The sequence below is a fragment of the Podarcis pityusensis genome, assembly GCF_964106645.2.
Source record: "Podarcis pityusensis genome assembly, chromosome: Z".
Taxonomy (NCBI): Eukaryota; Metazoa; Chordata; class Lepidosauria; order Squamata; family Lacertidae; genus Podarcis; species Podarcis pityusensis.
Window position 1 is genome coordinate 21,689,979 of NC_138044.1, and position 71,672 is coordinate 21,761,650.

At 45.1% G+C, this 71,672-nt stretch overlaps 1 protein-coding gene and 1 long non-coding RNA gene across 5 annotated transcripts; one reads left to right on the forward strand and one right to left on the reverse strand.

Moving 5' to 3' along the window:
- Window positions 1-4,023: 4,023 nt before the first annotated feature.
- Window positions 4,024-28,763, reverse strand: FGF16 (fibroblast growth factor 16). Of its 3 annotated transcripts, none has more exons than XM_080989983.1 (4): window positions 28,318-28,763; window positions 14,414-14,517; window positions 5,742-5,980; window positions 4,024-4,251 (listed from the first exon to the last, which is right to left on the reverse strand). In XM_080989983.1, exons 1-4 carry the CDS (start codon window positions 28,589-28,591, stop codon window positions 4,158-4,160), a joined length of 711 nt encoding a protein of 236 aa, XP_080846109.1. In that variant the 5' UTR covers window positions 28,592-28,763; the 3' UTR covers window positions 4,024-4,157. The 3 variants fall into 3 exon arrangements, with proteins under 3 accessions (XP_080846109.1, XP_080846108.1, XP_080846110.1); XM_080989982.1 differs by having other exon boundaries at window positions 5,742-5,983; XM_080989984.1 differs by lacking the exon at window positions 4,024-4,251 and having other exon boundaries at window positions 4,258-5,983.
- Window positions 16,199-21,460, forward strand: LOC308468072. Of its 2 annotated transcripts, none has more exons than XR_013981444.1 (3): window positions 16,199-16,655; window positions 17,665-17,785; window positions 20,282-21,460. It is a non-coding gene; the product is annotated as an uncharacterized lncRNA (long non-coding RNA). The 2 variants fall into 2 exon arrangements; XR_013981445.1 differs by lacking the exon at window positions 20,282-21,460 and adding an exon at window positions 18,833-19,691.
- Window positions 28,764-71,672: the final 42,909 nt, after the last annotated feature.

A 71,672-nucleotide genomic window follows, 5' to 3' on the forward strand; every position in this document is an offset into this window, starting at 1 on the left:
AAATGTATGGTGTGAATGTGGCCTATGTGTAAGAGATGAGACAGAATTAGTTTCTGGAGAGAGAGAGTGAGAAAACTGCATTTCCTATAATTCTTTGGAGAAAGCTGTGAGTCTAAAGTGGTATGATCAGTACTTTCTTTTCCTAGAAAAAGAGGTGCTTGAACTTGCCATGAACACCTCCTTTGTTCTCTTGGAATAGCAATGGTGCCTACCTGAGAGGTGCCGGAACTGAGTTCCAGAAAGTTCTAACTGAAAAAAAGGGCCCTGGGTATGATACTACTTCAAATGTAGGGTGCAAATGCATCTCCTTGTCTACTGTCACTGGTTTGAGTCTATTGCATTTTGTAAAGTTCACGTTTGTTGCTCTGCTCCTTTCTGTCACTTTTTTGTTGCTTTTGTTTTAAATAAGAGGCTTCCAGGGATTACAAGAGGAATGTCTCTTCTAGGCGAAGCACACCCAGTCCTTCAACCTTTCCTGATAGGGCTTATTCCCCATGCCCCTGACCACCATCATCGCCTTCCTCCTGAACCTGTTTCACATGTTGCGCAGAACTTCCCATAATATGCCAAGTGAGATCTGACTAGAACTGACTAGTGTAAAGCGGAATGATTACTTGCTTTGTGACTTGGAAGCTATGGCTGTATTAATGCAGCTTGAAAACACATTAGCTTTATTTTATTTTTTTGCAGCCATTTCACAGAACATCTGGCTCACTTTCAGCTTGTGTTTGATTGCAAACTTGAGATCTTTTTTGTACGTCCAAACAGCAATCCATGTACATATGTGGCTATCCTATGCCTGTGCATATGATTGTTATTTATGTATGTGTGCCTAAATGCATAACTTTAGATTTGTCTAGGCTGAATTTCATTTTGTCACTTTCAGCTCTTCCAGCCAGTTGCTTTTGGTTTTCCAGCCTGACAGTCATTTTACTATATTCCAAGAAGTGATTTATTAGTCCATTGTTGGTTGAGTAGGACAGAAAAGTCCTGTGCATCCAGTCTGCTGGATCTGGCCAGTGGCCCATCTAGTCCAGCATCCTGTTCCCAGAGTTCCCTGTGGGAAACCTGTAAGCAGAAGAGCATTTCCAGCAACTGGTATTCAGAGGCATTATTGCTTCTAACTTCAGTGTATTTGACAAGTTGTCTGGTGTATCTGACAAGGGCTGAAAATGGGTCAGGGCATGCGTGTACACAAGCTCTGCCCCTGACAGTCCAGCTGGTGCTCAAACTTTCCATTCTGACCTTCATGCACCACATGCAAAAGTGGAGCTGGTGTGCAGGAGAATGTTGGAGGAGGGGTGGGTGGGAAATGCTCACACACAGAAGTCCGCAGGTTCAATCCCTGTCTTCTCCTGGTTGGTTTGGGAAGGACTCCTCCCTGGAAAGCCACTGCCAATCATTGTCAACAGTACTGAGCTAGGTGGACCAATGGAGTGATGTGGCATATGGCAGCTCCCTCCATTCCCCCACAAATGCCTCCATATGTTCACCCACTTGCCTACAGCTAGACTCAGCTCTGTAAGGTTCAAAAGAGTCAACCCCTCTGCCTTCATTGATCTATATGTGTTCCTCCCCACTGCCTTCTCCACCCATTTGTAAATTGAGATCGTTAGCTCACATTAGCAGTCTGCTACCTATGTAGAAAGTGATGTGTAAATAAGAAATGGATGCAGAGATGTATCCACTGTTGGTTTTGTTTTTGCAAAGCAGGGCACTTGATTTTCATTGATCCCTCTGGTGCTTCCCAAAAGCTTATTAGAGTTGGGGAGCTGCAAATGGTGTGTGTTTAGGGGAAATTGTGAGACAGTTCCCAAAGAAGAAATGGATCCCACAATGCTGACCTCTTTATGCTACAGGTGGATATACTGAATTAAAAAGCTGCGGAAACTCTCAGAATATACATTCAGGCTCCCATTGCTTCGCTTGGCATAAATTACTCTTCCAGCTTTAATATCCTAACAGAAAACCTGAAGGCAAATTAATTGAAACCCATTTGATGTTTACCTTTGAGCAGAACCACTCCTACTATTAGGCAAAGTGAGGAAATCGCCTCAGGTGGAAGCTGTTGGGGCGGGGGTGGGGGGCAGGCAGCCACCCTCCTTTGTTGGAGAGCAGAGCTATGTGATTCCCACAGCCTCTGTAAACTAGCTTGCTGCCCCCAGGGGGCAGTAGTGGATGTTACCTCACTGCCAGGGTTGGAGTCAGATTCAACTGCCAGTCTAGTTAGTCTCTGTTCATGGCATGGAGGGTGCCCTCTTGTCCTTTGCCTCAGGCAGCAGAATGTCTGGGTTCCACCCCATCCCAAAGCATCATAATTAAGAAGCCCATCCTCTTCTGCAGTATCTTATTTTCTCTCTTACTTGCTAACTGGTTGCTACTCCTGTTCTTTATGCTTCTTTTTATGGTCTTAGAGCATATCCAGGTGGGTATCTTATTGCTGGTGTATGCTCCCAGTGCGAATTTATAATTGTACTGGGCTGCCTGCTCCTTCTATTGAGATATTAATGTTCTTTGACACCCCCATGTTTCTCCTGCATTGGCCTCCTCTTCCTCCTCTTATGGCACTGTTCGTGTCTCTGTCGCCTGCCCTCTCTCTCCTTCCCCCCATCCCCACAGCAGGAGTTAGTTGCACTGTGATGTCATGCCACCCCTGCTCACTTGAAGCTGCTACTCTGGCTGCTCTTGTCTCTCATTTGCCTGCAACAGGAGATCTGGCTTCTTCTCCTTCCCTCATTACACCCTGCAGCTGAGTGGGGAAAGGAGAGAGGGAGGAAAATACCTATCTGGTCCCCACTACTCAGTTGCTTCTTTATCCACAGCACACACTGCCCTTGTTTCTCCACACACACACTCACAGCCCTCCCCTTGCTGTGTATGTTTCATGTATCCTCTGCTTGGGCTACATTCACTTTCCCTGAGCAAAACAAAACCCTAATGGGATCAGCTTCCTCTTGACCCTCCTGACAATGGATATGTAACTGTCAACCTTGGTTTCTCTCCATATCTCAGTGTTATTCTTCCAGTCTTAAACTCCATTCTCCATGTTCCCGCACCAGTGTGTGATTTTTGTCCCATCCTTTTCACTTGAAGGCAAATTTATCCAAATATACTCACTACTTTTGTATTCAACTTTTGCCTGATACGCACATTTTTATTGAGCAGTTTCCCCATACATAACACATTTTTTATATGTTGTTTTCATGTGTCCATGCGTGTTTATGCACACGTCCTCCTAGCAGCATGCATTTTCATTCGGGTTACTTGACTGACGAAACTGCCTTGCAAAATTCAGAGAAGGGTCAATTTCAAAACCTGGCTGTGTTTTGCTTCATATTGCTTCAGGAAGTTCATATCAGGTTGGTTTGCTTTTAAAGTGTGGACTGAATTGAATGTCTCCCCCATCACTACTCCACATGCAAGCAAAGCCCCCCAAGCTTCCACTCAGCAGCAAAAGAGAGCAGGTGGGCAGCAATTTTGTCTCCACACCTCTTTCAATTAAGTGTAAATGATTTACTTTGTGACAGAATGCCAGCACCATACTTCCACTTTTTAAGTCTTAATGTTTGGGCTACAATTGTTGTGCTAAACCTTTGTTCAGTTCCACAAGAACAACAGAAACAGGAAGTATGTGGGAGTGGCTAAACCACAAGGAAGCAACTTCAAATCAGGTTGTTGCCAATATGCTATAGTGCAAGAGAGGTAGGGGTGGGGCACATTCTAAAACCTGGAGAATTTATTAAGTGAAAGATTTCAGGATATTGGTTCACAGATGGATTGCTGCTCATTTAATGTGACTATCCTGAAAGTTTTGAGGGTGCAAATCAACTTGAACAGCTGTTCAACTGTGGAGTTGACTACCTTGGAAGGTGGTGGACTCTACTTCATTGGAGGTTTTTAAGCATAACTTAGATGGCCATCTGTCAGGGATTATTTAACTGTGATTCCTGCACTGCAGGGTGTTGGACTAGATGACCCTTGGGGTGTCTGGAAGCCAGCCAGCAATAAATCACACAGAGTAAGTGAAGTTAACTCTTTATTAGAGACAAGGCCTGCTCAGGAGTGCCAGGCCTAATGAGCACAGCAACTCTTCTTGGTAGGTTTTGCCCCTATAAGGCAGTTGTGAAGACTGAAGGTCCCCGCCTTCCCACAGCTGACTAAGTCTCCTCCTCTCCTGGGTCCTTCCTGAGCAATCTGAGACAACGCCGGCGCGTCCGTCTTTGCTCCGACCTCTTCATACCTCTTCGGGTCCTGGGAGACCAGGGGAGAAGGGAGTTGGTCGCAGCAGAAGGGGGAGACCCCCTGGCTTCTTCAGCAGCCTGCCTCATCTCTGCCTCTTGGCCCCCCTCATTTCCTGCTTCTGCTTCTGATTCTAGTCTGCCCTCTGCCACAGCCTCCCCCTGCTAACTAAATCCTGTTACTTCTTCAGCTCCTGACACCTCCTCCTCCCAGTCTGCTCCATCTTCTCCCTCTGACCACATACCATAGTCCCACCACCACTCCCTGGACTCTGAGCCTTCTTTCCTTGGAGGTTCCCCAGCTGGTGCCTCCCACCATTCCTCGGTGTCTAGCCAGTCCATGACTGGGTCCCTTCCAGCTCTACAATTCCATGATTCTATGAACATGGGAGTATCGATCCCATTAAGAGAACAACTCATCTTGAATGCGTGTGAAGAGGAAAAAAATGTTATCTGGAGGGGCCTCATAATTAACAATGGATGTGACTGGAATAAATTAGCAAGCCACCCGCAATATATAAAGACAATTTTATTGCCGAAAAGCTCTTAAAACTCATTTCTCCCCACCCCCTTTCCTCCCTCCTATTCCAATAGGACCTTACCCTTCCTGATGAAAGTTGGGCCATAATATCTCTCATTTTAAAAATAGTAATTTTTTGGAAATAAATAAATATATAAAATAAATATCATATACATTTTATAAATAGATTTTTTTCCTTAGGAACAGGATTGTATTAAGAATGTTAAGGTCCTTGACCCACCCTCCTCTGCTCCTATTTCAACAGCAGGAAACATGCACACGTGTGTGCCCACAGACAACGCCCCCCTCCCTCACATCCCTCTGGACCCAGGATTACCAGATGTAAGCTTTGGTTTGGATACTCTAGATTCTGCCCTCCATTTTCCCACTATGGAAGTCTTATCAGCTAGAGCCTACAGTGAGGAGTTCTGGCCTAGCAACATAGAACAAGTCTGCTAGGGCCACCTCAAGAGAATCCGAGTGTCAAATAGGAAGAGGCCCCATCCATTCTGTGGGACCCCTTAATAACCATTCCAAGCCTGTGAGCAGTACACACAAGTCATTGCTGTGGTCTTCTGTGGTGTGGCCACCATGGCCGTGTGGCTAGGAACTGGTGCTGGCGGTGGTGGTTGTCATTTCAGAAATAATCTTTTCTCCCCCGTGTCAATTTTTGCCTTCTCTTAGCCCACCAGATAAAGAGAGTAATTGAATTAATGAATGGTTTTATGTAGGGTTTTCCAAGCTCGGCTCCCACCCTGCCCCTATCCTCACCTGTCCCGGGAGTAAACTCAACCTCGAGATAATACCTTTAGAAAGAAAAGAAAAGAAAAGAAAACTCCAAGGAATAGGCAGTGCTTCCTCTATCTGGTATCCAGATTTGTTAAGAATGATGGAATGGCTATGGGATGGAGCGTCCTGGCAGAAACCATGGAAACCCAAGTAAATATATACACAATGGCTGCTCAAGCTGCAGAGAACATCACCTGTAGTGGAAGAGATGTCTGTACATTGCAGGGATCTTAGCAGGGTCCACAGGTCTTGGTAAAAAATGAGTGAATTTTTGGTGTCTCTTAGTCCTGTATCCTTCTCTGGGAGAGCCATCTTTGTTCAAAGCAACGTAATACTGTCTCTCGGAGTCAGAGTGTTTGTAGAGGGTTGAAGCGTAAGTGTTGTACCAGTTTTCTTCAAACTGCTCACGGAAAACACACTCCCTTGTCAGCTTCTTCTGTGTGTGTAGGTGGGGTGGAAGAGGGGATCAGGGAGAGAGAGTGGGTGGGGAGAAAAAGACTTATGAAGAATAATCTACAAACATTCTGTTCACATGGGCAGCCCTGCTGGATCAACCCAAAGACCCATTTTGTTCAGCATGCCGTTTGAATATAAGAAGCAAGGTTTATAAAGTCCTTTCCATCTTGGGCAATGTGGTCCTACTCTGACGGTGGCTCTCCAGGGTCTTATGCTGTGTGTGTGTGCTTGTTTGTTTGTTTGTTTGTTGCATTTATATCCCACCTTTTTCTCCAAGGAGCTCAAGGTGGCATACATGGTTCTCCTGCTCCTCATTTAATCCTCACAACAATCCTGTGAGGTAGGTTAGGCAGAGAGGGAGTGACCGACCCCCAAGATCACACCCAGTGAGCTTCATGGCCAAGTGGGGATTTGAACCCTGGTCTCCCAGGTCCTAATCCAACACTCTAACTACTATGCCATATTGGCTTTCAAAGTATTGCATATACTGACTCTGCAGGGTTTCAGGCAGAAGCCTCTCCCAGCCCTACCTGGAGATGTTTGGGATTGAACCAGGGGCCTTCTGCATGCAAAGCAGATGATCCACCACTGAGCTGCAGCCCCTCATCACTTGCTACCCTGGAGATGCTTCCTGAGACCTTTGGCATGCAAAGAGTGGGCTCTGCCCCTGAACACATGCTGCCTTGTGGAAGCTTACAAGCAGGGCAGGAAAGTGGTACCCATCCTCTGTTGTCTATCTGCAGCATGGGTGCCATAGCCCATGAGATGCTCTGTATTTGTCCTTCCCCAGCAATCCCTATGTACCCCAAGTTTATAGCTGCAACCCTGTGCCTCCTTGCTTGGAAGTAAGACCTATAGAACACAGTGGGGCTGACTTTGCACATGGAGAGGTAGCATGGAAAGAAGGCCGCTATGCTAGCATCACAAGGGACTAGATGACCCTTAGGGTTTCTTTCAACTCTATAGTTCTACGATTCCATGACTCCATTCTCCCTGACAGCAGGATTTGTTTGAATGAATGGTTATAAATGACTTTGAATGGAGGAGCTTTCCATCAAATAAGCCCCTGAGAAACAGGAGTAGCACCTCATATGGTGTTTAGGAGAACCAAGGCTAATGGCAAATGTTTGAGTAGGTGCCCTAGGGAGCAAATGATAGCAGTGGTTTAATTCCTAGGGACTTTGCTGCAGAGAGAGAAAAACAACCCTGGGAGGTTCTGTCTGAGCACAGGGATTCCGAGAAGCAACATAACCATGGGCTGAGGTCATGCCCCAAGACAGTAAGGATATCCTGAGGTCACATCCCTAAAATAGTTAAGCCCAGGAATGGTTGACTGATATTGATACGATGATTCAGCTCCTTCGGAATTAGTCATCCTTTTGTGTCAATGGTACTGGCTTAATCTGAGCATGGGACTTTGACACAGGAACACTGCTAGACTAGGTCCATCCAGTTCAGTTGTCTGCACTGACTGGCAGCAGCTCTCCAGGATTTCAAGCAGGGTTCTCTCTTAGCCATATACGGAAATTCCTTAGGGGATCAAACCTGGGATCTTCCGCAGGCAAAGCAGTTGCTTTTATCACTGAGCTATGGCCTTCCCCTTGCAAAGAGAATATCTCACGGGAGGGTCCTTTTCGATGGCTGGGGAGCAGGCTGATCTGGAGTTGGGCACACTGTTGTAATCTAGACCAGGATTTAATTTGTCCTGCCTGGCCACCTATTTGGGAAGAGCCTTCTATGAACAATGTGTGTGTGTGTGTGTGTGTGTGTGTGTGTGCGCGCGCGCAAATGTGACCCCCATAATTCTCTGTCTGGCCCTTGGGATTCTCCCTAGGCTACACCTCTCACTGGTCATTCTCCATACTTTGCTCAGGTGCTTTTGCCTACCTGAAATGTGGCCCCTGAACTATTGCTTGCCCAGATAAGAGGGATGAGTGCATAGTAGAAGTTAGAAGGCTTAGGTTAAGAGCCACATCTGTTCTTCCACCCACTTTTGCCTCCGGCTCTACCTATCTCTGGCATGTGGTATCCCAGAAGTTTGCCCATTGGCAATGTGGCCCTTGGATGGAAGAAAATTCCCAACCCTTGGGTTTAAGAAAACCATTCACTTGACTGGTATTCCCTTGCACAATATACTGCTGGCCATGCTACTGCCTGCCCCACAGTGTTAAGGGAATCCTTTCCACAACCTTTTCCATAAGGATCCTCTTACATGAGCAGCTGCTTTGTCCCAGGTTCAGTCCCCAGCATCTCTTGATAGGGTTGAGCATGAAATCCCAGAGAGCTTTTACCAGTAAGAGCAGAGGCATACCTAGGAGTTGGTGAAACAGGCCCTCACTGGAGGCGCAAGCTTGAGGGCACGCGTGCAAAGTCACCTATCAGACTATAGAGTGTATGATGTATATGTGTATGGCGACATGGCGAGATCAAACGTGGGAGAAGCTTCCCATCCTTCTCGCAGCACAAAGGCGTGTGAATGCTTTCACCCTTCCTCCTTGCCTTGCCCTTACTCCGGGATGCTTCAAGTACTAGGAGCCATTGATAGCCCTCTCCTCCTTGAATTTCTCCAGTCTTCTGTTAAAGCCATCCAAGTTGGCATCACTGCCTCCTGTGGGAGCGAGTTCCATATTCTAATAATAATAATAATAATAATAATAATAATAATAATAAATTATTTTATTATTTGTACCCCGCCCATCTGACTGGGTTGCCCCAGCCACTTTGGGCGGCTTCCAAAATATATGAAAACATAATAAAACATCAAACTTTTTTATTTAAACTTCCCTCTGCAGGGCTGCCTTCAGATGTCTTCTGAAGTCAGCTAGATGTTTATCCGTTTGGCATTTGATGGGAGGGCATTCCACAGAGTGGGTGCCACTACTGAGAAGGCCCTCTGCCTGGTTCCCTGCAACCTCACTTCTCACAGTGAGGGAACCGCCAGAAAGCCCTCAGTGCTGGACCTCAGTGTCCGGGCTGAACACAGGGGTGGAGATGCTCCCTCAGGTATACAGGGCTGAGACCATTTATGCTCTGAGTGAATAAGTACTTACTTTTATGTGTCCTGAATCTTCCAACATTCAGTCAGTGTAAAGAATATTGAGCTGGATTGGAGCTATGGCTTAACTCAGGCTAAGGCAACCAACTATGTTCCTAATTGTTTTTCGGGGTGGGGAGAAGCATAGCTTAGTCATAAGCATATACTTTGCATGCAGAAGGTTCCAGATTCAATCCCCAATGGCACCTCCAGGTAGGGCTATAAATGTCTCATCTGAAGAGTTGCTGCCATGCTCTGTGGACATGAGCTAAACTGAGCTAAACTGGTGGTGTAAGGCAACTTGCTATTTTCCTATTTGGGGAGTGTCCTTGGATGGTGTGAGATGCTCTGTATGGACTGTGAGCGTGATAGAACTCTTGCAATGCTCTGTGACAGAAGAGGGGTTGTGGCTAGCAATCTTTATTTCAGGGAAGCTTGCTCTTTGTTTCTTTCTCATATATATATATATATATATATATATAATCCCATGTTTTCCTACAAGGAGCTCAAGGTGTGGCAGTGACTAGCCCAAGCTCAACTCCAGTGAGCTTCATGGCCAAGTGGAGATTCAAACCCTGGTCTCCAAGGTCCTAGTCCAACACCCTGACCACAATACTACACTGGCTCTCTACACATCTCATGGAGGATCCCGTGCCAGACAGTTGGAAAATCTGCACTGTCATACAAACTAGGCCTCTTCACCATGGCAGCCATGAGGGAGAAAGCCAATGCGTGTGGATTAGTGGCCTGAGAACCTGCTCCTTCATAATGTGCTTCAACATCATCACACACTACCAATGTGTGCAGTTGCACAACATCATCACACACTAGCAATGATGCAGTTGCATCTGGAAAAGTCCCAGCTCAGTCCCATGGCACCTCAAACTGCAAAATGATAGCAAGTGATGTGGAAGGCTCCTGTGTCAGATCCTGGAGAGCCTCTGCCATTCAAAGCAGAAAACATTGGGTTGGATGGAACTACAGCTTCCTATGTTCCAGCCTGTGCAGGATGCTGCTCTGTGTCCACCATGGTGAAAATTTGCAAATGCTGAACATTTCGGTGTTGATGGGTTATTTTATTTTGTAGAATATTTTATTGGCTTTGTAATAAAATGACATTTGAACAAAACCTGCAGAATGTTACATACATACATACATACATCAGTTACATATACCTCAGTTTCACCTTACCCCCATATATGCCCACTGAACCACTTCCATTCCCATAGAATACCTGATCTGCAACTACATATTGCCTATTGACACCAGGAAGGCACCGTCACTGTACTCTTTTTGGCACCTGCTAAAAACATTCTTGTTTAGACAAGCCTACTCAGATGTATAGAAAGCTGATGTGAGTTTTAATCTGTTTTTAGTGTATTGTTAACTTTTCAATAGTTTCAATTTATTGTTGTCATTCTTTCTTACACACAATTTTACTGCTTTTTCCTTTTTAGTAAACCACTTTGAGGGTCCCCCACACACAATCAAGTGGTGTATATATTTTATGAAATTAATAAAATGAAAGAACATATAAGAAAGAAAATGAGCAGGAATGCTGTCAAGTAACTGAATCACAGAATGTATCGCCAAACTTCCGGGTTGGCGCCATCGCCGAATGGCGGACTCCCTCCGAGCTCCGGAGGGAGCCTGCTCGGCAGGGGCTGGGTCCTACCGCACCGGCGATGCGGGGGACCCTTAAAAACCACGGCCACGGGGGCCGTGGACATGGAGACTCGGCTGGCACCGCTAGCGCCCTCCCGACTCGTGAAGGAGCCTTTTTAAAGGCTACGGATCGGGTGCCGGGGAGAAGCGTGGTGCTTTGAGTCCTCTGCTATCCCTGCCGAGCGAAGCCGCATGCCATCCGGCGGAGAGCGCTGACTTCTTCCATTGAAAATTCGGACTTCTTAACAATAACCCGTGAGTAATTTGGAAACCGGGTTCAAAAGGAGAAAAAAAAAAGAATTTTTTTTTTCGGATTGGACACGAGCGGGGGGGGATCCAAAAAGGAAGTCAGTCCCCCTCCCTACTGTAAACCTTCCAAAACAAGGATGGGGAAACCAAGGTCCAAAAAGATTTGTATTGCTGATAAAAACTAAGAATTCCACGATGGGGAACTACAAGAACTGTGCTGGAGGAAGAATTGAGGGAGAAGGGAAATGTAACCCCCCCCCCCGGGAACCGGGGTGATTGAAGAGAGAGCCTGGTGAAAAGAGTCGGAGATTTTGACAGCTGTCAAAGTAGCTGTCAAAGTCGGAAAGCAGAGAGGATTTTATTAGGAGAACTTTGCTGGTTAAATTTGTTACAATTTGCTATAACCCGTTAAAACTTGGATACAAAATGGCGAAAACATGGATAACAATCGGACTTTTGGACTAGAGAAAACAAAGTTACAACAATCCCCCTAGAGGAATTTCGGGACACTACAAAGATGGTCGTAAGTGGAAAAATACCATTGGAATTTTACAGGACTGGTTATCTTCTGGGAAAGCTGCAAAACGGAAATAATATTTTGTCTACAGGGTGTTCAGCTAAAGGAGACAATAGAATTTTCTATTGAAGAAAGGAAGGGACTGAACGCAAGTTTTTGTTCCTGAATAACAATAATCCCTGCAGAGTTACTAAGCTTCTGAATTAGAACGTTTCAGCAGCGGAACAAGAGGAAACTGGACTACAACTTGGAAAGAACAATGGGGGGAGTTTTATTAAAGATTTGAAGTTAAATGTTTTAAAAAATAATTATAAAAAGAAAAAGCCAGCAAGGAGTTGGGGGAAATAGGTGATTTATGGACTTTAAGAATTCCAGGCAGATAACATGGTTTGGTGGTCAGGGGGAAATTAAACCGGGGACAGGGGGGGGGAGAACTAAAATCCAAAGGCTTGTCAACTTTTTTTTCTGAATGAGCTCTTTCTCATCTATTATACTTTTTATTTCTTATTTCTTATATTTCTATTGTGTGGGGTGTCCTTATCATTAAAAAAAGGGAAATTGTGGAATGAAAATGGGGTGGGCCCTGGGGAGAGAACTTTTGTCTTTTATTAGGGGTATTGATGAGGAGTGTATAAATTTTAAATTCGAATAATGGTCTAAACAAATTAAGTTTCAATTAGAACTGAGAGCTTGTGGAGCCAACAATATGAAAGGAGAATATGGTAGGGGTGGGGGAAGGGGGGAGTCCCGGAAAGTGGATGTATGAAAATAAGGCTTTGAATGTATTTTAATCTTTACTTTCTGTATTTTTGAAAATCTTAATAAATATCATTTAAAAAAAAAACAGAATGTATCGCCAAGGCTTCATTTATCTGTGACAGCCTCTCCATAAGTAAGTGGCTGGAGGTCTAACATTAACTTCACTTCTGTTTTACATTGCTGATATATGGCAACCAGAACTTGTCAAAATGACTGCATTTAGTTTGGTCTTTAAAAATCTTTTTCTGCTGCATTAGATGCTTAGAAAGAGCCAAATCTGAAACTTTCCCATGTCAACCCTTCAAATAGCATTGCAGTGTTGTGCCATAAAGCAGAATCCAGTAAGAATCCTGTATGTGTCAAGAGATTTTTAATGGCATGGAATCATCCAACTGGAAATCAGCATGGGGTTGGCTTTCCTGCTGAGACTGCCAAGAGAACACATCACAGAGGGGTAACTGGATACTATAATTAGTCTGAATGGACTTTGATTTGGAATTGGGATTTAAATCAGATTAGCATTATCAAGACACCCAGGTGAGCATTTTAACTTATTTTCTAATTTGAGCAGGAAAGATCCATAACAAGACTGGCAAATTTCCAGTCCAAATTGTGGGCTGCTCCAAAGCAGAGCGCATCCAAGTGATAGCCAGGCCCATGTGCATGTCACAATTATAGGGGAGTGCAGAATATAGAACTTCCTAGAGTTCCATCTTCGACTTCAAAAAGTTCAAAAACTTCAAAAGTTTCTGATCCAGATGACTGGGAAGATATGCCAAAATGTGTTCACTGAAGTCTCAGAAGCCCAGAGGTGTGTCTGAACAAGATTTCCACTGGCTGTGTGTGAGGCTTTTTATAGTTCACTATAAGTAGCAAGACCAGAAGAAACTACGCAAAATAATTGTAAAACAGCAGCGGAAATTATGCAAGTGAAAAAATGTGCATCTTTATTAAATGTTCACATTTTAACTGAGGGCTCATCCAGACTTTCTTCTGTGCAATGTTTCTAGACACTTTAAAGCTCCATGCCTGAGCACTTTTTTGGGCCCCAGCCCTGTCCCTGCAAAAGCCTTATCACTGAGAACCATTCTGTGGAAAGCCCGAATTGCCATTTGTTCTGATTCAGAGTTAAAATGTGGGCTTTCCTGGGGAAAGTGGCAGGGAAAATAAAAAAGTGCTTGGACACAGACCTGTGCCTAGAAAGCACAGGGCAAAATATACAGTAAGTGTGGATAAACCCTGAGTCACAAAATCAGGCTTTTCTTTGGTGGTGATCTTGAATGCAGCATTTAAATATAAGCACAAAATACCCACAGACCTGACAATGGTTTGTGTTTCATGGCTTTCCTAAACAAGATGAGAACCTCAAAAGAGACACACTATCAGTCATACTCTTGGGTCTGCTTAGGTCTGTCAGAAACTCCCCAAACAAACAATGGACAGCAAATGACCAGTCAGTTTCTGGGCATAACTCAAGGCAGGCACTGGTGCTTACCTTTAAAGCAGTGGCAGGGACCTGGGTGTTTTACCACTGAGCTACAGCCCCTCCCCATATCCATGCAGGTGAAGTCTGCACAAGAGTGAGCCTTTTCTGTGTCTGCTCCCATATTGTGGAATTCCCTCACAACAGAGGTTACGAATGGTTCCCTCCTTGTAATCCTTCTGCCAGCAAGCTAAGACCTTCTTATTTAGACAAGGCATAGAAAATGAAGGTGTGGGTGATGTTGACCACTGGTCACATACAAATAACTTTGTAATTTATAACATTTTAAAATGTAAGCCACATTGGATCCCTATTTGGGAGAAAGGTGGGATATAAATACATTAAATAATGATAATAGTCTTCCAGATGTTGTTGAGCCATAACTCCCATCCTACTTGATCATTGACTGCCTACCTCATAGGTGGCTACCTTTAACGTGGGCTAAAAGACCCTACACTTCTGTTTGCTTTTTGTGGAGCCTACTACTTCTGCAACTCATAGCTGCAGCTCATTTTCAGTACCATAATTGTGCCATGGTCACTAATCAGTTGCTGGGGATCCCAAATGCAAAAGAGTGGCTGTGGAAGTCAGAGCTACAAGAGATTGAAGTGGGTATCTTGGAAAATATCAAGGCATAATAAAACCTTAATGTTACCCACTCCAACAGTATTTGATATTCCATAAACCTGAAGGGCTAACTTACCGATCCATACAGCTCTCCTCTCTCGTTCATCCCAAGGTAAAGTCCAGAATCCACACCGCGGATACTAACCAGCCCTACAGCCAAGCTTATAAATTCCAAAATTCCTTTGAAAAGAAATTAAAAAGTGAGAGTTATTCAATACAAACAATACCACTCCTGGTGGACATCATTACAGTAAATAAAACAATTTAAAATCTATCCAGACTTCACAACGCATTTATATCATATCACAATAAAAGGACAAATAATATCCTTTTAAAAAAATCATCTTTAAAATGAACACGACTAAGGCTTAAGAATTTTAAAGGCCTGGGCAAATAGAAACATTTTTGCCTGGCACCAAGTTGCCAGGATGGCTTCTTTTGAGAAGGAGCTCCACACCCAGGGCACCACAGCTGAAAAAGCCTTCATTCCTGAGATTGGAGAGTGTATATCTGATAAAGACAGTGCCTGGGGGAAATAAACCCTCAACAGTATACCTTAAGATGGCGTTCCTTCAGATATTTGGACCCCAAGCTATTTAGGCCTTTCAAGGCAAGTGTCAGCAGCTTGAATTGGCCCTAGAAGCAAACAGGCAGCCAATGAAATTCTCTTATGACTGGTATACAAAGAAATGTAGCAGTGGTAATCAAACGTCTGGCAGCCAGATTCTGCATCACTTGAAGCTTCCATGTCAACTTGGAAGATTCCAGATAATGGATAACCATGGCTAGACTGTCTAGAAACAGCCACAGTTGGTGAACCAACCGAAGCTGTGTCACTGAGTCAACCTGGGCTTCTAGTGACAAAGCTGGCACTAGGCTATGAATTTGCTGACTTTGGAGGGGTGGTGGGTGGCACAATCTGCATCAGAGCCTAGCTCACCACTTCCCCAAACTCAAAGCACATATATCCACAGTGCCTCTACCTTAATAGTATTCAGCTTCAATTTATTGGCCTGCTTTCAGCCCATTCCCACATTCAGTTACTGGTTCAGCACCTTCACAGCCTCACCTGTCAAGGAGAAATTGAGCTGGATATTTGCGGCACCTCTCCCCAAATCCTCAGGTGATTTTACTCTGTGACTTCATACAGATGTTAGGGAGTAGGGTGGGAGAAGAGAGTGTCATAACGTAACACAAGTGCCATAGGATTCAGCAGAGATCCTCCAATACTGCCTTCTCAAACCACCATTGCAGGTAGGATCAGAACCATCATATCATCATGCCCCCAACCCCATCCCACAGAACTGGTCCAGAAAGGTTCAGTGGCTGACGGTATCTCAAGCCGCTGAAATCAAGGAGAATCGACACATCCTCATCCTCCCCCTCCTGGTTTGCCTTCTGATCAAGATCATCTATCAGAGAAACCAAGCCTGTGTGACAAAATGTGGTCTGAAGCCAGTACAAAACGGGTCAGTATAATCCATTTCTTCTAGCAGTACTTGGAGAAGCTTTATTAAAGAGAGTTTGTGGATATAAAAATATTGTTTGGATTAGGGTGGTGGTGGAACCAACCTTTCATATGAAAAACTGAACAGTTTGGGAAAATACCACAAAGAGGGAATACATTAAGTCACAAATGAAATAATTAAAGTCGCAAATATAATAAGAGGAACAATCTGTTTTTATGCTATGCAGAGTAACCTAAAAATGAGTAAGAATTGCACAAATGCATAAAAGCAGATTATTAAGCTGCTATGGGCCAGTTCAACAGAGGACTATGAATGAAGTTCCACAAGGATGAAACCTTCTGAGTGACCACAGCAGCCAGCAATTCCTAAGTCACTACAGTCACTCACCTCCTATCAACCCTCTCTTGGCTCTGCCTGCTAGAGTACTCTCCCTCCCTGGAATAGCACCCCACTTCTTGGACTCAGAGCTGCTGAGAGAACAAGGAAGGCCCATAAATTGTTTTCCATGTTCCTCTCTACTACTCAAAAACCTGGAAAAAGCCAGGCAGTTACATAGTGAGGGAGAATGAGTAGAAGCAGTTCAGAAAGAGCATTGGAAGGGGGCTTTCCACAGGTGTTTGTAGCAGCTGTTGGAAACATTAGCTGGTACTGTCAGCCAGAGGCTTCTCAACAAGCGGAACCAAACTTCTTTGCATATGACTTTAGCTGGTCTAATGTGGAGGTGTGAGCAGAGCTGGGCTGGGAAAGAGGTGGGCCCTCTGCCTTGCTCCCATCCTGTTCGTCTGCTTGTTACCACTGATGCCAGAATAGGGCTGACCTTGATGGTGAATCCTACAGACCTCCCTCTTGGTAAGTGCTGCCTCTCATTTCCTCCCTGTCTCCCTTGATTTTAAAACACAGGGAAGTGGGTAGGTAGTCCCTTAGCCGCCTCCATTTCCCTTTCCCCATTTCCTTCTAGGGCCAGGAGGAGAGGGGTGTGTTGCTGCCATGTTGTGTCAGGCAGATATAGTGACATCATGAGCCGGTTGCCCAACTTGGATGGCTTTAACAGAAGAGTGAACAAATTCATGGAGGAGAGGGCTATCAATGGCTCCTAGTACTTGAAGCATCCAGAGTGAGAGTGAGGCAATAAGTTTCTCAGCAGAAGTTGGATGGCCATCTGTTGGGGATTCCTTAGCTGTGATTCCTGCACAGGTTCGACTAGATGACCCTTGGAACCCCTTCCAACACTACAATTCTATGATTCTATGATTTGTGGTTGTGCATCTTATGTTTCCCAAAGCTGGGGTCCACGTAATCATAGCAGTAAAGTATTCAATGTAGGGAGCAGCTCTGGGGCAGCCAAGAGCAGCATGTCCAGTCTCATTCCTTCCACTAAAGTAGGGTTTTCCAAACTTGGGTCTCCAGCTGTTTTTGGACTACAACTCCCATCATCTCTGATCACTGGTCCTGCTAGCTAGGGGTGATGGGAGTTGTAGTCCAAAAATAGCTGGAGACCCAGGTTTGGGAAACCCTGCACTTACCTCCTTAGGTACAGCCAGGACAGCTGTAGCTCCATCAGACATGAGGATATTTGGTGTGGTAGGCCAGAAAGACACATGACAGTGAGGAGGTCAGAACTGCTACTTTTTCATGGAGGCCTTAAGGGGCCTCCAAATCAGGAACCCCAAATTGCAGCTAACAGCACACAGAGAGGTTGCATTCAACAGCAAGGGAACAGGCTAGGGAGAGAAGAGCAGTGATAGTCACATGGTTCCTCCCATTTATTTATAGAGCCTCTAGAATGTCCATCCAACCCTTCACAAGCACACTTGACCCGCCCTGGTTGGGTTACATCACTTACATGCTTTTTTGCTAGCTCTAAGATTCTCAAAGTACCACTTGGAAGAACCATTCATTGCTCAGTCACTCATGAGCTCACAAGGCATACTAGCAGGACCTCAAGTGCAAGGACGATGTCGTGGCTATACATAGAACAGGTATGTCATCGTGACTCCCTTGCTGTACTCCATGTTCATTATAGTATCACCTTGTTGCTTGAGCCTGCGCATGCCCTACTTATTCATTTTAAATACATCACTCTCCAGAAAAGAAGGTTTTCATGCTTCTGGCTCCAGAAGTTGCACCGAGAGAAACACTTGGAGCTTTGCCTTGCATACATACCCTACACTGCATTTGGTTTGAACTGTATTGCTTCAACTCTGTTGTACCCAACTACAAATCCCAATTGGCTAGTGTTCCATGTCATACAAACACCTTCCACAACCTTAAATGCCTGGAGTACTTTTGGTACTGTTTATAAAGCTTTTCCTTCTTGTAAAATACTGTTTAAGTACATGGAAGGATGGGTGTGTATTCACACATGCTAAGATGCATTTCTTTAAAAAGGACACATGCACCCCCACCCTGGAAATTATTGTTGGCAATGCTATGGTGCTGAGCGAACATTCTACATTGAATTTCTCCTGCCTCAGAAGGATAGGATGAAATGAAAATCCTCTTCATGCCTTCCGGAGAACATGGCACATGGAACTAAAGCATGGAGAGAGAACATACACATGCTGCACCACTGTACTAACATCCTCAGATGCACCAAGCATACCTACTCAAGCCTGACCATCCCGTGTTGCCTGAGACTGTCTCAGGGAGGTTATGTTGGCCGAATGCATTCAGTAGCTTCCTTGTGATCAGGACACCTAACAAGGCAAGGTTTCCTCATCACACAAGGATGCTTCTTAGTGCATTCATAACCCAATGAGATATACCACTTTAGCAAGGCTGAATGTGCTCAGTGGAAGAGTTGAGTCAGGGAGTGGCCACTATTATGGGCAATTAGCCTATTTTACCCTGTATTACCTCACAATAGCTAGGACCATGCCTGTTGCTTCCTTTTCGTAGGCTGCTGAGCCTCTTGGAAACAGTTTGGTGCTGAAGTTATTGTGTGCATGTATTTGAAACAATGTGTGGTGTGAAGTTACTGAAAATTAGAAGTTTCTGCTTGTTTATGGTGTTTTTGTTGTTTTAAGGGCCTGTATTTATTTTTATGGCACCTATTTGAAGAAGACCATGGTGGAAACTGAGGTGGAGAAGACACAGCTATATCTAGCTAAAATAGAAAGATGATGTTGCTACAACTAAGAACATTAAAAAAACCAAATCCCTCCCTGCTATGAACACAAACTGAGGTTGGCATGCTTATCTAAATTTGAAGGGGATGGATGTACACGGCACTCAGATGTTTACTGTTTCCTTTCAGTTTTATGACAGTGATTTAATTTATGTATGAATATCCTTGCACATATGATTTAGATACAATAATATTAATGGAGGCATTGCTGGATCTTGTGGGCAGCCGCTACACAGAGTGAAGTTGTGATTTGTTGTTCTGGAGGGACAAGTTTGTCTTGGACTTCCTTGAGTGGGAGTGGACCTCCCTATTATCAGGAGCAATCTGGGCAAGTTCCTCATTGCCACTGATGGTAGGACCAAGAGCCCCACCATTTCCACCATGGCCCACTGCCCGAGGATGCCAGCTGGCACAACATCTGGTTGAGCTGTCTTAACAATGGGCATTATGTGTGTTTTATGTGTATTTTAATGAATTGAATTGAGTGGAAGATTATAAGTCATGGGGCGTGGAGCATGTGTGTATGAACTTAACAGCACTGAGCTTATTTTTCTTAATGCTGTTAATATTGTTTTATGGGGGATAAATACCATAAAGGTAAAGGTAAAGGGACCCCTGACCATTAGGTCCAGTCATGACTGACTCTGGGGTTGCAGTGCTCATCTCGCTTTATTGGCCTAGGGAGCTGGTGTACAGCTTCCTGGTCATGTGGCCAGCATGACTATGCTGCTTCTGGCGAACCAGAGCAGTGCACGGAAACGCCGTTTACCTTCCCGCTGGAGCGGTACCTATTTATCTACTTGCACTTTGACGTGCTTTTGAACTGTTAGGTTGGCAGGAGCAGGGACCGAGCAATGGGAGCTCACCCTGTCGTGGGGATTTGAACCACCAACCTTCTGATCGGCAAGTCCTAGGCTCTGTGGTTTAACCCACAGCGCCACCAGCGTCCCTGATAAATGCCCTATTGATTTGTTAATCATAATCGCTTGTAAGCTGCTTCGGGATTCATTTCAATGAAAAACAGCATAGAAATACAATAAATAAATCAAAATCAATCGTTTATGTTTAAGAATTATATGTCATTTGCCTTCAGAGACCCCTTAATAAAGGCATTAATCAATTATTATACTATTAATTATTATTTATATGCTGACAGTGACTCAAGGCAGCTTACAGATAAAATAGGAACAGCTAAAACATTTGGCAAACAGAAGAACATTAAGAATGGCTTCAACTAAAGAATTCTGGGAGCTGTAGTTTGTCAAGGATGCTGAGAGTTGTTAGTTGATACGCCCCCCCCCTTCATTCCCCACCCTGGAACAGTTTAACCATCAACCCTTCTTTGCAGGAAACTCTAGAAATTGCAGCTCTATGTCTTGGCTAGGGCTGATTGGAGCTGTAGTAAAGAGGCTGGCAAAAGCTGCAATATAACCTCAAAAAATTGGACATCTGATGAGCATGCTTCAGATTTTAAAGAAAGAATGACGGCAATGCAAATCCAACCAAGGTGTCTGGGAAAGAATTTTGCCATTATCTAGCTCAATTTGCAAGGGAAGCCTCCAACACCCATGCTTCACCAGTACTGGGAGTGGCTGTTGGGACTCAGTCAAGAATTCACTTTCTGCTTGCAAGGGGGAGTTTTCTGTGGCCAAACATGATTTGTTTTTCCAGCTCTTGTCTTCTCTTCTGTGGTGGAGATATTCATTCCACTCACTCTTTTGAGCCTCTCCAGATCACATTCTGTGAGATTTGACTGGAATTTCTGATGTCTGAAAAGCTGAATTATCTTTGAACTTCCATTGGAGCAGGGCAGCCTGCCAGTCATTGTTATACTACTAAAACAATTGTTTAAGGATTACTTCAGCTGCCTGCACCTGTCTCTCCTCGTACAGCCATATCCACGGGCAAGGGGGCTTCAGAACAATGTTGCATGTTGTACTAGTATCTGCAAATCTAAATTTTCAGCTAAATCTCTCTCTCGCACCCCCCCAACTGCCCCCCAGGCAACTGTTTGGAAACAGGTGCACTGGGTGTCCATGTCAAAGCCTGCAAAATCTCAGGAGAGCTTCAACAGCAGCAAAGAGTATACCCAACACACACTAGCACACACAAAGCCCTGCTGAGCAGGCAGAATTGCTGCTCATGGTTTGGGGGATCAGGGTCTGTGGTGGGCAAGGAACGCAGTTTTCAAACATTTTGGACCAGCTACACACTCCCTGGCACAATTCGCTCAAGGCCCACCCACCACAAGGCCCCTTGTTGCAACAGTATCTACTGCTCCGAATACTCATAGCCATTGAGTCCTATTGATGATGTACCACAGACGATCACAGCTGCAATGGTAAATTGTCATTTTGGTGAATATAAACCGGGGAGGGGAATCTCAGGCCCATTCTCAAGGGAATGCAGCCCTCCAGGCTTCTCTGCCCACGAGACTTTCCAGAGGCCATGCTCTTTGCCTAACATTGCTTTGGGCCTCTCTTGAGCAATTTTGACTGCTGAACCGTGTATTTGAACCACAATAATAAGAACATCTAGTCCATATCCTGCAATCACACTGGCCAACCAAGATGCCAAGGTCCCTGATTGGGAAATCAGGGAGCAAGATTCAAGCCGAAGGGCCCTCTCCTCTCCTGTAATTTCCAGCAGCCACTGTTCAGAAGCATTACTGCCTCCAAATGTGTGGAGGCACAGCATAGCTCCCATCATGGCGTAGCCACCAATAGTCCCCTCCTCCATGGATTTGTCCAATAATGCATCAGTTGAGGTGGATTGTGGTAATGAGTGCATAAGAAACCTCTGACTTTTGCATGCCTGGAATGTAGCCTTCGACACAAAGGCAAGAGTCAGGTCTATTGTTTCTGCCCGGCTCCCAGAAAGTTTTCCATTGGGGCACAGGAGGATGCATGGGGAAGTGGGAAGTGGGGTGGGGAATTGCACCCCTGTCCCATTTCTTATAAGAAAAGCCCTGCTGGATCAGGCCAGTGGCCCATCTAGGCCAGCATCCTCTTTCCACAGTGGCCAACCAGATACTCCCAAAAGGAAGCCAGCAAGCAGGAACCAAGGAACGAAGCACAAGAGCCTTCTTCCTTCCTGCAGTTTCCAGCAATTGGTATTCAGAAGCATGGCTGCCTCCAGGTGTACAGGCACAGCATGACTAACGTGTCTAGTAGCCACTGATTGTCTTATCCCTCTTCAATGAGTCTGAATGGAACTCTGAGTACTAGCCTGGATCAAACCCATCCTGTATGTAAGGTGAGCTTCCAAAAGTATGTGTGGCTGTGCTGTGCAGTGCTGTGTGTGTACAGCATATATATAGTAAATTTGTTGCAAGCTTCCCATTTCACCTACAAAGAAGGCTGACCCTGCTGTGCAAAAGGTGAGGGAGTGACCTGCTTCAGGAGACATCAGTGAGGGCAGAGCACAGCAGACAAAGGCAAGAACTGGTGTCTGATTGATGCAGCAAAACTTTGCTGCAGTGTTTGCCCTAGCAGGGGTGGTGCTGCCATTGGACACTATACTGCCTACAAGCTACATATTCCAAAGCCTCTAGTAGTCTAAATACTTAATGAACCACCCTGCTTTCAGTTTCTAAAATAAAAGTATGAAAAACTGGAACATTAAACAGCAAGTCAAGTACCCCCCCCTTTTTTTAAAGGAAAGGAGAACTAAGGTAAATTGCTTTATCTGAATAATATGCTTTCTTTCTTTTTTTACTTTGCTCATTTCCACTGTGAAACTGATGCATGGGATTTTAAAAAGGGGGTACTAAGAAGTAAGAGTGACTACTTTTCCAGCTCTACTTACACATGGAAAAGTGTTGTAATTCAACTCCCATCATCCCCAGCCAGCACAGCTAGAAGATACTGGGGCTGATGTGAGCATGGCTCCTTTGGCTGTGGCTCATGGGAGTTGTAGTCCAAAGCATCTGGAAGGGATCAGGTTGAGAAGGCTCTTGAAATGGCTCTTAACACCATTGTGCGCATTTTGCCACACTGAGGCAGTGGACTGCTGGGATTTGCTGTAAATACGGATACTTGTATTTTGCATACAAAAGAGATCAGATCCAATCCCTGGCATCTCCAGGTAGAGACTGGGAAAGGACGCTGTTTGGGTCCCTGCCTGTCAATGTAGATAGACAGATGGACCAAAAGTCTGGCTTGGTGGAAGGTGGCTTTCTACATGCCTCACTTTCAAAGTATGAAGGTACCTACCATTCAAGAAATGCAATGTGGCTTGGGGACAGTTCAGCTCCGACTCAGCTCTTGACAAAGCACAGACACTGGGACCACAACAGTACACTTTTGAGGTACAGTCAATTTGTGCATCTGCAGCCTAGGTTGCCAGACCTTAAATGCTCCTTCTAGAGCAGCCCCTTCACGAACCTTCTGAGGATGCCCTGAAGTAAGAACTACAGCCTTTAGCCCAAAGTTGCATCACTGTTATGTGGCCATAGCAGTGATGCAGGATCAGTGGTCCTCCCAATATTGCTGGACTCCAACTCCCATAACTCCTAGCCAGCATGGCCAATAGGCAGGGGGAACACAGGAATATTTAGCTCACTACTGTCCACACTAGCTGGCAGTGGTTCTTTCAGGGTTTCAGACAGAGGACTCTCCTGCCCCTACCTGGAGATGCCAGGGATTGAGTCTGGGACCTTCTGCAAGTAAAGCAGATGCTCTACCACTGAGCTATGACCCTTCCCAAAGACAGTACTAGTCCAGCATTGTCCAGAGGGGCCACAGGCCACTGCTGGTCTACAGTTAAATGAACATCACAGGTTGTGACGTTGTGCTGGGACAGTGATTTGCAAATGGTTAGGTGAAGCCTCAAAGGTTGTCACAGGCTGTTGGAAAGCTGTAAGAAGTTCCAAATGAATTCAATACTGGTTTGAAGTTTTGCAGGTAGTTAGGCAGGACCTACAGGACTTGAGCCAGTGAGACTATGCATCTTACAATTCTGTTATCCTCCTACCTTCTGCTGATGGCTTCTCAGCTGCTAAGAGAATAAGATAGTGGTGTATGAGGAGTTATGCTTGGGCTGGTTAGCACTTCAAGCATTCTTGGGTGCTTGACTATGTCAATAATAAAAATGAAGGGACACATGGTTATTTTGCAATACATAGCCTTCTTTCCCTCCCTGTTGCCAACTGGGCTGTCTGCAGCAGTGGTTTTCCTTCTGTGTTTGGGATTCCTCAGAAGCGTACCAGGTATTCCTCCATGAGAAGACCTCCCTTCCACTTCCCAGCAGAGAAGTGTTAGGTGTTCACACAGAGAAAAAGTGAGGGCCAACACTGAATGGACTGCACACACTAGGACTCTTCCCATAATCCTCTGTACCAGGATTCAGAGTGGAAAGGGTTCTCAACAGCTTGCTCAGCTTTCACCAACCTGGCGCCCTCCGAATGTTTTGAACTACAATTTCCCATTAGCACCAGGCACCACAGCTATGGAGGATAGGGCTGGTGGGAGTTGTACACAACAACATCTGGAAAGCACCTGATTTGCCAAGACTGAGCTCAGTGGCGTAGCGTGGGTTGTCAGCACCCGGGGCAAGGCAAGTAATTTGCGCCCCCTAACCCATAGGGGCAGAGAGCTGTGAGTGTGAGCGCCCCCCCCAGATGTTGCGCCCAGTGCGGCCGGCCCCCCTGCACGCCCCACGCTACACCACTGACTGAGCTAGAAAGTTTGAAAGCTCCTGGTCCACATAACCTATCACCACCACCCTTCCTTGCATCAAGTCTTGATCAGATCATATTATCTTTCTTCTGGGATGAATGGATGTGGGACAGCATGCACATCATATGGATTTCACCTGACCTTCTTCAACTTGTTGAAGCAGGCTCCTGTTCTAGCCCTCCCACCCAGAATCTGCCTTCTTTGCAGTGCTTCAGGATACTACCCTGACTCTTACTCAGAGTACCAGGCAATCAGTATCCAGACACAAATGATTCTCCATGTAAGTTTCCCTTAATAGGTAAGTAAAGTAACACTACCTGAGGGGTAGTAATAAGCAATGGCAGATCCATAGTATTGAATATATGAAGTTGCCTGGCAATTCTCATGGTTCAGTACCATGTACTCCAACAAGCAGCATCTCTCAGTGACTACTTTGGGATATTATGCATGCAAAGTGGGTGTGCTCTGCTATGGAGTTGTAAGCCTTCTCTCTAAAGAAACAGAGTCTGTCTCTCTGCACACAAGATTTGAACTCACAACTCTGCAGTAGCCAATAAAAACATAACAGCCCTGCTGAATCAGACAAAAGCCCACCTAGAATAGCATCTTGTTCCCATCACGGCCAACCTGATGCCTATGGGAAGTCCCCTGAGTAGGACAGGAACACAACAGCATTCTCCCCACTTATGTTCCCCAGAGGCATAATGCTTCTGATCTTGGTAGCCATGTCCACCATAACTAGTAGCCATTGATAGCCTTAACCTCTGAGAAGTTGCCCAAACGCCTTTTAAAGCCATCCAAGTTGGTGGGAATTGCTACATCTCCCAAATCACCATGCTTAACTTCTTGGAGTCCATTTTCTTAACTCACAGCCCAGGTCTTCCTCAGTGACAGCCAGCTAGCTAGCCTCAGTGATCCAGCTTCAAATGTGTTCTGCACTGTAAGGATGTAAGAAAAGGCCTGCCAGTTCTGAGATCCAGCACCCTGTTCTCAATATTGGGCAGCAAGATGGGTATGCAAAGTTCATGAGGCAGAAATGAAGATAACAACCCTCTTCATTTGTTTATGCTAAGCTACTTCTAAACATGGAGGTTCCAGTCTGCAGCTCAAAACATTTGTTGAGATCCTCCCCACATGCTTAATTCTTATAAAATCAGAGTGAAAGGCCACTTGAAGCCTGAATGCAAGCTCCAAACTTCAGAATTTAATTGCTCATGATTGGCTGAGGGCAAAACTTAATACAGCATGCCAGGTCTCTGAGGTGCTGAGTTTCTCGGGCCTAGAGTTCAAGCCAACTTGATCTGCACCTGAGGATTCCAGTTTGATCCCTCCCCCCTGAGGCTCTGCCCTCCAATTACAACAAATAACTATTTATTTTACACTGCCTTTGGGAGAAGCCTGGAGCAGAAATCTATAATATTTTATATCAGAAGCCTGGTCTCATTTACATAGCTGGATGCCAACTGCTTGAAACACTTGTGGAATGCTAATGTTTCGATTTATTGAATGCACCATACAGTTAACTCTTCAAACTCAGCTTGCAAACCAAATGAAAAAGAGGGTTGCTGTCACTGAACAAAGGGAAGGTTTTCTTCTTTATTTCTAAACTCTGACTAGCTGCTCTAGACTCTTACATGTCAATCCTTGGCAGCAAACCTAATATATTTCACTGAAGGTTGCTCTCGCAGTTTATTGACCTGCAGCTGTAGAAAATCCATAGCTTGTTTAGAAATTGTGTGTGTTTGTATGTAGGTGCTAGTAGTAGCCAGGTTGGGACAAAGCTAGCTGAGGTGTACACAGCATTTCTTCTACCCATCTCCTTCCTAGGGAGAGGGAAATTATATTATGTCTTTCAGGAGCTAATTAAACAAGGTTTGGCTGTGCCTATTAGTACCTTCCATTGACCTGTCGGTTAGGGCTTTGCTTGTTGATTCCATTTATAGTAATTTATTTGATTCCATTTATACCATTTATAGTAAGGCTGACATCCTGTACACATTTACTTGGGAGTAACCACTATTCAGCTTGGTGGGTGGTGGACAGGGCCGTAAGCCTTTTTTCTTTCCCCCTAACCAACTCACATATTTTAAAAGTGTTCAATTTCTTGCAGAACACGAGTGTGTAACAAGACAGAGAACAAAACTGGTTTCACTGTAGACATCTTAATAGGGTAGGGGTGGTGCTCACAGCTATCCCAGGATTCCAGACTTGCTGGATGCATGGCTGAAGTCTCCATGTTGGACCTTCTTGAGAGTCCCTGCAAGACACCTGTGGTTCTCAGACCCCACTCCTTTCTCTGCACCTCACTTTCTTCTTTGCATTTTAAAAAATGATTATTAAGCATTCCCAGCATTCAGTGAACCAAGGACAGGGTTCTGAAGTCTGCATATTTTGCCAAATAAAAGTTACCAAGCTCTGATCACATTCCTACCATCACGAAACTTCATTTCATATGAAGGATGTAAAGTTATGAAACTGTTTTTAGTTGGTTTGGTTCCACATTTTATTCATGCTTCAAATTCCCTTTGCAGCACAACCCTACACACATATTGCTCAGAAGTAAGCCCGAGTGCATCAAATGGTGCTTACTTCCATGCAAACAGGTATAGGGTTGCAACCTTAATGACTAGGTATGAGAAGTGCCTAGTCTAAAATTGTGCAAAGGGTGGGTTTTCCAAAAGCACCTGCCTGTCTCTTCTCTGCTTTCCAAGCTTATGTTATGAATTATCTTATTAATACTACAGCTACAAGTTTGTCACGGCCTTTGGCTAGAACAATAAACTTATGAACTGATGTTTTCTGTTCAGCTTTCCAAACTACCCCATGGGCCTGTGTGCGTGTGTGTGTGGAAAACATGTTCCTAGCCTGCTTCTCTTTGGTTCTAGTTTTGTTTTTGTTGGTTGCTTTTTTTTTAAAAGAGCCTGCTTTTTAAAGTATTTTTTGTGCACCTGCAAAACGGTTTAGCAGTGGGAGAATAGGAAATTGAAAATTAACATGCTGGCATTTCAGGGGAGTGAGCGCATTTATTTAGCATTCTAATTATATCCATGCTCAGGATGATTTATATTACTAGTGTAATTAGTTCTGTATGTGGGACAAGGCGGCGGGGCACTTTGAACAAGTTCATAAAGGCAGCTCTCCGCGGCTATTGTGACTGCGCGAGAGATCCGGCAGAGCAAAAAAGGACACCTGCTTTCGAGACGGGGGTGGGGACGCTAGTGGGAAGGGAACGGGAGACTCCTCCACCAACACGGTGCGGTGGGGTGGAACAGAGAGGGAGAGAGAGGGGAGATTCCAATCAGGGGGTCTTTCGGTTCAGGGACCGAGAGAGAAGAAAGAGTTTGGGAGAAGGAAAGGCGACCACGTGGCTTGGACGCGAACCAAAGCACAGAGGCTGTAAACAGGGGACGCAAGGTTGCTCCACAGAGCGCAAAGGCGGGCATACGTTCCCACGCGGCGGGTAGGGGCTGCATGCCCCCCCCGCCAGCGGGCGCCCCTCTCCAGCTGCTGCCAATGCCTTCTCCCCACATTGCGCCTACTGCCCCTCCATGCTCAACCGCTTTTTCTTCCCAAGCTAGCTCTCCCTACAACTTTGAGGGGAAAGGGAGCTAAAGGTTCTGCCGCTGCTGCCGCTGCTTTTGTTTAGCGTTCAGCGCCGCCGCGCACGCCTCTTCCCAGCCCCGCTGCCACCCCGCCCGCGGCTTACCGAAGCGGCTGTGGTCCTGGCGGGTGCCGTGCACGGTGCCGTTGGGGAAGATCTCCAGGTGGAACCCGGTCCGGCAGTAGAGCTGCCTCCGTCGGAGGATGCCTTTCAGGTGGGCGAAGTCAGTGGGAGAGCCCCGCTGCAGCCGCCCCTCGATCTGCCCCAGGCGCTCGTTTAAAAAGCCCGGCGAGTCGGCGAGCGCCACGCTCCCAAGTGTCGAGGAGAATCCGTGCAAATCCAAATCAAGGGAGCCCAGGAAGCCGCCGACCTCGGCCATGGCCACCGCGGGGGCGCAAAGCCCGGAGGAGACAGCAGGGAAGCCCGAGCGTACTAACGAACGAGCCACGCGAGCTCCGGGTCCAGCGGAGGGCAGTAGCTCTTGCCCTCTCGGAGGCTGCGATTCCTCCGGCGTCGCCGCCGCTCTCTTGCGCTTGCTAGCTCCCCAGCTCAAGCCGCCTGCGCCGGCTCGCCTGGTCCAGCGCGTCCCCCCCTGCTTCTCCTCCTCCACCTCCTCGTCCTGCCGCCTTTCATAGCTGCTGGATCTGTCCGGCGATCCGATGCAAACTGGACTTTATATACGTACACACACACTCCCCTTACATTGACATATTGGATATTTAAATGCAAGCCACACCTCACTGGCATACCCCCTTGGCAGTTGCCCCGGTCCCCCCTGCTCCCTGCGCCTCTTCTGCGATCCATTTGGCTCTTTTGCGGGGCGGGGGGAGGGAAGAGAACGTTTCACTCCCTCCTTTATTATTCTTTAAAAAAGAAAAGAAAAGAAAAGAAAAGGAAGGAAGCCGCGCCACAATGCAGCGAGCCAAGCGAGCTTTTTTGGCAGGTCCTTTCCCGAGCGCTGATGATGAAACTTCGTGCGCGGGGGATGCGAAAGGCGTCGAGCTCGCTTGAGCCAGGCGACCCCAAGACCAGCCTCGCTTTGGCCAGTCGCCTGCCTGCCTCGGATCGTGGCTTCAGTTCTGACAGGCTCTCGGTGGAACAAAGTAGTTGCCCTTTGCAAAGGCAACGGAAGCAAAACCACGGGCTGGTTTGGTTTTTCTTTTTCTCTCCCCCCCCCCAACTTTTTTTTACAGCAGAGCCCAACACTCGGCGCCTGCTTCGGAGTGCCGCCGGGATACCCTCTCCCGGGGTCCCCTGAAAGCGCTTCTTGTGGGCGACAACCCCAGAAGCAGACGGCAGATCTCCCTCTCCATCTCGAGTTTGCACCGCGCGTTCCGCGGCGGTTTCTCTCTCCCCTCCCTTCCTCCTCTTTGTATCCCTAGGAGGCAAAAGGAACCTGCTGCACTGAATTCTTTTTTTCCCCTCCCCACCTTTGGGAAGCACACTGCCAAACACATTTTGGGATCTATTGAGGGAGGGGGGAAAACCCGGACCCCTCTAGTGTGTGTGCATTTGTAAACGGCATTGGGGTGTTGGGTAGGAGAATAGATATGGAGTGGGAGTGGGAGTGGGGTGGGTGGGGAGTTCCAAGCCGGCTGTGGACTCCCCCCGCCGCCACCTTTTTTCGTACTGGGAACAGGTGTTTCCTCGCTCTATTCCCGCCTCTCCTCTACTCCCCTTTCACCCGCCCCCTGCCTCCGAGCTCCCTGATACCGTATCTCTGGCTGCAGCAGCTGCTGCCTTGAACTGCAGACAGACACGAGTCAAGCGATCGGGACGCGGAGGGGCTTGCGGGGTTGGGCGGGGAGGAGAGGACTCTTTGCAAAAAGGAAAAAAAAAAGGTGGGGGAGGCGCGCGGGGGCACAATCCAACCCCTTGAAACCTGATTTGATGCAATAAAAGGAGCATTTCCCACCCCCACATGGATCTTTTAAAGAGACGGCATTTTTGCAACGCCGCGCGGCTGGAGGCGCTTGCCCGCCGTTTGCCGTGGCCTCCTTGGCAGCTAGGCGGCGCTGTTGCTCAGGGGCTGAAGCGCACTCGCCTTTCTTGCAACCCCTCCTTGGCCCGCCTGCCTACTTCGCTACCTTTCCACGCATTGCAACGAACGAGGTGGTAGGATCTTGGACTGCACCACTTCAAACTGCAGGAGTGAGTTGGGCCTGGATTTAGGAAATGCCTTCGAAAGCACACACCCAGTTCCTTGCATGTAGTGAACTAGTGCACCAGTATCAAAAAGTGTACTCTTTCTAGCTTGATGTGCTAGCTTGCATGCAGGTTCGCTCAAGAAATTTTGCAGACTGAGGCCGAACGGCAAGTGATGCTTTCTCCCACAAGCCCCACACTTCTCTTAAGGTACATTGCACCCAGTCGTGCCAAATTATTTTGGTGCCTTAGACAAACCTGTCACAAGTGCCCTTACCTGTTCTCACAGGAACCGATCCAGTCCCTGTAATCATCATCTGAGGCACTTCTTTTTGTGCCTTCTCCATGAGAGGTCCAAAGGGTGGCAACATGAGAACAGGCCTTTTTTGCAGTGGCACCCATGAAACGTTCTTCTTAGGGATGAACCAGCCAAAAATGGTCCTCTTCTCCCAAGCCTTTGGGAGAATCTATGGCCTTTTAAACTGGGGGGATGTGTGTGTTAATTGTTTTTGTTGTTACTATGGAATGTTTTTCCCCCAGTTTTGATACTGTAAACTGCCCTGTGATCCTCAGATGAAGGGCAGCATTGTACAGAAATGTAATACTAATACTAATAATACTAATGAAAAGGGGGAGGGGGAAGAATACATTAAATGGTGATTTGCTACACCTGAATTTGACAGCCTGAGGCTGTTGCCTTACTTTGCTAACAGTAGGGCTGACCCTGCTTGCACGCAAAGAGCTTTTAACATAGGGGCAGCATGCGAACCTAGAACCAAGCCACCTGCCTTCTGAAATGGTACAGCCCAGATTTCTGTAGCCTCAGTTTATCACCTCTGGGCAACCACCTCCTTCCCACAGCACCCTGGCCACTTCAGAAACCTCAGGCAGTTCTGGGAGGAATCCACACAGAGCCTCTTCCTCCTTGCTGCTGTTCCTAAGAGGGGCATTTCCAGCATAGTGTTGTGGTTAGAGTGTTGGGCTGGTATCTGGTATACCAGGGCACAAATCTCCAGTCAGCCATGGAGCTCACTGGGTGACCTTGGGCCAGCCACTTCCTCTCCACTTAACCTACCATGTATACCACCTTGGACTCTTTGGAGGAAAAACAATAAATTGTTATAAAAATGGTATAATTTGCATAATAAATTGTATAAAATAAATTGCAACTGCAGTTTGCTTAACTCGGAATATGCTACCCTAGTTGTTTTCAAGGAGTGTTCTGGGGAACTCTGGGGCTCAGCAGAGCTTATTGGGAGTTCCCAAGTCTGAAGCTCTTTGTAATGGCAGAATAGCTTTCCTGGAAAGCAGGTGGATCATTGTCACTAACCTTCCTTTGTAGCCTGCAAACCCAGGAAAGTGTTGGGTGTCCTCCTTGGTCAGGGGTGGGGAATACTTTTCAGTTTGAGGGCTGCATCCCCTTCTGGACAACCTTCCAGGGGCTACATTCCTGTGCTGGGCAGAGCTAGAGGCAAAAGCGGGTTGGTCAACCAATGTGTATGTTATCTGCTTCACTGACAATGAAGCCACCCCAAGCAATTGCATAGTTAAACTATGGAACTCACTTCCACAGGAGGCAGTGATGGCTACCAACTTAGATGGTTTTGAAAGAGGGTGAGACTAATTCATGGAGGAGGAGAGGGCTACTAAGAGCTACTAGCTATGATGGCTGTGCTCTGCCTTCAAGGCTAGAGGCAGCAATGCTTCTGGATACCAGTGACTGGAAACCACAAAGAGGAGAGAGGGCTCATATGCTTGAATCCAGCTTGCAGGTTTCCCAAAGGCATCTGGTTGGCCACTGTGAGAACAGGATGCTGGGCTAGATGGCCATTGACCTGATCCAACAGGGTTCTTCTTAAGTTCTAATGTTCCATGTTGATTGCGTAGTCCTGCCAATCCTGGACACTCTGAATGACTGTGTTGAAGTTGAACTTGTGTCCTGTTTAGAGGCTTCTTGCAAGCATCTGGCTGGCCAATAATGCTGATGGGAGGGCTGTAACTCTGGTTCAATCCCCAGCAACATCTCCAGGCTGGACAAATCCCCTGCCTGAAAGCCTCAAGGGCCACTACAACTCAGAGCTAGAGAGACCAGTGTTTGACTTGGCATAAGGTGGCTTCCTATGACTAGTTGGGACTTGGCTCTGATCCAGCAGGACTGTTCCGATGGTCTTATGCAAACATAATCCCCTGGGTAGAGCATGAGACTCCTAATATCAAGGTGGTGGGATCACGCCCCACATTGACCAAAAAGATTCCTGCATTGCAGAAAGGTTGGACTAGACAACCCTTGTGGTCCCTTTCAGTTCGACAGTTCTGATTCTGATTCAATACATTGTCAGAGTCCATTTTTTTTATTCAGTGATCTCTGAGTCAGAAGGAACAAGCAAATTATATCTAAAAGAATATCAAAGTTTTGATGCTCTTTCTTTCTATCTTTTTTTTAATGATAAAAGGGTGAAAAGAATGATTTTTGTAATGGGCATGAGAACGTCACTATTAACTTCAGTGAGGTTTGGATCAAGGCCAATATCCTCCAGCAAAATCCACTCAAGGATGAAGGAAGGTTCCTGAAACTGTCAGGGGAAATTCTACAACATTAGAATAAAATCCAAGGTGAAATAAAATCCACAAACCTTGCACTTAACTAATATAAAACAAAAGCAGGGAATTACCTTTACCAGATGAGTTTTCTTTCTCTTTAAACCTTCGTCATTATGCCTGGTTTGCACAGGCTTGGCCATCGGAGCTGGAGCAAATACCAAACGATCGGCCACAACAACTACCCTTGGATCAAACACAAAAGAATGGAGGAGAGGGCTATCGGTGGTATCACAATGGCTATGCTCTGCTCTCCACAGTTGAAGGAAGCAATGCTCTGAGTACCAGTTGCTGGAAATGGCAGGAGGGGAGAGTGGCTGTTGTGCTTATGTCCGGCTTGCTGATCTCCCATTGGGGCATCTGGGTAACCATTGTGAGAGAAGGACACTGGGTGAAATGGGCCATTGGCCTGACCCAGCAGACTCTCCTTATGACCTTAGAACTATGCAGATAAACATGCAAATGTTTCTCTTTCGATGTCGCTGTTTCCTCCTATATACATCAAGTACTTTACTAAGGAATGAGCTGGATCTAGGGCCTATTTTATTAAAATCTTTTTTTTTTATAAGATATTTATTAAAATTTTCAAGATATTACAAAACACAAAAAGAAAAAGGGAAAATACAAAGTAAAAATAGTTAAAAACAATTCATTCCTTCCGTTACTTGACCTTCATTTGCTTAGTTCCAAGACCTCCTCACACCTCCTTTTTTTGTATTCCAGTTCGATTATTCGTTCAGCAAATCCCTCCCCTCTTTATGTATCCTAATCATTAATCATAAAAATATTGTAATTTTAGATTTTTACATATTAATAAACCCTTTTTTCATATTCCCTTATAACCTTTCCACTAAAGACCACTTAGTTTCTATCCAACATCATTCTAACATTCATTAATTTTACAATATTTCTGTAGGTAGTCTTTAAACTTTTTCCAATCTTCCTTCATCAACTCTTCTCCCTGGTCTTGGATTCTGCCAGTCATTTCCGCCAATTCCATATAGTCCATCACCTTCATCTGCCATTCTTCCAAGGTGGGTAGATCTTGTGTCTTCCAATACTTTGCAATAAGAATTCTTGCTGCTGTTGTAGCATACATAAAAAAGTTCTGTCCTTCTTTGGCACCAATTGGCCGACTATGCCCAGGAGAAAGGCCTCTGGTTTCTTCAAGAAGGTATATTTAAATACCTTTTTCAATTCATTATATATAATCTCCCAGAAAGCCTTAATCTTTGGGCACGTCCACCAAAGGTGAAAGAATGTACCTTCATTTTCTTTACATTTCCAACATTTATTATCGGGCGCATGGTAGATTTTTGCAAGCTTGACTGGTGTCATGTACCACCTGTATATCATTTTCATAATATTCTCTCTTAGGGCATTACATGCCGTAAATTTCATACCTGTGGTCCACAACTGTTCCCAGTCAGCAAACATAATGTTATATCCTAGATCTTGTGCCCATTTAATCATAGCGGATTTCACGGTTTCATCCTGAGTATTCCATTTCAACAACAAGTTATACATTTTTGACAAAATCTTAGTATTGGGTTCTAACAATTCTGTTTCCAATTTTGATTTTTCCACCTGGAAGCCAATTTTCTTATCCAAATTATATGCCTCCATTATCTGATAATAATGAAGCCAGTCTCGCACTTTATCTTTTAATTTTTCAAAACTCTGCAATTTCAATTTGTCTCCTTCTTGTTCCAAAATTTCCCAATATTTCGGCCATTTGGCCTCCATATTGAGCCTTTTCTGAGCTTTTGCTTCCATCGGTGACAACCACCTGGGGTTTTGTTTTCCAATAAGTCCTTATATCTTATCCAGACATTTAGCAATGCTTTCCTGACAATATGGTTTTTAAATGCTTTATGTGCTTTAACCTTGTCATACCACAAATATGCATGCCACCCAAAAACACTGTTGAAACCTTCTAAATCCAAAATGTTTGTGTTCTCAAGAAGCAGCCATTCTTTCAACCAGCAGAATGCTGCTGATTCATAATAAAGTTTGAGATCTGGCAGGGCAAATCCACCTCTATCCTTTGCATCGGTTAATATTTTAAATTTTATTCTGGGCTTCTTGCCCTGCCAGACAAATTAGAAATGTCTCTCTGCCACTTCTTGAAACAGTCCATTTTGTCCACTATTTTATTAAAATCTTTGCTCCCCAACATGAATCTGAATTGTGTGCCTTGGTTGGGTAGGTGAATTTTTGCTATTCAGAAACTTGATAGATAACTTTCTGACATAAATGCTCTTTCTCTAATTATTCCTTCATTTATTTCTCCCAGCATCATATGCCCTGGAAGGTGGCTTTTTTATTTTTATTTTGTTTCATGCTCGAATTGCTGTGTTCATTTGTGTGGCTTTAATGTAACACAATCAGCCATTGATTCTGTCATTAGCTGTGCATTAGGCAGGCGATGACATCTCAGTTATGTGATCGGCTTGGAATACCACCAAAGAGAAGCTTTCTTCTTTTCCATTTCCCCCACCCCCCACCCCCACTTTTCTTGGTAGTATATGAACTCACTAGCATATGTACCAAGTTTTGGTAAAAGTGCAAAACAGCATGTATGTACAAACCTGCATTAATTCACAGTGGCATAGCTAGCCGCTTTGGTGCTCGGGGTGGCGCATATGCCCTGTGTGCACGGGGGGGGGGGGGTAGGGCAAGACACCCATGGAGGCAGGGTGAGGTGCCCATGGAGTGGGACAGGGCACACCAGAATCCCAGTGCCAGAGTCCCATTCTGCTCCAGTGCCCTGCAGGCCCACACTGCATCCCATCCAGTTATTCTCGAAGCACCTCATTTGGTTCTTGGACAATGACGACAGTATTTGAAGTTCTGAAACTTGCAACACAGTACAATCAGTACATATCTTACATGGGGCTTCAGTCCCAAGAGTTTCACATATACTGGAAAATCATGTACCCAGATCCTTGGAGCCTCTCCCACAGCTAGTGGTTGAGGGAGAGAGAATCCCCAGCACTCCCAGACATAGGAGCCAACACCTAGCGGCTGAGGTCCCTTCACACACACCCCCAGTAAAATATTTGAGGGCCAGGGACCACCAAAGTTAATGGGCATTGCCATTCAAATAGTATCAGTTACAGATGGGTAGCCATGTTGGTCTGCCATAGTCGAAATAAAAAAATTCCTTCCTGTAGCACCTTAAAGACCAACTAAGTTAGTTCTTGGTATAAGCTTTCGTGTGCATGCACACTTCTTCAGATACACACTTCTTCAGATATCTGAAGAAGTGTGCATGCACACGAAAGCTTATACCAAGAACTAACTTAGTTGGTCTTTAAGGTGCTACAGGAAGGAATTTTTTTATTCAAATAGTATGTTTGTGCTGCATATTGTGATTGGTTATGGAGTGGGGCTTACCTGCCCCAACCCTATTTTATTCAAGTTGGCACCCCTGCTCCCAGAACCTGCATGTCAAGTGGGCCTTGCCCAGCAAGCATGGTGGGGAACTTAAAATAAGGTTACCAGACATCCCCGTTTCCTGGGGACAGTCCCCGGATTTACAAATCAGTCCCCTGACAAAATCCTATCATTCCTACTGAAGTTGAAAAGTATCCCAGGATTCATTGAAAAAAATCTGGTAACCTTAACTTAAAAGCTCCTTTTGTATTGGGTAACTCAAGTGGCCCTAGTGCAAAACGAGCTTTTATACTCTCTGCCTTGCTTAGATTTATCTTGCACAAATTCAGCCAGCCTGCCTTCAACCCCATACGGTTAAAATCATGCAAGCTAAATGCATGTAAGATGCAACTATATTGCATTTGGAAATTAGATTTGTTCCATGTTGTGAAAAATGCTCTGGATTTGTAATACCTTCATGTAAACAATTATAGTTGTTGGGCTGCTGTAAAGTAAAGTAGTTTTTTCTCATTACACACTTTGTACTTTTGTGTATGTGTGTAAAATGGAAATAATAATGAGAGTATTTCCTGCAGCTTGTGAGTAAATTGCACCTTTCTGTTGGCTGCAACTTCATTTGCTGTTATTGTTGTTGCTATTATTATTTTAAAGTGGTTCCTAAGTGCTAGGGAAATCTATGCGTTTATCAAGTTGAAATTTCATTTTAGTGGGTCGTGCCAACTCTTAATGTCTGTGAAAGATTTTTTCCTTACACCGTGCACAATGCAGGAACAAATCCTGCTTGCAGCTTTCCCACAGGCATCTTGTTGGACAATGTGAAAACAGGATCCTCAACTAGATGTGCAATTGGCCTGATCCAGTAGGCTCTCCTTATGTTCCTATGGTAGATGGAAGAGACAGGCTTATGGAACATGCTACCTCACAAGGAGGTTGTAATGAAACCCAGTACCTCTGAAAGAGAAAACAAAATCCACATTTTTTCCAAGAGGGGAGAGAGTGAGAACAGACTCACAGAGTCTCCATCAATGTAACCGCAACCAGTGTTGTTGAGTTATAGAAGCAGATAATAGACTTGACAGCCTTTTATTTCAATTTTTTTTTTTTTTTTTTTTTTGCTGTCTGATTCAATTTGGGGGCAAGGGAAGCTGGGAATGGGGGGGGGGTGAGGGAGTTAAGAAAAGGCATCTGAGCAAGGACCTCACAGGAGAACTGACCTAAGTGTCCAAGAGGTTTGATAATCTAATTTAGAATAAAATGGTATTTTACAGTGTTATCAGACAAAGCTTAGCAGTGTTAAGTTAAACAGCGTATAATGTGATTAGCCAGGGGGTCGTGCCTATGATGTCATGGAGATCCTCTGAACTTTCCGAAGGGGCCTGACAAACATCCTAGCCGTTGATCCTCTGTGACCTGTCAAAGACTCCCCAAAGGGTGGGGGAAACAAGGGAAGGGGCACACAGGTGATACTCAGCCGTTAGTCTATGTATTCCAATGCATTTCTTTCTTTCTTTCTTTCTTTCTTTCTTTCTTTCTTTCTTTCTTTCTTTCTTTCTTTCTTTCTTTGTATTCCAATGCATTTCTTTCTTTCTTTCTTTCTTTCTTTCTTTCTTTCTTTCTTTCTTTCTTTCTTTCTAAAAAAACAGTTTTATAGATAATTAAACCTGGGAATCACACTTACTAAACCAAGATAATAATCAGACTGCCACCACCAGCCATATCTGCAGTTCCTCCCTTTCTCTTGATCACTTTACATGTTTGGGGTGGGGGGGTTGTTGCTGACCAAAAAAAAACATTTCCCAGAATACACCAATCTATTCATGGTGGAAGGAAAAAAAAGAGGAATAAAAATACAGTAACTGCCTGAAACAGGAAGCTTGGGTCTTTCTCTTGGTGAGTCTTCAACATTCATTGGAGGTTTTTAAACAGAAGTTGGATGGCCATCTGCCAGGCTTTCTTCAGCTATGATTCCTGCATTGCAAAGGGTTGGACTTAGATGATTCTTGGAATCCCTTCCAACTCTACTGTTCTAGGATTCTATGATCCACGGTGAGGGATGATGGGAGTTGTAGTCCAGGAGCATCTGAAGGGCCACACATTACCCAACCCACCTTACAATGCAACCCCATCCATTTTCTATGCAGAAGTAAGCCCTGTTGAATTCAGCGGTGCTTACTCCAGGTAAGTGGGGTTGAGATTGCAGCCTTATTGTGGCATCAGCTTTTGCGGACTGCAATCCCCTGAAGCATCTGGGGAACTAGACCATGGAAGTTTGTGCCATAGCAGAAATGGCAGGGTTGGGTCCAGGATGTTTAACTAACTGTTTAACCAACTGAGCCTAAATGCAACCCTTAGTCTTTAGGCGCTTCCAGACAACCTATGTATGGAGCACTCGTCCTGATTTGTCTGAAAGGATATTAGACAACAATGACTATCTGATTTGCATTTATTCTGATTTGTTTGCACGGAGACTAGACAATGGGATTCCCTGCATTTGAACATTATTTAGCTGCTTAATCCACCCCCATTCAAATTAGACTGGGGTAGTCAACACCTACACATGATTCTATTATGCCACTTAAGTACTAACGGCTTGTGTGTAGCTGCAGCTGTGCCTTAAAAAAAAAAAAAAAGAAACACCAATAAGTGTGCAAAAGCACAGAGCTAGACGATTGTAAATTGGTTTGTGCATTTTTCTGGTTTTGTGCAAATCTGAGGGATCAAAAAGGGGAAAAAATACTGTTCTGTTTAGGAGCACAACAAAAATAGTTTTGAGCACAGCCAGAAAGAAATGAAAGAGATGAAAGCATTGAGGGAGCAGTGGTGCAGGACAGGTCCTACCATTAAGCAGAGTGAGACAATTGCCTCAGGTGGCAGTTTTTGGGAAGCATCTGTGGCAGCTTCCCCACTTCTCCCCAGCCATTCCTCCTAAGCCCCTGGCCATTCCTTTCTGTTGGAGATCAAAGCTATGTGTACCACAGGTCTGCCACTTGCCCCCTTAAACTTACGTGTTGCCATCAGGGGCAACTATCCCATGGCCAGAGCTGAAGCATTATTCAGTTACCAGTCCACTTAGTTTCTGTACATGGAACAGGGGTGTGTGTGTGTGCGCACACCCACCCACCCACCCACCCACCCACCCCCTCTTGTCCTTTGCCTTAGGCAGCAAAATGTCTTGCACTGGCCCTGGAAAGGGGAGTAGCAGACAGTGACAACAGTTGCAACCGTACCAAAACACTGAAACAATTCATGACCCTGAGTGGAGCACTATTGAGCCTTAACTACCCAATTTACAGGATTATACCCATATGGGTAAACCCAAATTAAAAAGTGTTTTGTAATATTTTGAAAATCTTAATAAATATCTTATAAAAAGAGAAAAGCATTTAGACTAGCATTGTTTGAGGGTAGCATAATGTAGCTCAGTTGATTAGACCGTGGTGCTGGTAATGCCAACGTCACAGGTTTGATCCCTGCATAGGACAGCTGCGTATTCCTGCATTGCAGAGGGTTGGACTAAATGATCCTCAGGGTCCCTTCCAACTCTACAGTTCTATCACTTCACAAATTAAATGGGAACACAAGCTTCTGTACATGCACAGTAAACTCCAATATGGACAAGTTCAATGTTCCATCAAAGCAACACACTAGCTCACACTTTCAAGTGCTTTCCCCATCACATTTCTTACTGAAAAAAAATCTGATCTGTTGGGGAAGCAGATTTGTTGTGCAAGAACTCCTAACTGACTGTAATTGTGTGGCCTGAATTTGCTGGTATGTGGCTGAATCTCACCTCAAAACAGGTCCATAATTGCATGGTTACACTATGTTCTTTGAGTGTGTGAGCACTGACAAGGTTTGTCTCTCCCTTCCAAATAAGGTTGTTGCAAGAAGACTAAGATAGCATTTTGAGATATCACAGAGGGGTCATTAACAACAGCTTAAAACAAAAACACAACTCACAAAAATTTCCCAGATTTTCCTTGGAAAGGGAGTTTCTGGATCAAATTGGGGGGAAATGGGCTGGCATTCTGATAACAATAACGCTGAATGGAGACTGCAAAGAGTGTGCATGAATGATATGAGGAAGGCTGCTTCACTGTGTTCTTTTCAGTGTCTGCTAAAAACATTTCCCCCCCCCCCCAGAAAAGCCAATCCAGATGTTTAGAAAGTAGATGTGAGTTTCAATCTGCCTTTATTCTATTGTTATTTCAACTTCTCAAAAGACTTAAATTATTGTTGGTATTTTTTCCAATTTATGAATTTATTGTTTTAATTATTTTTTTAATTTTTTTTGGAAATTGCCTTGAAGGCTTTTCTTTTTTAATCAAGTGGTGTACAAATTTTATGAAATAAATAGATAGGCACATCAATCCTCCTATAAACACCCACCTGGAAGCACCCCTGGCAAAAAGCAAGACTGAAAAGGATAAGTAGATTAAACCAGCAAACCTGCCTGGTCATGGATACACCATTGCAGTTCATTTGCTGAGGGGGATTAAAGGGCTGATCATGAGTACTGGCTCCAGCCTTTATGGGCAAGAAAGATGCCTTGAGTGGGGCTGCCTCCTCCTAGGCACTCTCACCACTGCCTCTTCACTTGCCCTCTTCTGCCATCCATTAAGAGGGAGAGGGCAAAAAAGCAGAGAACATGGCTTCCTCTGTTTGTTCCAGCCTAATGACCTAATGGGACGCGGGTGGCGCTGTGGTCTAAACCACAGAGCCTAGGGCTTGCCGATCAGAAGGTCGGGCGGTTCGAATCCCTGTGATGGGGTGAGCTCCCGTTGCTTGGTCCCAGCACCTGCCCACCTAGCAGTTCAAAAGCATGTCAAAGTGCAAGTAGATAAATAGGTACTACTCCGGCAGGAAGGTAAACGGCATTTCCGTGCGCTGCTCTGGTTCTCCAGAAGTGGCTTAGTCATGCTGGCCACATGACCCGGAAGCTGTACGCCGGCTCCCTCGGCCAGTAAAGTGAGATGAGCGCCGCAACCCCAGAGCTGTCCGCGACTGGACCTGATGGTCAGGGGTCCCTTTACCTTTACCTTTTAATGACCAGACAACAGCAGCAGGAAGGAGACTCCAGGGAATGAGTGCAGGCCTTGGGATTTTTCCAGCAATGCCAACCTGTGATGCTGGTCATGTGGACAATATTGTTAGGAAAAGAAATACTTATCTTTCAATTTTTTTAAAAAAAAAATATAGACATAGATATAGATATTCAAGATAAGAATGCAAATATAAAGAAAAGAAACCAAAACATGTAACCAGACTTATCTCCTGCAACACAGGTGTAGGTGAGCACTAAATACAATATTGTTATATATTATAAGTGTGCCCCCCTCAATGTTATGGCTATGATATATTAAGGAGGAAGTGGAACAATCACCAAAATCTTGGTGTGTGATCTAAGATGTCCGTATAGATCTGGCCTTTTCTGGCAAAGAGTTGTACATCTTTTGATCCACGGTAAATTCCACAAAGCCCTATCACACTGCACTGAAATCTTGCGGTTTTGCTTTACCCTGCACCGGTCTTAACTTGTTATCTTTTCTGAGATTGCATTAAACCAAATGTTTTTATGCCAAGATTGTATAGAAAGATTGTCTAATTCCTTCCACAATGGCCTATCTAGCTGCGATTAGTAAAAATGTTAACAGTTCTTTAGACAGAATAGCCTTGTTTGATACTTGTGACACATAAAGGGTGATGTTTTTGCATCAGCTGGAAGAAAGCATAGAAAGAGACAGTTAGATAATATTGCTTTCAATAGTTTTGGAGACTCAGAGCTTTAACCTGAGGTTGAGCTATCTGATGGTACTTCTGATTTTTATTTCTTTTATATGATTGGTGTTTGTTATATTATGATTCTACCAGAAATCATGGACATCCAATGAAGCTGAATGTTCAAAGATTCAGGACAGATAAAAGAAAGGATTTCTTCTTCATGCAGCACATGGTTAAATTATAGAGCTTGATCTCACAGAAAGCAGTCATGGCCACAAATTTGGATGGCTTTAAAAGAGGATTAGACCGGGGTAGGCAAACTAAGGCCCGGGGGCTGGATCCAGCCCAATTGCCTTCTAAATCCGGCCAGTGGATGGTCCAGGAATCAGTGTGTTTTTACATGAGTAGAATGTGTGCTTTTATTTAAAATGCATCTCTGGGTTTTTGTGGGGCATAGGACTTCGTTCATATTTTTTTTTCTTTCCAAAATATAGTCCGGCCCACCACATGGTCTGAGGGACAGTGGACTGGCCCCCTGCTGAAAAAGTTTGCTGACCCCTGGATTAGACTAATTCATGGAGGAAAGGACATGGAGGTCCTCTGACTGGCCACTGTGAGAACAGGATACTGGACTAGATCGGTCAGTGGTCTGATCCAGCAGGCTCTTCATATATTCTTATTCTGCTACATTATAATATAATTGTTGTGGCCTTTGGCCATTTAAATTTATTAAACTCCATTCCTCGATGGAGGATGGTCGGAAAAAATGCAGGAGAAGTTTTTGGCACAAAACTAGCTCACTGTGGCTGTTCTCACTGTGACATAATATGGGAACAACTGAAGGGAGTAGTAAGTGGAGATGCAGAGGGCTTGGATGTGATGTGAAGCCCATACGACATGGCCGGCCCAGCTGAGTAGGATTTATAGGACACGCATCTTTTATTGCGGCAGAAACTCCTTTGGATTGAAAGTGTCTCTGACTGATGCTTACAGAGTTATCACCGCTTTGATGCAGAATGTCTCCATCTATTTTATTTGACCGCAGTGGGAGGCCTCTGCACAGTAAATCACTGTTGTCCAGAAAGGGGAAAGCCAAACGTTTGTCTCTGCGTGGCTGATAGATTGTGAGCAGGAGCCAAGTGCAATACACATAGAATGCCGTGGAACACTAATTGCACGAGGGAATGAAAGGCAAGACTGCAAGGCAGCCACCTTCTAAATAATCAGGGCTGACAGTTTTACTACGGTAGCAAAGTTTAACACTCCTATAGGCATGTACTCCATCGTGGCTGTTGCCCTTAAGAGACATTTTCTGGGTGTTATATTTAAACAAAAATTCACATTAAAAAATGTTTTCCTCACTAGGGTTTTCTCCCCCCGCCCCCGGAAAGAAACCACAAAATATCACCCCCTTAGTATCATATATATGCTAGATAAGAACATATGATGAGCCCACTGGATCAAGCCAATGGCCCATCTAGTCCTGTTTTCCTAGCAGCCCATTAGATACCTGTGGGAAACATGTAAGGAGGATTAGAGAACAAGAGCCCTTTCCTCTAATGTGGTTTCCAGCCACTGGTACTCAGAAGCATTACTGCCTCTGACCATGGAAGCAGAACATAGCCATCAAGACTAGTAGCCACTGATACCCCTCTCCTCCTCCATGTATTTGTCTAATCCTCCTTTAAAGCCATCCAAGTTGGTGGTCATCACTGCCTCCTGTGATATATAGGCAAAAGTCAACTCTGGATAATGCGCAGAAAGTTAGCAAAGAAACTTAAATAATGCAGACCAGAGTCCAGAGAAACAAGAAATCCTCTTAACACAGAGGGAAACAGGGCAAAAACACAGTGTATATCTTGAAGTAAATGGAAAGGTTTTGTCTTAGTATTTCAGGCTTGGTCCACAGCAGAGGGACCTACAACTAACATACAAGAGCAAACTGCCTCAGAACTAAACAGGCAATCAGAACTTGCACTACTGTATCTCAGCAAGGATCGCGCCAATCAGACTGGATGCTAGGCAACACCACCTGGTTGACCCACTGTCAACAGAATTAATTACCCCTTAGGTTACTAACTGACAGATCTTTGATTCAGGTAGGTAGCTGTGTTGGTCTGAAGCAGTCAAAATAAAAATAAAATAAAATAAAAAAATGTCCAGTAGCACCTTATAGACCAATTAAGTTTGTTCTGGTATAAGCTTTTGTGTGCCTGCACACTTCTTTAGATGTAACATGTATCTGAAGAAGTGTGCGTGCACATGAAAGCATATACCAGAGCAAACTTAGTTGGTCTATATATAAGGTGCTACTGGACAATTTTAGAGCTAGGCAAGCATTTATCCCAGTGTTTTTTTTCTTTCTGGGAGTACTCAAGGGTATGCAGTACCGGTACCTCTTTTTTGTTGTTGTTGTTGTTGTTGTTAAAAAGTGTGGCACTTACTGCAGTAACTTCATGGTGAGTACTGGCACTTATTTATTTATTTATTGGGGGAAAAGCATCGGTTTATCCCGTAGAACTTTTGATGTTATTAATATTTCTTGCCAGTTTCCTGCTACTTAATTAACTGTGATTGTTGTAGGCTAGACTAAGGAGACTCAGTTCATATCTCTGCTCAGTCACCCACCCTCACTAGGAGATGTTGGGACAGTCACCATCTGCCAGCATCGCCTCTCTTGTTTAGTTGCCATGAAAATAAAATGGCAGCTAAGGGTGGGTAGGGAGGGAGGACTCATATATATACTGCCCTGAACACCTTGGAAGAATCAGATCAAACACAAAGAGAGGGCCTTGGTTGCAGGGTAGAAATTTAAGTGAGAATTGAGATCATGTATATTGGGGTAGGAATCTGTGGCCCTCAACACGTTGTTGGATTCCAGGCCCACTGGTCATGGATTCCAGTGTGACCACTGATCATTCTGGCTGCTGGGGCTGCTGGGAGTTGGAGACCCAATAGAATCTGAAGGGCCACATGATGTGCTGTAAAGTATCATAAAAAAGTTAGACTGCATTGATTATGAAGCTGAATACAACTACTTAATGCTCCAATTTTCAAACAACAACAACAGTGTTCAGGTTGACTGCTCTATTTATTTTCTTTGTTATTTAAATTTAAGCATTTTTCGGGACATAAAATTTACTGTAGGCTATATACATCGTGCCAGTCTGTGTGTCCCCAGGTGAATGATACAATACAGATGTTTAACAAAAACACATGTTGGAGGAGAGGAATGGCTTAGCCTTAACAGCGCTTCAGTTGAAAGGAATCTATGGAGTAGCGAAGTGGGCTGTAAATTAGCCCTTGCGCTAAGCTTGACTCTAATGAAAGACTCCCATAAATTACAGCAGAGGCAACAACAGTGACCGCTAGGAATTATCAGAGGCCTCGGTGTGGAGGAGGTTTACTTTTGGGGTGCCTAATTGTGAACCAGGTAATTCCTTTAGCAGCACAATGATATACACACACACATTTGGAGGGGTGAATAGAAAGGAAATTCATGATAAAGGCTGTCAATGGCTGCAAGCCACAGTGGCTACGCTCTGCTTCCACAATTAGAGACAGCAAATGCGAGTTGCTGGAAACTAAAGGGAAAGTGCACTTGTGCTCAAGTCCTGCTTGCTGGTTTGCCACAGGCTAACCACTGTGAAAGCAGGATGCTGGACTAGATTGGATATTGGCCTGATTCAACAGGCTCTTCTTATGTTCTTATGCTTCCTGAGTGCTATCATCTCTTGTCCAAGTTGCCAAAGCTTCAGACTTTGCAAATTGTGTGTGTGTGTGTGTGTTTGGGGGCGGGGGTCAAGAGACTATCGTAGGAATTCCTGGTAAATATACTGCTAGGCTGTCATTGCAAAGCTTCCTCTTTCACAGCCCCGTGCAAAACGGCTAAGCATGCAGGTGGTCCCATATATCAGCTGAAGGGTGGGATTCCTCATCCCCTTTGGAAAGTGTTGAGGCATGAAGTGCTCCTCACTCCAGCCAGACTTTCAGCAGCTAACGCACTCTTGCTACTCCTTGCCAGCGCTATCAGACTCTGATGCATCCACCCACCCTTCCCCATTACTAGCTGTGATGCAAGACACTTGGGAAAAGATTGTGTAGGTTACTTTCTCTGTCACAATACTTCCTTTGGGGTTTCCTCCGCTCCAACAAAATGGTTTAACTTAGGGATTTTTTTAAAAAAAAGTTTTATCCTTAGCATATAAACAGAGGAGATGTAGGCAACAAGTCAAAAATAGCATGGTGCACATACATCAAGAGAATAGAGAGCATTACTATAAAACAGATGAATTAAAGAGAAAGGACCAATAGAAAAGGACACAGGCTGGAGATATTTCTGAAACAGAAACATAATTTGGTAAAGTATAATACAGATCCATTCATATCAGTACTGCTACATGTATTAAAATGTGTAACCAAAAGCCCATCCCATGACAAAAAGATCTTCAAATTCATGGAATCCCTGTGGAATTGCACATCCCCATTACACGCATTCCGGTAAGTGATCAAATAATTCTCTCTCTGCTGGTGCCAGTTTGCTATTTCTTCCTTCCCTTCTTCTTACTAAATCTGACAATTTATACATAATGGCCAGTTTGATACATTCTTTTGTCATCACCTGGAAACCAGGTTCAGTCTCTTCTTCTTCCTAACCAAAACTAAGGGACCTTCCCAACCCATCCATGTTAGTTATGCCTCCACATTCTGGCTTTATTGCATTGATGTTAAACTACATGCCTGGGGTCCAACTGTGCTCTCTCAGTCCTCCCTGCTTAGCCCTTGGGACCCTCAGGCCACACACCCTTCACTGGACCTGCTCTGTGTTTTTCCAGGCTAGAATGTGTCCTTGAGCTGTGAGAGTGCTTTCTGCTCACCTGGATGGTGAACGGAGAGGTTATCTGTGTAGGGTGTGCTTGAGGTGTTTGGAGAAGCCCCTGACTTTTGCCTGGCTGGAATGTATGAAGGTAAGTCACATCCACTGTACTGTCCATGTTTTGTACCTGCCCACCCCCTGAAAAGGCTCCCCATGAGGGAATGCAGACCTTGGGCTGAATAGGTCCCTCCCTTTACCCCTCTAGAGCTTTGCTTCAAGTGGGCATGCTTACTCAAAGCAGCTGATATCAATAAACTAAAGCCAGAGTGAGCATTTTTAACTTAGTGAATTATGCATTTTTTCATGTTGTGAGTTGCCTTGAAATGGTTTACTATGGAAAGGCAGCATATAAATAAATGACGATGATTTTTGTCCTCCCCTTTGTTTGGCTGCCAAGATTTTGGGTTTTTTGTGTGAAGCTCTCCAGGGTGTGATTTAAATAGACATATTGTCACAAGCCACCCTAATCTGTGAGAAGTAAGAGATTCCAGGGGTCCCCATGCTTGCCCAGAGTTCAGTTTCCTTGGAATGAAGGTCAGCAGAGACTGTGTCCTTACATAGCTGTCAACTTTCAGATTTGAAAATAAGGGATCAGGAGCCTCACCTCTTCCGGGGACAGTCTACGGGATATGTAACAAACCGGGATAGCAGCGGGAAGCAGCGGGAAACGGCGCTGGAACAAGGGAATTTCCCGCAAAAAAAGGGTAGGTTGACAGCTATGTGTCCTTAGGATATATGGTTATATTGACACATATATACAACCTGAGCATAGGATGGAGGGGCTCACAGCAGCAACAAAGGATCTGGCTTCTTCATTAGCCACAGCTTTGGATCCAGCACGGAGCAAGCAGGTATCTGTGTCTCCAGCTTCGTGCCTGCTTCCAGCTCAGCCCACCCACACTAATTTGGCTATTGTTCTCCTACTTGGCAGCTAGGTGCAGTTCTGGGGAGGGAGGAGGCACACCTACTTGCTCTATGCTTGGTTATGCTAACGTGGTGCTCAGCCAAAAACATTTCCTAGACAAAAGGATAGGTTTGGCAAGCTTGCTCTTATACATTCTACCCCTACAGTTACAGGATCCCAACAACTGGAAGGGACTCAGGTCACCATCCAGACTGATCTCCACCCAACTCATAAGAATATTAATGGCACTTTGGTGTTAGCATATAGCAAAGTGCAATTTTGTGGAACCTCTGGGCCAGAGGTGATAATAATAATAATAATAATAATAATAATAATAATAATTAACATAATGCTAACCTATGTGTACAGTTCTGTCAAATTGTTTATTGGAGTTGTTTTCCTATATAATGTTGCCAGAATTAATTAGATTCGTTGTTGATGTGGTTATCAAGAGAAGAAGTACTATGGAATTGTTTACTGTCATGTGAGGCTGTCATGGTTCTCTTTCATCCGCACAGGCAGAGCAATAAAAGTCTGGCCCTTCATTCGCCCCATTCTTTTTGCGTGTGATAATGTGGGGCCAGATTCTGTATCATAGAGGTTAATGTGATTTCTTCATTGCTTTTATTATATGCAGGAGAGGGCCTTGAAGGGTGGGGGTGGGGTGGGGTGGGAGGAAGAACGCACATCAGTCGCGACCTCCCTAGGAGAATGACTTTTCTTGATTAGAGTATTTGTTTGGTAATGGGAGATGACCTCACCACTGGGAAAGATTAAATACAGTATCATGACTTGGCTGGCCTTAAAACAATTTCTTTCTGAATTCTATTTTGAAATCTCACAGTTTACATGGGGCTCGGTAATTTGAAGAGATTGCCATAAAGTTGTTTGGAAAAGTGAGGCCTTTCTGCCTGTCTACAAAAATACAGGGGTGGATAAAAAGGTGGGGCTTTCCCTGAACTTTTCTCTTTGAAGCACTAAAAATTAAAAGGAAAGCTGGTCCAGCCAAGACCCTGTGGTACCTGAGGTAAAAAATCCAAATGGTCTCTCTCTCACCCATCCACCCACAGATTTGCTTGACAAGACTAAAACTTTCTAAGTCAAGAGGAGAAGTGGATTTGAGTTCTGTTTCCCATCATAATAAGACAAGAGTTTGAACTCATCTGATGCGATGCACACATTAGTGACACAAATCAGTGTTTCAATCACTTTCTTATGTTGCTGTACAGATGGGGGTGGGAGCAGAGATGAGTTGGCCTGATGTGCATTGCCAGATTAATTTCCCCATGGTCCAATTCTGCAGTGGCGTAGCTGCAGTGGCTTTTGCTGCCCAGGGCAGTCACTGAGTTTGCCACCCCTCTCGCTGTTCCTCATGTGTGAGTCCCGCCAATTTGCCACAGTCCTCCCCTCTCCTCTGACTATCCTTCCCTTCTCCCCCGCCCGCCCCTGCCGCTTCCCACGGGGTGGGAAGGAACTCAGTTCCTGTCACCTCAGACTCCACCTCTTCTTTGCTTTACTTAATGCTTCATCATGTTCTTTGTTTCTCTTGCTTCAACCACAGACAGGGCTCAAGCACCTAAAAGCACCCAAGGATAGTGCAAAGCTGGAGCAATAAGGGAGGATGTAATCTCTTATACCTGCATGCTGCTTCTGTGGACAGCCATAAAACTGCTCAAATGCAGGGGATTTAGGTGGTGTCATAGGTGCCCTGGCACCTGGATCGGAGTGGGGGCGGGGCTAGCCAGCCCATGGGGGAGGGGCTAGCCACCCACGGGGAAGCATTCCTAGCCGCCTGCTGCCTGCACGGCGAGCGTTGGGAGGGGTGCCACTAGCCGGCCACGGCAGCATCGTCCATTGTGGCCCGCTGCCCACGCAGTGAGCGTCTGGGGGCGCCGTCCGTGCAGTGAGTGGGGGGGAGGTGGCGGTGTGGTGATGTCAGCCGCCCTCACAGTTGACACCTGGTGTGCACCGCACCCCCCACACCTGCCTTCCTCCACCAGTGCCCCCCCCTTGTTGTTGGGAAAGTCCAATGGGGCTCGTAGAAGGCCTGGGAAGGCCTGGCGAGGCCTGCTGTAGCAAGGTCTGGCCTCTCAAGGTGGGGGGGGGACTTAGTCCCATCCTAATTTTGCGGGAGTTGGCGCCTATGAGTGGTGTGGTCAGTGCTTTACAAAACTCAATGTTTTAAAAAATCCCCAAATTGCTGCAAGTGACGCTGGAGCCCATCAGAAGGGATTTTTCTTTCTGTTCTTCTAAATCCCACTAGTCCCTTTCAGCCTGAATGGTTCTGAGCTTAGGCAGGAATAACCAGCTGCACCAATATAAGATGGGGGACAGTTGGCTTACCAGTAGTATATGTTAAAAGGACCTAGGTGTCTTAGGTAATGCTATTCTAGGCTGCATCAACAGAAGTCTAATCTCTAGATCAAGTATCACTCTATTCTGGCTTGGTCAGACAACACTGGAATACTGTGTGTAGTTCTGGGCACCACAATTTAAGAAGGATATTGACAAGCCAGAATGTGTGCAGAGGAGGGCAACCAAGATGATCAAAGGCCTGGAAAGCAAGCCTTATGGGGAGCGGTTGAGGAACCTGAGTATGTTTAACCTGGAAAGAGAAGACGGAGAGGAGATATGATAGCCATCTTCAAATATCTGAAGAGCTATCACATGGAAGATGGAACAAACTTGTTTTCTTCTGCTCTGGAGGGTAGAAGACACAAACCAATGGCTTCAAGTTATATTAAAGGAGATTCTGACTAAACATCAGGAAAAATTTTCTGACAGTAAGAGCCCTTCAAGAGTGGAACAGACTCCTCTGCAAGGAACTCTCCTTCCTTGGAGGTTTTTAAGCAGAGATTGGATAGCCATCTGTCAGCGGTGCTTTAGTTGAGATTGCAAGGGGTTGGACTAGATGACGCTTGGGGTCCCTTCCAATTTTACAATTCTAGGTTTTTATGAAAGGTCCTTATAGCATAATGCAATTTAGTCCCATATGATTAAGCAATTATAAATAAATGAGCCCCCCCCCCCCAAGAATAATGCACTCAGATAAACAGGTTTATGCAGAAGTTTTTGGGTAAGATACTTTGGTTATGAGGGACGCGGGTGGCGCTGTGGGTAAAAGCCTCAGCGCCTAGGGCTTGCCGATCGCATGGTCGGCGGTTCGAATCCCCATGGTGGGGTGCGCTCCCGTTGCTCGGCCCCAGCGCCTGCCAACCTAGCAGTTCGAAAGCACCCCCAGGTGCAAGTAGATAAATAGGGACCGCTTACTGGCGGGAAGGTAAACGGTGTTTCCCTGTGCTGCGCTGGCTCGCCAGATGCAGCTTGTCACGCTGGCCACGTGACCCGGAAGTGTCTGCGGACAGCGCTGGCTCCCGGCCTCTAGAGTGAGATGAGTGCACAACCCTAGAGTCTGTCAAGACTGGCCCGTACGGGCAGGGGTACCTTTACCTTTACCTTTACCTTTACCTTTTACTTTGGTAATAATAGCAGGCTACATCTAACTTAATCCTACTTAGTGCAGACCCTTTGAAATTAATGCTTGGATTTTTAATTCATTTGAGTTTACTCTGAGTAGGATTAGCATCTGAGGCAATCGTGTGTGTGTGTGTGTGTGTGAGAGAGAGAGAGAGAGAGAGAGAGAGAGAGAGAGAGAGAGATGTTAACTTACATAGTAGGAAGGGGGTGAACAAGGGTTGAGAGGAAATGTAAAAAGGATGGGACAGCTGCATATTCCTGCATTGCAGGGGGTTGGGTCTTCGTTCCCCAAAAAAGCTCAACAATTTTGGTCAATGCAATGGGTAGATCACTGCCATTTTTTTTTTAGTGGGAGTAGATCGCAGTCTCTTGGAAGTTGGACATCCCTGGACTAGATGATCCTCAACAGGGTACCTTCCAACTCTACAATACTAAAATTCTAGGAGAAAGGAGCCGACAGGGAAAAATCGCTTCCCATAGGTGTCTTTCCATGTGAGAAAGGATTTAAAGCGAGGCAGGAAAGAATTAAGGGGGGAGATGTGGAAAGGTGGGAGGGCGCACACACACACACACACACACACACAGAGAGAGAGAGAGAGAGAGAGAGAGAGGAAAGAGTCGCTCTGTTAATTTGTTTGCAACTTCAAAAACACAGCCCATTACTCAGGAAAAGAAACCCATGAATACCTGAGCGTAGGTGCTTAAGAGATACAGAGTGTGTGGCAGCCAAGAGAGAAGCGGCTCCGCGCAGCTCCCAAGCCCTGGTGGGATGGCTGGCTTTCCCCTCTCGCCTTTAAGGACAATGCCTGAGTGGGTTCAGGGGGCGGCGGCGGCGGCACACGCTCTCCCACCGATGGAGAGGGAGGGCGAGAGAGCAGGAAAAGGAAGAGCAGTGCAGCACGACAGCTCCGCTTTCACTGTACAGCCCCATGGCACCCGGGGCGGACTGCTTCTCCCGCCCCCCTTTCCTCCACCATTGCAATTCTGGCATACTTCCTCTGACCTTGGAGGCAAAACATAGCTATGCTGACTGGTAGCTATTGATAGCTTTCTCCTCCACCACCTATGGGAGTTCTGTAGTTTATGCTATTGGAAAAGAAAAAAAATGGATAATTTATTGGATGCTAGGATTCAGGTTTGGGGCAAGTGCTCTTTGGTTAGAGAACCCCAGCAGAGATTTAAAAACACAAAATATGCGGCAAAGTAAAGCATGGCAATATAGGCTGTTAGACTTTTAAAATATGCCCCAGTGAGTTCCTACACTTCTACATTTTGGTAAGTTAAAAAATGGTTTATTTACAAACCCTCCAAAGGCCATGTTCATATGTTCTCCATGTTCATATGTTCTCCATGTTCCTGGAGAAGAGTGACTAGTGGGGTGCCACAGGGTTCTGTCTTGGGCCCGGTCTTATTCAACATCTTTATCAACGACTTGGATGATGGACTCAAGGGCATCCTGATCAAATTTGCAGATGACACCAAATTGGGAGGGGTGGCTAACACCCCAGAGGACAGGATCACACTTCAAAACGACCTTGACAGATTAGAGAACTGGGCCAAAACAAACAAGATGAATTTTAACAGGGAGAAATGTAAAGTATTGCACTTGGGCAAAAAAAATGAGAGGCACAAATACAAGATGGGGGACACCTGGCTTGAGAGCAGTACATGTGAAAAGGATCTAGGAGTCATGTCTCCTTTTACTTGTTCTCATAAGGCAGTTGCTCTATCTGTTTGATTATTTTGCTGGCTCTTTTCTGAGCCTTTTCCAGCTCTACAAAGCCTTTTTGAGATGAGGCAATTAGAACTGTGCACAGTATTCCAAATGCGGTTGCACCATAGATTCACATTTTGATATCAGCAGTTTTATTTACAATTCTTTCCCCACTTTAGTAGAAGAGTGGGATATAAATCACGATGATGATGATGTTAAAAAATAATTTGCTGTTTAGGGAGGTTCTCCCTCCCACCCATGATTCCCATGGTAGCCCTTTCCCCTGTTTTGGCTCCAGGAATTCTGGCCTCTTTCGTTTGATTTCAGCAGGCTTTTGGATGAAATCTACTTGCTTTGTTTATTTATTTATTTGCTCCAGACTTTGTGCTCTATCACATTCTTGGTAACGATGATTGGGAATATTGGAAGCCCCGTTGGAAACTACAAGGAACAGAACTGTGGCATGTGACTCTGATGACACACAACGACAGGTGTGGGATTGTGTTGGATCACTTCCACCCATCAAGCACTGAAAGATTTGACAGTTTTTTGGAAAGATGTGTTACTGTGCATAAAGGACCTAAAATTCTTTCCAAGGAATCTCACAGATAGTTGGGAGTGAAGAGGCTGAGTCATGTTTTTGGGAAAGGATTATGGGGTGTTTTTTTACCCTCAATGCAGGGTGTTGCCATAATATTAATCATTATTATGAGTTTTAAAAAATGAAAAGGGGGAAAAAAGAGAACAAAATTTTGGACACAGATATGAACGGGTCTGTTCCCCTGTGTTTTCCCCCTTTGATAGCTGCTGAACTTCATTGTCTTTTTGGCATAAATGTTTCTCTCTCTTTTGCCACAATAATTGCTGCAACAGTAATGTTGGTCAGAAGATAAATGGGGAGGATCGCTCATCATGCATGGTCATTGGGTGACAGAGAAGGCGGAACCTACTTTACCTCTGTCTCCACCCAAAACGAAGGCAGTGCCCAACCTAGTGATAATAGAATAATTGATACAGCAGCCCAAGATAGGAAAAGAGGTGGTAAGGGAACACCTAGCTGCTTTAAATGAATTCATTTAATGAGCTGCATCCATAAAGGAGCTTGCAGATGTAATATCAGAACCCCTGTCTATAATATTTGAGAATGTTGGAGAAAAGGTGAGATCTGTGCAGACGAGAGAAGGGCTAATGTCATTCTCATCTTCAAAAAGGGGGAAGAGAAGACCCAGATAGCTACCGACTGGTCAGGCTGACTTCAATACTTGGGAAGGTCCTAGAACAGATAATTAAACAGTCAGTCTGAATACTTAAAAAACGATAGAGTTACAGTGGTTGGCAACCATCTGTTCTGGGAGACAATAGAAGAGTGTGCCTTCGGGGGTGAAGTTAAACTATTTGAGAGTTACACTGCCTGCTGTGGCTGTAGAGACCAGCTGGGGCAGATGAAGGCATCTGGTTGTGCTGATGTGAGTATACTATGGCATTTCTTCTCTCTGCCCTCCTCCCAGGGATCATTTCTTCTCTGATGGTCACTGCTATGGATGCACAACTTGACTGTCTCCAGGCACAGTGGTCATCTGCAAGGAATTCCCACACGGCAGGGTTAATGTTGCCATCCTTCATGTCACATTTGCAGACATCTTTGTGGTCTGCCTATGGGCCTGGTCCCTGAAGCCAGTTAGTTCCCTGTAGAACACATCATTGGGGATCCTTCCATCTTCCATTCTGCGGACATGACCAAGCCAGCAACATTGCTGAGGCAGGAGTGTGAACCTGCTGGGAATGTGGACTTGGGAGAGCACATCTTTGTTTGAGACTGCCTGCCATGTGATGCCCAAGAATCTTCCTGACACAGCACAAGTGTAAGGTGTTGAGGCATCACTTCTGGTGGTTGTAGGTTGTCCAAGTCTCACTATCACAAAGCAGCATGCTCAACACTTATTGAAAGACTAAAATTAGTTTTGTTAATTTTTCTTAGTGATATTTTTTACTGTTTTATCTTTTTGTAAAGCACCTCAAGGTTTTTCACAATCAAGCAGTGTATAAATTTTATTTACACTAATAATAAACAAACAAATAATGCATGCTGAAATCATGCCATGAAGTCAAGCAGAGAATATTATTTATTTATGTTCCACCCTTTCTTCAAGAAGCTTGAGGTGGTCTACATAGTTCTCCTTCTCAATTTCATCCTCACAATAACCCTGTGAGGTAGGTTAGGCTATGAGGCAGTGACTGGCCTGAGGTCACCCAGTGAGCTACATGGCTGAGCAGGGATTTGAACCATGGTCTCTTAAGTGTTAGTGCAACACCACTAACTACTACACCACACTGGCTATGTGGATATGTGTGTGTGCCATTTCAGTGTCAGTCCTGTGTTCCTTATAATGCAGAAGTGGCTAAACTTTCTGGGCCTGAGTTCACAGCCACAGCAGTTTTGCCCTTCTCCTCCAGATGTTGCTGAACTACAGCTCCCATCAGTTGCAGCCAACATGGCCAATTGCCAGAGATTATGGGAGATTATGGGAGTTGTATTTCAGCAACATCTGGCGGGCCACAGGTTCCCCACATCTGCTCTTGAGCATGCACAACAGAAGAAGGCATGACTGCCCCACTCTATTGCACACATCTGCACCCGACCCACAAGACAAACAGCTCCTCTTCCCATATAAATGATGGCTGGGGGAGGGGATTTACATCCCCATTCGGGCTCTGAGCTGGGCAAAGAAGCTTAAACCCCTCACCCCCCCATGTCTGTTTTAATTCTACCCCCTCCTCTGTTTTCACTGCCACCACTAAAATCTGTGGGGTTCTAGGGAGTAAGAAAAATTACTTGGGGAACCAAGGCACTCATCCAGACTGGGGTTTAGTCACCCATGTGATAATGTGTAGCTTCGTCTTTGTGGGGTTTTAAAAATAATTTACGGAAAGGAACGCTTTCAGAATCCAACAATCACAGTTTGCAGACCCTGTCATGCTTTGCCTCTGGAACTAACATTCTTTCTAAATGTGTTCATCATTTTAAATAAATACATTTGGCAACTTGTATCTTTAAACATTCTGTCTTTTGGGGTCTGCCAACAAGAAAATCATATATGAATCTTGATGCATGAACAACGCTCTTATCAGCTGTTATTAGGGTTACTCTTCTTCCCACTGATTCTTTGTGGTTAGCAATTGTTTTCATGCTCTAAATGTTGCTTTGGTCTAAGCAGGAGATGAACTTTGAAACAGATGAGTTTAGAGAGCACACAAGAGTTTTCACGCAGGATTTCAGCTTCCTGGCAAATCAAGAGTGGCTGCGTAAGCATAGCAAGAGTTCAGATGCTGGTTAATGAAGACAAGAACTTTGATAAAGAAAAGTGGCACAACAACTTTAGATTCTGCTTATGAAGTGTGAAATGTGTTGCTTATGAATTATACAGTTGTTTTAGTGTTTCAATATTATATTCATTTTTAAAGAGGATGTTAAGCTTTAATTGTCCTTGTAGGTCTTTTTATGAATTAAAAAGTGGGTTATGCAATTAATAAATGTAATTAAAATGTATGAGTAAATAATGAACTGTTTTGCTACAATACTTGACACCTTATAAATGTTCTTGTGTTTTGAGGCTGTTGACAAGAGTGAGGATTTCCATTTCGTAGTTGTTTCAGAAATGTAACTGGCTTTTTATGCCATGAGCTGCTAGTTCTCATGAATATAAGATTCAGGGCTCATCCACACTTCCATTTGTCGCTTGATTTCTAGGCACATGTCTGAGAGGTTTTTCTTTTGTCCCACATGGTTTTCCCTGGGAAAACCCACTGCTTACTGCTGAATCAGAACAAACATCAATCGGGATTTCTGTAGATTGATGTTTGTTCTGATTCAGTGGTAAACAGTCGGTTTTCCTGAGGAAAGCAGCAGGGCAAACGAAAACTCTCTTGGACCTAGAAATCACGGGACAAATAGCAGTGTAGATGAGCCTTCATTCATAATTGTCAATGTGTGTAGAAATACATATATGAACTTGAAAGGAGTGTGGCCCCAAACTGACTTTCTGTCTTGTCTGTCAGTGAGAAACTTATGAAGCTTCTCATGTTATTTTAACAATTTTAGTGCAAAATCGTCATCCAAAACTTTCCATATGTATGAATTATCCACCTCCAGGAATGAAGCAATCCACAGAGTGTAATTAAATATAGCACTTTGTAGTGCTACATTCCTACCATTCAAAACAGATGATGAGAAAAACCTTTTTCTAATCTGTGTGAGAGTCCTCCATTTAGTAAGTAGGATCTTTGGTGTGTCAGTTCTTTCTACATATTTGATAAGCTTGAGGCTCCAAAGCTTCCAAACTGTCTGGCCTGGGAACTGTTCCATAAAAAAGGGAGATTCGATCTCAGTGCTGTCAGCAAGCTAATTCAGGGCATAATCATAAGATCTGAGGGTCTCATTTTTCAGCAGTGCTTCTGGTTCAGAAGTCCTGCATTTCATATATGCCCAGGTAGGCTTTTCCAAGGCATATTTTATCAGTGGGCCACAAAGACTCTCTCTGGTTGTTTTCCCTCCCCCTTCCATTACCAGGGCACACAAGGGTGCCACAAGTGAACTACTAGTGTGCCAGAAGGAATTAATTAAATTAAAATGATCCAGTGAGCTCCCCCCCCCCCGGCAAAAAGGTATCCTGTCACAGAGGGTCTCCACAGTGCTTCTATGTCATTCATTTTCACATTTGTTTTTATTTAAAACTATTTTTGTACCACTGTCCATGGAATTTCATAGCAGCTTCTAGAGCAGAAGCAAATCCCACAGAAAAGCATCTCTCTCCAGGAGCAGGTGGAGAGGCTGGAGCCGGAATCAATGATGTAGTCAGAACTGGAGCATCAATGAGCTACAAATCCAGCAAAAGTTCAGAACAGATTGAGGAGTTTATATAGTCACTGCCTCTGCCTGGTCCTCTGCTGGGTCACTGCTCACAGCTTCTTTATTATGTATTTATATGTGTCTTTATATACCAACAATGCCCAGATGGCTTCTAAGTAGTATACAAAACATAAAAAATAAATTGCCCTAGAGAATAAGTGTCTTGTTTTTATTACATGTAAGCCACACTGGGAGCTCTTTTGGCTGAAGAGCAGAATACAAATTCTCTAAATGCTCTAAATAAAATAATAATAATCCACCACCACACACCCCTGGCCACATTCACACAACCCAGCCCTCTGGGGAACACATGCCAGTGGGTGTGAGGCAGACAGTTGCCTTATCTCAGCTAATCTATGCCAGTGTCCACTCATCATACAATCAATCTGCAGACTGGGGTGCAGTGGAGATCTGCACCCCCATCTGGGTACTGGGCTCTGCCCACTTTATCTCTCATTCTCAAATCTATAATTGAGGATTAAATCCAGATCGGAAGGATTCTATTCTCCAGTTCTCTGTCTCATTCTTCAAACGCTGGTGTTGTATCAAATTTAGGCCTTCTGGCCATGAACCTAGAGTAAAGAGCTATAGTTGGCTTGGGTAGTGTTGGTAAACAAGGTAGACCCCCCGAACCAAAGGGGAAGGTGCTGTTTAGAAACACTGAAGGCAGGAGGCCCAAACTTGGAAGCTAATGCATGTTTCAGTTTTGGAGATTCTTTTATTTGCGTCTAGTCACCAGACCATCAAAAAGCAAGAGTTTAAGAAAGGGAACTGCATATCAGCATAACAGTAACATAAGTTAAGACACAAACAGAATTGACATAGATCCAGATGGAATGCAAACAGTCTTAGCATTCTGAAGCTTCCTGGCAAGCAGCCATGGAGGTTGCTTGAAGATGGAACTTGGGGAAGCTGGCCCACATTCTCACAGCTGCTGCATCAATGCTAAATAAGGCTTCTGAACCATATTCAGAAGTCCAATTTGGAAGCTACCAAAGCATGATTTGCCCAGGCCTCTCTTCCAGCAGTGAGTGTAGTGATGTATTCACTGTTTATCCAGAAGCTGTTGGAACTACAGTGACTGGTTGGGGCTGATGGGAGTTGTGGTTCAGAACATCAGGAGGGTACCAAATTGGTGACAGCTGCTCTAGAACCTGCTACTCATTAGGGAGTGGAACTATTGCAATCCTCAGCTTCTTGTGCTCTTGCCTCCTTCCAATCAGCCTTCACTCTGCCCAACCACTGCATTGAATGTGCTGGGTACTTTCAGTCAGTCCCAAGGCAGGAGCATGGCAGAATGACCTGCCCTCATGGATGCTTGTTGTTACTCTGTGCAAATCACTGTTTTGTACTTGCCATTTAGGAGGTTCCTCAAGAGCAATGATTCATACAGACAAAGGGAGGCGCATGGGCGTAGCCAGGATTTATGGGGGGGGGGCTGGCTTTATGTTGAGGGGGGCAGAACCAAGTTGGCTGTGACACAATTGTTCAGCGAAGTATTTTTATTTATTTACTTGATGAGGGGGCAGCTGCCCCCTTGGCAATGCCCTTGGGGGTGTGGGGTTCCTCTTTGGAAGAGTAGTTCTTACTCTTACATGTTCCAGATGTAAACCTTTTTGAAGAGAGTAAACTTTGCCTCCAATTTTAATATGGGGGGGGGCGGGGACAGGTCTCAGTTATCAGAAGTTTGGGAAACAGTTCATCTGACGTCTTGCAAGTAAATCTGTCATCTGGGAATTAAAATTGTGCAAAAACAGCTGCTGTTGGCTGCATTCATATTGCAAGATATTTAAAACCCTTTAATAAAAAAAGAAATGAAAGAATATGAATGTGATACAAATGCTCACAGCCAGCTTGTACTTATTCAAATGAAAACGTTGCATCTGAAGGTATTTTAGAAGGAAGAGTCTAAATTAGGGGTGAGGACCTTTGATGTTCATGGAATCATAGGTTTGTAGAGTTAGAAGGTACCTGAGGGTCTTCTAGTCCAACCCCCTGCAGAGCAGGAGTTGCAACTACAGCATCCATTATAGGCTTGCCATACGTCCGGAATTTCCTGGACAACTCCAGAATACTGCAGTTGGAAGCAGTGTCCAGGCGGAAAATGCAAAAAACAACAACCCCAAACTCTAATATATGACAGATGTCCACCCAACCTCTGCTTAAAAGCCTCCAATGATGATGTCCGTTCCACTGTCAGATAGCTTTCACTGTCATAAATTTCTTCCTGATGGTAGTTGGAATTTCCTTTCTTGTAACTTGAAACCATTGGTTTGGATCCTACCTTCCGGAACAGGAGAAAGCAAGCTTGTTCCATCTTCTATGTGGCAGCTCTTCAGATATTTGAAGATGGCCGTCATATCTCCTCTCAGTCTCCTCTTCTTGCAGGCTAGGTAAAGGTAAAGGGGCCCCTGATGGTTAGGTCCAGTCGTGGCCGACTCTGGGGTTGTGGTGCTCATCTCACTTTATTGGCCAAGGGAGCCGGGGTACAGCTTCTGGGTCATGTGGCCAGCATGACTAAGCCACTTCTGGCAAACCAGAGCAGCTCACAGAAACGCCGTTTACCTTCCCGCTGGAGCGCCGGATGGGAATTGGAGTCCAGAAACATTTGGAGGGACCACAAAGGTACCCCGCCCTTGATCTCAATGAAGGCCACTGCAGTTTAGAGAGGCTGCCCAGAAAAAGTTCATAGCCCCACAACTGAAAGTCCTTTCTTCATAAGCCATATACAGTGGAAACAACACCAAATGCAGCCATCCATTTCCCCAGCCATCGCCAACTAAGATACGCCTGTGTTGGAAATTCTCTCCAGTGAATTAATCTTTGGGTTAGCTTGGCCCTGTCAGATTATGCTAAGTAATTCTGCCAAATTATGCAAAATAATGTCATGAGGACCACAAGTCACTTGAGGGTACAGATAAGTCTATGATATTCCTGGGGGATGAGAAATTAAAAGGGATCCTCGTGGTTTGAAAGCAATGGGATGAAAGGAGAGATAGCAGGGAATATAACGTGCTTTAATCCTGCTTTTCTCGGATGCTTTGGAGAGCTTTGAGGTAAAACTTTTTGATGTCCCTTTTATAGTGATCTGCTTCCTTATACATTTCAAAACATCTGTTCCAAAGGTACTAAAAGTCTATGGTGACTGGAGAACTTTTCCACTGCAAAATACTTGTTAAAATATAACACATTTCCAGACCAGACCTGGATAGAGATCTTGCTATTCACATTATATTGAATGTTTGGCAAATTTCTTCAAGTTACAATGAGGCTTTCCACTGGAATCTATATTTAGACTTGAAAGTAAAAAATCTTTCCTATTTAGCTGAGAATAATAGTGACTTTTACCACATCCAACTATTTTTATTTTTTTTAAAGAAAGAATATTCACAGCTATCTTGAGCGACTTTGTATATTAAAATTAACAATTCAGCAGCCGTCAGCTGCTTTGAGTATATGCAGAATGCCATCAAACACAGTAGAAGTTCCACTCATTCCAATGGATGTGGATTTCATTCAGGGTCACCTTATCCAACTGTCATTAAAGCAATTTTCATTTTAATTAGTTAGTTCTTCATTATTTTACGGCAGGTTTTTCCCCTTTGGGTCTCCTGCTGTTTCTGGACTACAGTTCCCATCATCCATGAACACTGCTCCTGCTAGCTAGAACTGGAGACCCAAGTTTGGGAAACCCTGTTTTAGGGTGTCTTTCCATGGTTCCTGGGAGGGCATCTCAGGACACACAGGAAGTCTGTGGTTAGAGGAAGTGGCTACAGGATCCTCTAGGGCTGCCTCTTCATGACATCAGCGTTCTGATAGCAGCAGAGACTAACATTCAGCTGCTTAGGCAGCCATGCCTGCACCGGCATTATTTCCTAGCTGACTTGCTGTGGCCCAGAGCTTCTCCAGCAAAAAGGCATGGAAGGAAGGCATGGAACATCTTTGCTCCACCCAGTACCTCCTGTCTTCTTTGGCGATCATTCGTAGCCGAGTAAGATTGTCTTCCATAAACACGGTTTTAACAATGAGTTCATAAGTGACTGTGGAGGCCAATTCTGGATCCACATGTCCTTCCACTGTGGGGACATTGGTTTCTGGGCGGGTGTTGATCATGTTGAGGGTTTGCCAAGCGTGCCTTCCTCTTAGCACATTTCTCCCTTGCATTCTGAGTTTGAGTGTCTTCAAAGCCCATGACACCTTTGGTAAAGGCTGTTCTCCAATTGGAGCGCTCGCAGGCAAGTGTTTCCCAATTGTTGGTATTCATAGTACATTTTTAAAAAATTGCCTTAAGACAGTCTTTAAACCTCTTTTGTTGACCCACCAGGCTATGGGAGCATACCCTCCAACATTCTGCTGATGAAAACTGGGATGCGTGTCTTGTGGTACTGTGCTCCTGGGACCAAAATACGTGCATCTTAATAGTATTCTACTCCCTCACCTCAGCCCTCACCTTGGCACTGGGCAGTTCTGGCCTCTGCACCACAGGCTGCAGCAGATCCTGCTGATCCTGCTAAGGCAGTGGCAGCGGCTCCTGGTCCTGGTTGGTCTCCAGCTCAGAGGCAGCGATGAGGTCAGCCAGGAGCAGCAGAGAAAGTGGCTGGAGTCGCATGGGGCCTGCCATTCCCAGCACCAGACCTGACAGTCTCTCTCACAAAGAGGAAGAAGTGTGGCGGCAGCTTCCCCATCACAACATATTGGAAGCCTTAGAGGTGCCCTGCCCCGTTGCTCCCCATTCACCTCTCTGATTTGAAAATAGGAAGGCTGTCTTTTTTGTCCTGTGCTCTCACAGTAGTCAGCTGACTTGCGTGAGAGTACAGGACTGAAAAACAGGACATTCTGGGATCCAAACAGAAGCCGGGGTGGTTTCTATAATTCCAGGATGTCTTGGTCAAATCGGGATGGTTGTGCAGTATGCCTCAGCATCAGCCACCCAGTGAGGACAACCTGGCATGTGTGGGACTAACATCTAGTCCAGTGGTTCCCAAACTTTCTCCTGCCCCTCCTTGCAATGGCAGATTTGGGTACCCTGGTGCCCTGCGTGAGGCCAAAATTTGCCCCCCAAACAGGGCTGTCTTTAGGATATGCACTGCTGGGGTGCAAAGATCAGCCCAGCACCCCCAAATTTAGTTTAGCCCCCAAATTAACTTTTATTATGCTTATGTCAGACACCACACTTACGCCTTCTCTATTGTTTACGAAAGAAGGGAAGAAAAAGAAACAAAAGTGCCCGTTGCGGGGTGGCTCTAGGAGGGGTCAGCGAGGCTCCGGCCCCCAGCACCAGCCAGCAGGCAGCCAGCAGCAGCAGCAACGACGTGGCCAGAGCCCCCCTCCAAGCCACCCCATCCATGCCAAGCTCCAGGCAGGTCTGGCATGGTGATCCAAGCCAATAGGCGCCCAAGAGGGGTGCACAGAGCTCAAGGGGGCAGCCAGGTGCCAGGAGGGTTGCTATGTTTGGGAGGACAGGGGGAGGCCGGTGAGACAGATCCAGGTGTCCCCCTCGGCATGCTAGCCAGCGAGCAAGTCGGCAGCAGGCAAGTTGTGAGCAGGCCTGCCAAGAGTGGCAGGGCAGGGGATGGGTGGTGAGGGAGAGATCCCAGAGAGCCCAAGTTCCCCGGCAGCCTCCTGGCGGCCAGTTGCCAGCGGGCATCTCTGAAGCCAGCAGCTCCTGCTTCATGGTTTCAGTTTGTTTGTCTCCAGCTCATGCAGAGTCCAGCCAAAAAGGAAAAAAAGGGGTGGGGGGAGTGCGGACACTGGGGGTGGGTGGGGAGGAGGGCGATCTTTTTTGTGTGAATGGCGCGTCTTTGGTAAATGAGCGTTTTTCTAGCTTGATCAAAATTATTTATTATTTCATAACAGGTAGACAGTTTAGAGCTTAGGTGGCTTCAGTGGCAGGCGCCCGGCATCCCCTAGAATTCGGCGCCCGGGTGCCCCGCACCCCTTGCACCCCCGGGTAAAGACGGCCCTGCCCCCAAAGTCTGGTAAAGAGGCACGGCTTTGGGAAGGAGGTGTGAGGCTTTGGTAGGTGCTAGAACCATCTCACCTCCTTCCTGAAGCTGGGAAAGTGCTAACTTGGCTTTAGGAAGGAGGAAGGAGGACTCAAGGATTCTTTCAGAGTCTTCTGGTTCCTTCCCAAAGTCCAGTGCTTCTCTTATCGGGCTTTGAGACAGCGCCCCCTTGGCTCAGTGCCCAGTGCATGCACATAACTCGCACAGCCGTAAATCCACCCCCCTTGGTTCCCTAAACTCGTTCCCAGTGCCCCCTACCCTATAAAAAACATTATTCTGAATAGCAGTTTGCATGACCTACTAAGTAAGGTAGTAACACTTCAATTCAAAATGGCAATAATTAATTCATTCAAAGTCCAATTAAAACTATTTAAAATAAATAAAAAAAATCCTTCCAGTAGCACCTTTAAGACCAACTAAGTTAGTTCTTGGTATGAGCTTTCGTGTGCATACCAAGAACTAACTTAGTTGGTCTTAAAGGTGCTACTGGAAGGATTTTTTTTATTTATTTTGACTATGGCAGACCAACACGGCTACCTATCTGTAACTAAAACTATTTAGTTTAATTAATTTAACAAAAGTGATGAACTTGATCTAGCGATACCAGCTTTTCAAAGTCTGAAAGTCAGTTTGCAATGGGTTGCAATGGGTACCCCATTAATAACTTCTGCGGTTCAGCAAATTCTTTTTGTGGTGTATGGACTTGATGAAATGATACCAGTTTCCCAAGGTCTGGTTTAAAGTCACTTAGCAGGAGTCTTAAACTGCCACCCCAACATTCCCCTGCCACCCCCTTGCCTCTTAGTGCCCGCCTAAGTATTCCCACCACCGCGCACCAGGGGGGAAGAACTGTCCACGTTGGGAACCACAGCACTAGCTGTTGCTGCTTCAGGATAGCTCTTTGGTAGAGCATCTGCTCTGCATGCAGAAGGTATCAAGTTCAATCTCTGGCATCCTCAGACAGGCCTGGGAGGGACACCTGCCTGAAACCCTGAAGAGATTATACCAGTCATCATAAACTGCAGGCCCACACAGAGCTTCTCTGATGCCCGGGTGGCACTCTTGTTAGAATAAATTTATGAACTCAAACCAAAAAAAGCAGGTCCCTGGTGGGGGCGCTCCAAGCCAGTATAGCCCTCCAAGGCCCAGAGCACGTGTACACGGCTGCGCCCTCCTCTGCAGGCATAGTAAACCATACTGAGCTAGATGGGCCAACAGGTCTGACTCAGTAAGAAGCAGCTTCCTACATTCCTAAAAACTAAGTTCCTTATCTCTCCTAGTCATAAGGCTTCTTACGATTCTTTTAATGGCAGGTGCTAAGGATGAAAACTGGGTCCTCCTGCATGCAAAATATGGGCTCTGCAACTGAGCGATGGCCCCTCTTTTCCTGTTCCTCTCTTCCTGCTCCTCTCTTCCTGCCCTTTTCCTGTGGTGAGTGGTCCTTCTCAGCTAGCTACTGCAGCAGAGCTAGTTAGCATGTTGCCTTCCAGATGTTGGACTACAGATCCCATTGGTAATGTAGGTTCGGGCAGATAGGAGTTGAAATCCAGCAATTGCCCCATTTGCACTATGCAATTAAAGCACTGTTATACCACTTTAAACAGACATGGCTTCCCCCAAAGAATTTTGGGAGCTGTAGTTTGTTAAGGGTGCTGAGAGTTGTTAAGAGGACCCCCCCATTCCCCTCCCACTCTTTAAATGTATAGTGCAGATATGATCAAAATCTGGAGGACACCTCCTGTTTTATAGTGTACAGATTTTTATTTTATTATTTAAAAAGTAGTAATAGTACTTTTATTGATTTATTTCACCTAGCCCTCATGACCAATCACATTAAATAACAACACCAAAGCAAATATCTGGTGGTTGTGGGTGAGGTATCTTGGCAATTATCGAATCATAGAATTGTAGAGTTGGAAGGGACCCTGAGGATCATCTAGTCCAACCCCCTGCAATACAATGCAGGAATGTGCAGATGTCCCATAAAGGGATCTGTGATGTAACAGGTGCTTCCACAACCGTCTTGCCCCCAGAGTGCCCAAACTGGAAACTTGCAACGTCCAAGTTTTATAGAGTTTGCCCTGGGAGAGAAAAAAGTGCATTTATACTGCTGAATGTGGCAAGATTGCTTTCAAACCACCTGCACTGCTCTAAAAATGTTACATCTGTCTTCACCTTATCCAACAGAAATTAAATGATTTGATTCTTTGAAGCTCTTTCTGTGTATTCCAAGTTATTTTTAAATTTTCCATTAAAAGGGCAGTTTTTATACTGTGCAAATATGCCAAAGCAGGGCAAATCTTAAAGAGTACCAAGCATTTTATATGTCTTAGCAGTACGTCAGATACCTCCAGTAGAAAACAACACTTTAAATGTCTCTGTGGCAAATACCAGACAGCTTTTTCTTTTTCTTTCATGGGGAGTCTTGAAAAGGCATGATATTTTTGCTGTTACCATAGAATTGTCTTGTTGGGTCTGTCTAACCTTGCTAGTCATTGGGAAGCTAACCTGAAAGAAAATGCTAAACTGTATTTATAGGAACAAAATAATTCAGTTTTTCTGTTACTCCCTCTGACATAATGTGGCTAGACGGCCACTTTCTTTTTTTCATTTAGTAACCTCGTATTCGGCTCTAGAATTCATTACACAGGTCAATAAACTATTTATTGGAAAGCCAGAAGGTCTTACCATTATCAAGGGGGAGTGTATATATATGTACCCAGAGCAGGTGGCTGCTGGAGTGGCAAAGGAATTCTTATTTGCGGTGGTGACAAATGATTGAAGAAGCAAGGCTGCACTTGCTCAATGTGACTTATTCAGAAACAGGTCCATTGATTTCACTTGAGTTACTCCCAAGAAAAGGATGAGGCAAGTGGGCAGAAATTGAAACAAATTTATATGGCAAGCTAAGGTTTTGGGTGGATCTACAGCATATACTAAAAGCAATGAAACATGTCTCTCCCGTACAGCAAGCACTGTAACTCTTCCAATGATTTGACTTTACCCTTGTAGGACCACTCTTCCATTGTCTCCCAAGATTGATGGATGCTATTCCACACACATTTAAATCATGTGACTTCAAAGAATCCTGTGAACTGTAGTTCCCCCACCCCCACAGAGCTACAGAGCACTTTTAAATGACACTTCCCAGGATTCTCTGGGGGAAGTCATGTGTTTTAACAGTACGTTGAATATTCTTGAAGTGTATGTTGTGGATTTGCCCTGAATATCTCAGACATAACATTATACAGTGGTAACTCGGGATGCGAATGGGATCTGTTCCAGAGCCCTGTTTGCATCCTGAATGGAACATAAGATGTGATGGCGCGTCTGCGCGTGCGCAGGTCGCATTTTGTCAATTCCGCGCATGTGCGTGACGTCATTTTGAGCGTCTGCGCATGCGCGAGCAATGAAACCCGGAAGTAACGTGCTCCATTACTTCCGGGTTGCTGCAGAGCGCAACCCGAAAGCGCTCAACCTGAAGCACATTCAACCTGAGGTATGACTGTACTTTGAAAATCTCTCTCTCTCTCTCTCTCTCTCTCTCTCTCTCTCTCTCTCTTTTAAGATGAACTTTGAAAAGGTAACATTTTTCCTCATTGGTTTTCAAACATTTGGCTCTGGGGTGCCTTCCAGGGTGGGCAGTCAGGGCTCATCTACACTCCCGTTGGTCCCATGATTTCCAGGCATGGGTCTGAGGGGGCTTTCTTTTTGTACCACCACTTTCCCATGTTTACTGCTGAATCAGAATGAACTTCAGTTGGGTTTTCTGCAGACTTACATTTGTTCTGATTCAGTGGTAAACAGTGGGTTTTCCCAGGGAAAGCGATATTACAAAACAAAAACCCCCAGACTCATGCCTAGAAATCATGGGAGAAATGGAAGTGTGGATGAACCTGAAGTTTGTAGGGCATTGTCGTAGTACGGCATTGACTAGGCCAGTTGGCCTCACTGAGAATATGTGCTTTGAACAAGGTCCAACACTCTTTTGCAGCTGTATATTTCATGGGACAAAAGGCAGTGAAAGGGTTGTTGTCTTAAAGGGAAGTCCCATCACTTGTCTCCTCATGGAAGAACCCTTGATGCACCTGTGAGGAACTCCAGGATTCTCCCAAATCAATGTTTTATCTGAGCTTAGTGGACAGAAGATGGTTCTCAAAACGGCCTTGATCTCTGCTGACAGAAAACTAGATAGATCCACTGCTGGGGGGAAACACATACTGTAATTTTCCGTGTATAAGACACCCCCATGTATAAGACTCCATTTTGGGGGACTCCAAATTAAGAAAACACCCCTCAGCACTACCTGTGTATAAGACGAGCCCCAATTTTAAAACTAAAATTTTGGTAAAAAACCCCCCTAGTCTTATACATGGAAAAATACGGTATACTCTCAGCAGTTCTGCAACCATTCTGCAAACCACCTGAATGATGAAGCTCCAGCCTGGAGTTTTCAGGTAATCCTTTGTTATGGTGATGGTTGGTTTGCTCTTGATAGCTGCATCTTCTGAATAAAGCAAAGCAGGTGTGTAGCATAGGGGGGAGACAGGGGGGCTGTAGCCCTGGGCACACAATTTATAGGGCGTACAAGCCAGGCACCCCCAATGGAGGGATCCCTGTCCCATGTACTTTGAACAGTCCATGGCTCCCCCCCCCAAAAAATTCTAGGAGCTGTGGTTTAAGGGTGCTGAGAGTTGTTAGGAGGCCCCATTCATCCTCCCAGAGCCACAATTCTCAGTTTCCTGAGGGGAGGGATTGATTGTTAAATCACTCGGGAAAGCGTGTTCTCCTTCATGGAGAGCACGTGTTGCAGTGGGGGCCGCCAGGACACTCCAAAGTTGGGGGCGGGCTAATTGTTCGTTGGCCACTGATGCGATTGGGGCTTCCCTTGTTGTTGGGAAGAAGTTAATGTTGCCATTTGTTGATTGACAGCCAGAAATGCTAAAACTCCTTGCACGAGGCTAGGGCTTCCTCTTTTCGCCCGTGCATCGGATTGCCCGTCCCCCCCTCCCTAGAATTAGGGTTGTTCGCTTTGATCTTGCTATGCCTGTCATGGGGTCGTCTGCTCTTGGGGCAGGGGCCTGGTAGGAATTTTGTCCATCTGGCTGATTGGCTGGGGCCATTTGGTTTTTGCCTACTGCGTAGCAAATCGTCACAACTTGTAAGGTTGCGGTTAGGCATTGGTTTATGGTTTGGTTGGTTGAGGGGAAGTGGTTGAGTGCCTGCCCTTGGTAGGTTGAGTGCCTGCCCCTCTAATGCTGCTGCTGCAAGGGATTCCGTTAAAGGAATTGGGGGCTAACTATTGCTTGTCCACTCTGTCAAGGGGGCTCGGGCCATAGCAATGAGCTCCTGGTTGCATTTGGGGTGAGGGCAGGTTCCCTGCTCCGCGTAACCCCCAAGTGTATTCCCCTATTCTGACTTTCGCATCGTGCGGAATGTCAGTCTGTCCCCCATGGTGGGGGCAGATAGTCGCAACCAATGCCTAAGCAACCACTCACAAATTTGTATTTCAATAAAGTTGTGGCCAAAATTATGCCAAAAATCTTAAACAAAAAATTCTGTGTGATGTGTGAGTTATTGGGGTGGCCCTGGGGACCTCAACGCGCAACTGCAAAGAAGAACAGAGCTTTTAACAAATCTCAGCAGCACAATGAACAAACTACAACTCCCGGAATGCTTTGGGGGAAGCTGGGACTGTTTAAAGTGGTACAGTGGTTTAAAAGTATGGCGTGAGTGTGGTGTGTTTGTGTATAATTTTTTTTTTAATAAAAGACTTTAGGGCCCATTAAAAATTCGAGGCCCTAAGCACATGTCTAGTGGTAAATCTAATGGGGGCATAAATCAAAATTCTTTCAGGCTCTTGTGTAGCTATACAAAGCGCTGAACAACTTAGGTGCAGGATATCTTAAGGATATCCTGGACCCCTTACGTTCCAGCTTGATCGCTAAGATCATCTGAAGGAGCTGTTGTAGCACTGGCGGGAGAAGAGGAGTGCGGGGGGAGCGCACCTTCCCCGGCAGCACGATCATGGTGGGCTGCCCCCCCACCCGCGCAGGCAGCATGCTGCCCCCACAGGATGCATGCCACGCCCCTGTGGATGGCGCGCCCTGCCCCCAGGATGCGCTCCAGCCCCGCCCCCGCCTGCTTTCTGCCCCCCCCCCCCCAGTGCCAGAGCATGAGGCTTCGCCACTGGTTGTAAGTTGTCCCTGTAGTATTGGGGCCTGACTGACCTCAATCAGGAGTTGGGCTTTTAGCATTGCCAATTTATTTTGTAGAACATGATTCCAGAAGAGATTTGGCACACATCTTTGCTTAAGGTTTTCAAATGTCTTTTGAAGCCTTTTTTACATTGGCAGGCCTGTGAGCTTCACAAAATTATTTAGCAGGCAGTGAGTTTAGTGATTGTTCTGTACAGGACCCATTAACGTTTTCATATTTCTGCACACCACTCTGGTATTTCAAGAGAAGGTGGTATATAAATACATCTGTAAATCAGCCAGTCAGTTTGGCTAGCCATTCTCATGAACTTTCAGTGAGAATTTAGCAAAGTATCTGTGAATCACTGAGTGATATTGAAACAGATAGTGCCCCAGAAAGGAAGTTTGTCTCTTTTGCCTAATTCAGAAAAGTCCCCATTTCTCCTCACCGTTCCAACCTTGCCACATCTGTGTAACAATTACATGAAATTCAATTCTCATTCACTTTTGTTTTGCTTTTCTTTTTTGGCATAGAAATTAGCATTGACAGGCATATCAGTGACAGAAAGTCTTGCCATAACGGATAGGCTATTCATCTAGTTAACAAATATTATTTTTAAAGATGGTTATCTTCCTAATGGCTCCGGAGAGCATCACAGAGCTCAGTTATACTGCGGCAATTTTCCTTGGATGTCAGGCTGTCGTGTCAGTGTTTGAACTAAGGCTGTGTGAAATGGAGAGCTTGCCCAGCCCCTAACCCCCTTCCCCCCATCCTTGCCCCCCCTCTTCAAAAATAAAAAAGAGGAGTGGGGTTGGGGTATTTGGGAGCTTTGTCCCAAGGACTCTCTGAAATTATTTATCTTTATCTAGTTCCTCTGCCAGCAAAGATGTGAGGTAGAATATTCACAACAAAGTTAACGGGGGGGGGGGGAGAATCAAAGGATTAAAAATCCCATGCATGCGACTCTGATAAATTGGATGGTCCTCAAGATGTTAAACAGAGCAAGTGCAGTAATGGAAGGGCAGTTGGTGCCAAACAGGATTTCTGATTTATTGTGCTAATCAAGCTGAGTGGTGGGCAGGCACTGTGTGGTACAGAAGGCAGGCACCCTGTGTGTGTGTGTGTGTGTGTGTGCGTGCACGCGCGCACACACACACACACACACACACACACACACGGTGCCTCAAGAACACATTTGAACCTATAGGAAAAGATCTCTGTAGATTTCCTAGTTCTTGAAGATCACCACCCTTACACTCCTAAAAAATTAAAACAGGGAATTAGCACTGCTGAAGCCTGCATCTTGTAATATACGTTCATTTCCTTGTTCAGATTTATAGCCCTGTTCCTGAAAGGCTCCGGATGTCCATCTATTTTATCTATACTTGTTAAGGGAACATTGAACATGCATAGATTAAATAGAGGATTGCATTTTGGACAGAAAGGTGCTGCAGAACTCTTTCTTCTTTATCCAAAACAGGCAAGTGAGAATCCACTTGCATATTTATTTAATAAAG

Coding starts and splice junctions, on each gene's coding strand:
- FGF16 (XM_080989982.1), bottom strand. CDS start 28,591: ATGGCCGAGGTCGGCGGCTTCCTGGGCTCCCTTGATTTGGATTTGCAC. Junction 5,984..14,413: donor GAGGAGAGCTGTATGGATCG/GTAAGTTAGCCC, acceptor CTACACACACAG/AAGAAGCTGACAAGGGAGTG. Junction 4,252..5,741: donor AGACATCTCTTCCACTACAG/GTGATGTTCTCT, acceptor CTGGTCTCCCAG/GACCCGAAGAGGTATGAAGA.